The sequence below is a fragment of the Capsicum annuum genome, chromosome 4 (assembly GCF_002878395.1).
Source record: "Capsicum annuum cultivar UCD-10X-F1 chromosome 4, UCD10Xv1.1, whole genome shotgun sequence".
NCBI classification, from domain to species: domain Eukaryota; kingdom Viridiplantae; phylum Streptophyta; class Magnoliopsida; order Solanales; family Solanaceae; genus Capsicum; species Capsicum annuum.
This window is the reverse complement of record NC_061114.1, coordinates 143,601,407-143,673,495: the sequence shown is the minus strand read 5'-3', so window position 1 is coordinate 143,673,495 and position 72,089 is coordinate 143,601,407. Positions and strand designations below refer to the sequence as shown.

The 72,089-nt window shown below is 34.1% G+C and overlaps 2 protein-coding genes across 8 annotated transcripts; both read right to left on the bottom strand.

Moving 5' to 3' along the window:
* Nucleotides 1–24,756: 24,756 nt before the first annotated feature.
* Nucleotides 24,757–25,486, bottom strand: LOC107876494. The gene is made up of 2 exons (XM_047411608.1): nt 24,912–25,486; nt 24,757–24,796 (listed from the first exon to the last, which is right to left on the bottom strand). The coding sequence occupies exons 1-2, from the start codon at nt 25,484–25,486 to the stop codon at nt 24,757–24,759; spliced, it is 615 nt and encodes a 204-aa protein (XP_047267564.1).
* A 5,701-nt stretch (nt 25,487–31,187) lies between these two features.
* LOC107867940 (zinc finger CCCH domain-containing protein 41) lies at nt 31,188–64,998 on the bottom strand. Of its 7 annotated transcripts, XM_047411998.1 has the most exons (8): nt 64,752–64,961; nt 62,478–63,105; nt 41,523–41,763; nt 40,880–40,973; nt 36,389–37,227; nt 34,639–35,862; nt 33,689–34,036; nt 31,188–31,929 (listed from the first exon to the last, which is right to left on the bottom strand). In XM_047411998.1, the coding sequence occupies exons 5-8, from the start codon at nt 37,124–37,126 to the stop codon at nt 31,486–31,488; spliced, it is 2,754 nt and encodes a 917-aa protein (XP_047267954.1). In that variant the 5' UTR covers nt 37,127–37,227; nt 40,880–40,973; nt 41,523–41,763; nt 62,478–63,105; nt 64,752–64,961; the 3' UTR covers nt 31,188–31,485. The 7 variants fall into 7 exon arrangements, with proteins under 7 accessions (XP_047267954.1, XP_047267953.1, XP_016569919.1 ...); XM_047411997.1 differs by lacking the exon at nt 40,880–40,973 and having other exon boundaries at nt 61,754–63,105; XM_016714433.2 differs by lacking the exon at nt 40,880–40,973 and having other exon boundaries at nt 62,949–63,105.
* Nucleotides 64,999–72,089: the final 7,091 nt, after the last annotated feature.

Here is a 72,089-nt window from a genome sequence, read left to right as displayed (position 1 = left end):
AAAACCTACTGTGTATAATCATGACGCACAAAAATATGACATAATGTGATCAATATTTGACAATTACATTAGCAACAGACAACCATGCATGTATACAAGTTACACTACCAAATAAGTAAGCAACAAGTAATGCAACCCATGTGCCCTCACAATAAAAAAAGTTCCACTTACTTATATGAAATAAGCATGTCAATGTGGGGATGGTCAATGAACACTCACAGTCAAAAGAGAAGTTTAACCAATATTCATCAAATACCATAGGGTTGCCCTTATTTTCTTTACCTTAGTTTTCAGACAATCAAGTTAGAATCACTATAAGACTTTATTCGGCTTGTAATGTAGGATTAGGGGATGGTATGGTACATATGGATATATCAAGTGACTAAGCCTCCTTAGCACTACACTAACTTTGGGGTCCACACTTTAATCAATTTCCTTTTATTCCACCCTTTCTCCCTTTTATTTTTTTATGCACATTTAGGTTGGGTGTGGTTTATTTTATTCTTTCTTCTTCTTCTTTTATTTCATACATTTTTCTTTTCTTTTTCTATCACACCATTCTTACTAACTTTTCTCTTATTTTAGCCTTCTTCACACCAACTCTATGTCATGCACCACTATGATAGCCACCCTAAAATTAGATAATTTGCCTGATTTAAGGTGCACAATGTCCAAGGAAGACTAGGACCAAAATAGGTTCATTGCAACACAAATAGGAAGGTGAAAGGTAAAAGCAAAGAAATAGGCTATAAGGCTAAAAAGGGGATCAAGGAATACTATTTCACATTGGGAAAGTCATTTAGGCTAAAAGTAGACTAAATTCTAAAAGAGCCTATGTCATACCCCAATACTAAATGAGGCGGACAACAACTATAGGAACACATACTATTAAAATAAACTAGATGAGAAAATGAACCATTAAACAAATGAAATCGCTGATAAAATGCTATATATACAACACCAACCAATTAGCCAAACTGATTCAGATGACATGTGAATCTATGAATACATATGACTACTTTACAATGTCTACAAAGCCTTTAATGGAATCCATTACTGTAAAACCATCAAAATATATATACTAAAGACTCAGAAAGGACCCAAATCAACTTGGAGCTCACCAATAGCCGTTGAGTATCCTGTGTTTTATTGGGGAGATCTACTCGTTAAAAACCTGTGCCTGCAACATAGAACACTGGTCCCACGTAAGGGATGTCAATACGAAGTAATGTACTGAATATGTAAGGCATGAGATAACCATAAAGTGAAATAAAAAATCAATGAAACTAGGGGTCAATATATATAAACTTTATAGAAAATGATGAACGACCACCTTTACTTACACTTGTGGAAAACTGTACATTACATGCTTTTCTTTACTTTACTCTTCTTTTCTTTATAATATTTATAAGGCATGTGATACATATGTCTAGTTGATCAATGGTAAAAGAGGATGGCCCATGCTAGGTATTATACCCCTGGGATACGTTCCTCATCAATACATAAATTGGGATTGACCCATGCTAGGCTTTTCTTTCACCCATGGGATACTACCCGATAATAGGATTGACCCATGCTAGGTGTTCCTTTCACCCCTGGGATACCACCCATAAATCAATAAATTGAGATTGGCCTATGCTAGGCTCTCGCCCCTGAGCTACCACTCATACATAAGTATATTTACTTTACATCACTTCTTTAATCTTTTAGATTGTTATTTTGGTTGTCATAACATTATTGAGCTTTAGAGACATGAACCAATAGAAGAAGGCATATGATCGAGACAAAAACAATGATATAGGAAATAAGGGTAATACTTTGGAACTTATATGACACCATAAGCCTCACTGGACATAAAATATATTAACTAATGAGCCAAGAAGGCATGTGATAAGCAGGGAGATGATGACATGCAACAAATAAGCTAGTAAGGTGTATAACTAATAAGAAAGTGACATAACATAGCATATATGGGTTGTGGTAGATTCTAGTGATCTTACCTAGCGTATAGCAATTGGGGCATATTTAAGTGTAGAAATTTAGATATTTCAAATGGAGGAATATGTGCATACCAAGTTGAGATAAGTAACTCCTTAACTAAAGAGGTTTGGACTATACAATAAATACTTACTAGGTAATAACAAATAGAAGGGTACGTGAGAATGGGTACTATTGAAGCACGTGGGCAGATTCTAATTAGGAATAAATATATATCCCACATAAGGATATATAAACTTTATACTAAATAGGCAGACTCTATAAGATCACCTTATGCCCAAACACGATTGGAATGATATTAAAAAAAAAGAACATGTGTAGCCAAAAGAAGTATATGACCAATTAAAGAAATTTTGGATAGATTGTAATCTAGCATGTGACACTCTTAACTTGTATAATCTTGGATCTTATTGACTCATATAAGAGAAACATGTGACACTTTGACACACTTTTAGAATATGGGCAGTAAATACAAGGTCAATTAATTATAGTAGGGTTGGTACACCATCTGTAATACCCCAGAAAATTTTCTTTGTAAAGATTTCGTGAGAAACGTATCGAGATCTACGCTTTAGAGTGATCCATAAATTTTTTGTGTAGTATTTCTAAGATGTTGACCTACCATTGCGTAGAGTATCAAATAATCTTTCCAACAATATGTAGATCATCAAAAACGGACACTCGAGCGATGAGTTACGACCAATCCGATCGAACTACGACCATTCCGATCGAACTATGAACAGTAAAACGTGCAGGAAAAAAAAGTACTGAGGCCTGGCGTATTTTTGCTCCAAATTTAAACGATCATAACTCCTTGTACATAATGATCTGGTTGATCTACTATATATCAACGGAAAGCTCTACGAGTCCTCTTTCCACTGAAATTAGTTTCATCCAATTTGTCTATCAGAGCAAAAAATTATGGTCGATCTACTTCAGCCTATCAAAAGTAAATTTTTGGGTCAACTTCAAACGATCATAACTCCTCGTACACAATGATCTGGGTGAGATACTATATATCAACGGAAAGATACGAGAGTCCTATTTCTAATGAAATTGGTTTCATCCAATTTGGATATCGGAGTAAAATATTATGGTTGATCTACTTCAGACTATCAAAACAATCCACCAAAGGACAGATGCAAGAATTATTTGATTTTTAGGGGTGTTTTGGTCATTCTCCCTCACCCAAAATTCATCCAAATCCTATATTAAGGCCTATTAGAAGCATTATATGTTATATTTCATCAAATTCCCTCAAAAAGAAAACCCTAAGCTCCTACATCCAACTTCAAGAACCTCCAAAGTTCACCATTAATTCTACAAATTTATTCAAGATTCCAAGTTCCTAGTTCAAGAACTTCAAGAACCTCCAAAGTTCACCATTAATTCTGTAAATTTATTCAAGATTCCAAGTTCCTAGTTCAAGAACTCCAAGAACCATCATTCAAAGGCACGAGTAACATCTTAAAAATGAGTATCGATCTAAAGTTCATCATTCAAGGTATGTGGGGTTTTTCAACAAGAACTCTCTTTCATTCTTGTGCCCAAAAGTAATTTTCTTTACAAAGGCATGATTTTTATTTTATTTTTATGAAATTGAAGCATGAATCCATATCTTATGATGATTATTATGAAATCTTGATGTTTATGATTTTGAAAGATGAATTTACATGTGTGGTGATATAAAGCATGAACCTTAAACGATATTTATCATGATTTTGATATTTGGGTCGTGAATCTCCATTGGAAATTGTGTTTTTTTGAGAAAGTGTGTGTTATAAGCACGTTGATGTTGAATATTTGAGATATTTTGAATGATTTGACCTTTTGGTCATGAATGAGTTATTTGAACTCGATTGTGAAAGAAATCCACGTTTTTATTGATTCTGATAAAGGGGTAGCAAATTGGCTACCAATGAAAATTATTGAAGTGTTTATTGTGGATTTTCTTTAATGTGAGCCTGAGACTAATTTAAATTTCTGAGCTAAGTCTGAGAGTAATCTTTAGCACCGAGTGGGAGGTATAAAGTGACCTTACTTTCCTAGAACTACGTGCCCCCATAGGATGTGAGCCTGGGGCTGATTTATATAGTGATCACTAGTGTTTTTGAATTGATACTGGAAGTCCTACTCCGATGGCCAGGATAGGATGACTCTCCCCAACGTGGGTTGTACGTTGGACTCCATGTTGCTCACATAGTTTATGTCGGTTATAGGATCTCCCAATGTGTGTATGTTTACTCTTCTATCTGAGATGAAAACATATTTGCTTAAAAGGCTGAGTTTGAGAAAGTCATTATTCTTAAAAGATTTAAGGAATATATTCTAATGAGAATTGACATAAGATTTGATTGTTTTGATGATTTGAAATTGAGATGAAAGTGAATTGAGAACGTATTGTAATGACTCACTTATTTTACTGTACATGTATTATTCATCCATTATTTTGATGATTTAATTCGAGCTAAGTGAGTCATCTATATCAGCATGCATAATTTTATAAACTGTGATGATATTAAGATATTATTTTATATATGCATTGCACCCCCATATGCTCGGTATTTTTCCATAGTACTGACCCACATATTCGTATGTGGACTACATTTTCTCGGAATGTAGGTACAAGGTATAGTTGTACCTTCAGATCCAGTCAGTTCGAGGTATCCAGTCAGCAGGTGATGAGTTCTTTTGATTCAAGGGCTTAGGTTAGTTATGCAGAGTTTATAGTGTTGTATTTTCTTTATTCAGTCGTATTGAGTTGAGGTAGTCGGGAGTCATGACTCGGCTACCTACAGTCAGTACTAGTAGAGGCTTCATAGATAGTCAGTAGAAGTTAATGTATTTTGTTTCAATTTTGGTTGTAAAGGCAGAATTGTAATCCTGTAAAATTCCATTTTTGTATCGATCAGATTCAGAAAAGAGTTAATTTTTGCTGATTTGTATGGATTTGTATTTTTATTCAATTGCTTATGAGTTATGCCAGTAGAAAGGTTAGCTTGGGGTCACTTGTGACCTTAAGCACCGTGTGACATCTCGAGACCCGATTTTAGGGCGTTACACCATCATAATGTATCTTTTAACATAAAAGATCACCTACGACATTGGAAAAGAAAGTTGTTATCATATGGTGGAAAGGCTATTCTTATCCAACAAGTTTTACAAAGCATTCCTCTTTATCTATTATCTGTCATGGAACATACCAAATATACTATTCTTGAGATACATAGGACATTTGCTAGGTTTTTCTGGAGTAATAAGGAAGAAGGAAAATATAGACATTGGAGAGCCTGGTTAAAGATGTGTTTACCTAAAACAGAAGGGGGAATGAGTTTTAGATTTTTATTTGAAATCTCGAATGCTTTATTTGCCAAATTGTGGTGGAACTTTAGGACAGGTTGTTCTTTATGGTCCACATTTATGTGGAACAAGTATTGTAAGAAGAAAATTCCTACTATGGTCACATGGAAAAGGGGATCACAATTGTGGAAGAAGATGTTGGAAGCTAGGGATGAAATAGAACATCTGATCTGGTGAGAATCCAAGAATGGTACAACAAGCTTTTGGTATGATAACAGGACTAAATTGGGTCCTTTGTATCAGCTTGTACCGTCAGGACAGAATTCATACAGTCCAAAGGTGAGGCAGTTTTACATGAATGAAGCATGGAATGTTGACTTGCTCAAACAACAACTACCAATGCAGTTGGATAACCAGATTTTGAAGGAATATCCAAGAATAATCCACTCGAAAGTAAGGGATAAAGCTTGGTGGTTGCTAACTAATAATGGTAAATTTACTTACTGTTAAAAGTTCTTGGAAATTCACAATACATAAGGAGGGGGAGCACTGGCTTTTCAAACAATTGTGGCAATCAAGTATGCCATTTAAAATTTCTTTTTTACATAGAGAATTTGGATGGAAAAGGTAACAATAGATGATGTTTAGCCTAGAAATGGAGTGCATATGGCTTCCAGGTGTAAATATTGTGAAATAGAGACTATGGAGCATCTTTTTCCTACTGGGGAATTTGCTTCTAACATATGGAGAATTTATGCAAATGCAGCAGACATTCAAGGGAATTTTATTCATATTAATCAGTCAATAAATATGTGGTGCCAAGCAGAAAGTTCACCTAGGATTAAATCATTGTACAGGCAGCCCCAACTTTTATTTTGTGGTAATTATGGAAGAGAAGAAATTGTTTTTTACATTGAGGAAGTATGTCTAGGCATAGGGTAATTCATGATAATAATCAGAATTTGTACCTTTTTGCAAAAGTCAAGTTCCCTACAATAACAGAACTCCCTAGTAGTTGGCCATTGTTGAATGATAAACTGGAGAACAATAGGGATGTTGGGAGAAGGAATTGCCAGGTTGTAAGTTGGGATTTACCACCTAGAGGTTACTACAAATGCAATACTGATGCCTCATTAAGAGACAACATAGATTACAGCACAATTGCATTTTGTGTAAGGAATTGTCTAGGTGATTTAGTCTATGTAGAGTCTAAGTGCATTCCCTATACTACTTGTTTGAAGGATGAGACTTTAGTAATTCAGAAGGGGCTGCAACATTGTGTGGAAAATAGAATGCTACCATTTATAGTGAAGACTGATTCATTAACTGTGCAGAAGGTAGTCAATAAGGACTGGACTATCTATGGACAAGCAATATGGGGGTTGAGTTGATTAAATATTGGAGAAATAAAGGGGAAGTATAGATCAAGCACAACTACAGAGAAGAAAATCAACTTGCGGATTTTTAGCTAACAAGTTTGTTCATTTTGCAGGTACAGTGACATGCCACAACCATAAGAAACAACCACACAAAGCACAACAAATTTTATTTGAAGATAAAAGACAAATTCCATATCTAAGATTTACAAACAAAAAGAGATAGGATCCTCCTTAACAGAGCTAAATTATAGATATAATCGCAGAGAGAGAGGGATAATTCAGAAGGTTAAAGGGATCAACACACAAGAAACAACACAAAGCTGGAGCCTATATACAAGTTATCTAAAGTTCGAGAAAAATAATTGCAGCAAATAGAGTGTCATTTTGTAGCTTTTTCGCATGAAATTTGATTATCTTCTGATGGTGTTATTAACTTCGATTGAGGTTCATCCCATCGAAGAGAAATCAGATAAAATGTGAAATGGATACGAAATTACAACAAAGTGGTTAAATACCCTAAATCATTTCTTTACAGTAGGAGTACCTGTAGAAGTAGCAATCACTACATCTGAGTAGCAAGCTTGAACAAGACTTCATGATTGGGAAAGAAACATGGCGTCGATGAGAGATGAGGTTGCCTCAGTGTTTCTACCAAAAAGCTTGACTTAGAGATGCAACGATTATTTACCAAATAGATATTACTACCTCTGTCCCATTTTATGTGTGGTCGTTTGATCGACGGAATTTAAGAAATAAGGAAAGATTTGCTAATATTTACTAAATTGTTCTTTATCAAAAAATGTGTTAATGTTTCTTTTAATTAAGTGAGACCAATAAGGATAAAAGTAAAATTATATATTTAAATAATTGCTAAATAAGGAAAGACAACATTCTCTTTGGGACAGATGAAAAAGGAAATGATGACATATAAAATGGGACGGAGGGAATACTATGGATAAAGGAAGAGGAAAGGGCCTTACACTTTATTTGGATGGTGGTTTGTCATGATTTTATAATATACGGTACAGTATGGTACGATATGGTATTGTACAGTATAATATAATAGTATAATATAATGTTTGGATACTGTATCGTTCACTGCTGTTTGATAACAGTTTTTTTTGTTTGGTTTGATGGTATGGTACTGTATCGTACGGATAAGTTTACTAAAATACTCTTAATTATTATATTTTTTTAATTTATTAATAATTAATAATACAATATTTTATTTCTACAAATTTATCACAAATCATGTCTTGTAAATATATTATGTTATTAAATTCATGAAACTTACTAACAAAATTAAAACTTTACCTTCATGAAATAACAAGAACTAGAACTGCAACTTCTTTTATTATGCAACATTATTTCTTTTATGGGGTGATGATGTGAAATAGTATAAACTAGAGAGATGTAAAACAGTACCACCTAAAAAGAATGGAAGAGGGAGTATGATGGAGTGACAACATTTAGTAGCTTTTGGAAGAAGTTGGAGAAAGAATTGTCAGGTATTTTTTGGTTTGCATGACTTGCTTGAAATGGATTTTCAGCATCAGAAGGAATTGATTTTTATAGTATGCGTTTTCTCTTTTTTTTTTTTCTTTGTGTTGTTCTTCTATTTGGTGTTTGCATCGTCTCTAAAGCTTTGTTGCAGTGATGAACAACGTAACAACGCAGAGGAAAGATTGAGCAGAAAAGCAAAAAAAAAAAAAAGTAAATATAAGTAATATTAGATAAAGAGTAAAATAGGATTTAATAATATTATATAAGGACATAATTGAAAAAAAAAATCATGGGATACCACCAAATCAGTGGTTCTGTAAATTGGAGGATTTCATGGTTACCAAACCATGAAAAGATATCATACCATACCATGATTTTAAGAAAACAATCAAAACAAACATGATTCCCTTGATAACTATACCATACCATACCATCGGAAATCACCATCCAAACAAACACTTGAGTGGAGATTTCATAAGGAGGTGTGGCTTGAAATTGACTCAGCCAATTTCACTTTTTCGACAATCATATCAAAGGAGACGATGTTTATCTCCTTTGCTCCATCGGCTTACTTCCCAATTAGGTCTAGATATTTCTCTCTTTTTTATTTTTAAATTAGTATTTGTATCCGTGCGATACGCGAACAATATTAAAGAGTATTGATCATAGCAAATTACAATTTGACTTGTCGAATATATAAGATTATATTTATTTGATAAAATCTCAATTATTATCTCGTTATATTTACCATCCAAATCTATCAAATAATATAATAATTGATTTGAGGTCTTTACCGACCTTTATAAACACCAGGTTTTGAACACCATATAGCCACGATTCCCAAAAAGGTTTAGCCACAATTTGAGCATCATATAGCCACAGTTATGAACGTGGTTAAAATGCATTTTCTTTTGTTGTGTTAACACACATATACATACTTTGATAAATTTGGTATAAATGTTAAGTATAAGTAAAAAAATTCTCTAATTATGTTATTTCCTCTATCTTTTAAGTTTTTACCATATATCCATAACTGAAAGATTTATAATGTTATTTATCGTCTAACTTTTTTCAAAGAAATTTCTGTTTTGAACTTCAATAATTATCTTAATTATTTTTATAAAAAAATTAATTCATTTTAATCTATAATTAATCAAAAAATTCGTAAATTCTTCATTAATCAAACAACTCTTAAATTTTTTTTTTCTTACATTTCAATTCTTATATTTTCCCTATAATGTTATTGTCACACACTGTATTTAAGAGAACATTCAATAATATCTCAAAATCAATTATTCAAATTAATATTAACCTTTCCTTATTCTTATGTTCTCTTCAATGTTCTCTATATAAGAAAATATGATTCTGATTGGGATGTATATTTTTTTTCTCAAAACATACTTCTATTAAATTGTACTTCAATTAGTTGATTCTAAATTATTATTTTTTTTTCATTTTTATGGCTTACGGTTGAAATATTTATTTTATGCCTACATTATTTCAACCTATCATATTAATACATATTTTATCCAGTTTATTTTCATATTTAGTATTATTTAAAATAATTTCATCACATTAGTGTTTTCCTTTTTTTTTTTTTAATAATTCAAATGATATCACGATCTAAATTAAATTGTAGTTTTTAAATTAGTTATTGAATAAATAGAATTTATTTTGTGATAAATCCATTACAGAATATAGAGTTATGCTTTTAATAATACGTGTTTAAGAAGTTAAAATTTTCTTTTCTTTTACTTTTAACTCAAACATTTGTTTATTAATTGTCATTATACAAATTTTATAGAAAAGAATTTATTTATTCATTATATTGTCAGTTGATTTATTAGCCCTACTTGCCATTCTTCTTTTCATACAACATAGATATATCTAAATATCGTTTACGCTTGAAATAATTTTTTCTCTTATTTTATAGTATTGATCACTTTTTAAGCTTGTAAATAATACGTGTAAGTGTTGTTTATATAAATTAATTCTGAATATGAAAACACTACACTTAATTTATTTTAATTTATTTTCATTACTCAAAATTTTAGATTTTTATCTTATCCTATTAAAGATTTTCGTTAAATGATCTTATAATCTTTTTTCGTTAAATGATCTTATAATCTTTGTCCACATTAAGGCTTCTGTAATAAGAAGTGAAAATCGTATTATATCAAATTTAATTAAGTCTAGTTTACATTCAAATGAATAGTAAATTTAGCGAAGATATTTGTTAAATAAAAGCAGAAAAAAAATTATGAAGAAAGAAAAAGTGAATGTTGTGGCTTATTTTATAAAAAGAAAAAGATAAGAAAGTAAAATTTCATGAGAGGTTATGTAACTGCTTTCCACCTTCAACCATAACATTATGTTAACAAAAATGGCTCTTAGAATTTTCTCTTCGTTCTGTTTCATAAAGAAAAAAAAAAGAATTTCTTTATTGATTCTACCAGTACAATTAGGAAAAATTTAAAAGAGAACTCAAATATTCCCATAAAGTACGTTAGAAGACTTTATATAGTGCAAGAAACAAAATTATAGATTTCTATTTTAAAAAAGCAAGCTTCTAATGAAGAAATATTATGGAAAGAAACACCAAGTACTCTTCTAACAACTACTGTTTGCACGATGAGATAATTAACAACATATTGAGCCTAGAAATGAAAATCAAAGACTCCTTTACATAATCTGAATATTCAAATATTGAACATGTATCTTCTAGTAATATGGCTTCAAAACTTTTAAATAACGAATGATCAAATACAGATATTGTCCCCAAAAACTTACTCGATCTTAAACGAAAAAATATTCACAAGAACTTACTCGAATCTTAAACGAAAGAATATTCAGATGTATAACTGTCATATCTATTTCGCCAAAAACACATAAAACCATCCTCTGCTTGCATTGAACGTTCATGTTATGTTGGAGATTGGTCTTTTCTATTTTTTGCTCTGCTTACATTGAACTTTCATCTCTCCACCTATCTGCAAATGTGGTTGGGCTAAAGAATGAAAGAAGAAGAGTAACCATCAGGAATCTCTGCTAGAAAACCAGAGTCTTGAATGCAAAGATTGAAAGACATCATTATTTTAGCTATCTTAGGTTGTCAAGCCTTTAATAATGTTAGGTATGTACTTTCCTGCGTTGAAAATCTTGTTTTGGAAGGATGCCAAGTTGTGGGAGAAGTCGTAGAGCTAAATACAACAAATTCTTATTCACCTTTCCTGACTGGATTCAAGTGAAAAAATGATTTTTCATTTCAGCTAGTTTGAGGTCTGAACAGATCTTCAGTTAAGCTTTGTGCTGGCATATTTGCATAAATTTAAGGCATTCCTATGTAAAGATTCTTAAGCAACAAATCATTTTCCGAAACTGGTAACATCACTTGTTTCTACTTCTAACATCTAGATGACTTAAACTAAGTGTTTTTTATTTTCATCCAGGTTCCACCATGCTTGTATAGACATAACGCCAGAGGATAAGGTATATATGTATAGGCTTGACAGTAAGCCAGACATGACGGTGAGCCTGCTAGTATAGACATGCTGATACCAAAACTTTAAAAAGATTTTGTCATCTAAGATGTTCAATATGGTAACTCCGACAGTCGGTGCTTTCTATTGGAGAATACGAAGAGAGAAAAGAAGGAAAAAGAGAGTGAACTAATATTGAAATCGGATACTGATTTGGGTTATTTGGTTTGGTGGGTAGTGGGTTGGGTTATTATCTTAGGTTGGGCAGGTTTTTAAATTTATAATTAACTATTTTAATTAATTTTTAATTGACCAATAAGAAAAAGACATGTCATAAATTAAGTGGGGCAAAATTATTCTATTAAATAAAAGGACAAAACAACCCCAATAGGTGGAAGTGAGGGGCATTTCAGGCCCAATAGGTAGATGGAGGGCATTTTTGCACCAATTTATATAGTTGAAGGGCATTTTAGATCCTTTTTCGATATATATATGATATTTTTTTATGAATGTTGTTCAACTAGTCACTCTTCATTACATGTACAAGTCCTTCTTCCTCTCCCTATATTGCTCCACTAATTTTCTTACTAGATGGATGAATTCCATCGTCGATGATACAAGTATGATCATGATCATGACACTTTTTTGAGTATTTTTGTAGACTAGTCACTAAAGGGCTCTTTGTCATTTTAGCTATTATTGTAATGTAGTATAAATAGAACATTGTAGGGTTTATTTCTTTAGTTGATTAATGATATTGAGAGAACACTCCTCTTAGAGAGATAGAGAGTCCCAAAACCGTAACTAGGGCCATATACAAGTGTGGAATCATTTGTGTGTTGCATTGCTTGATACATTGGTGCTTGGGTGGTTGATACAGGTACTACCATGAGGATACATGTTTATGAGATATATTGAACCCAAGACTTGGAGTGTGAAAGTGAAGTGCAAATGAGGACTTAAAAAGGGTCCAAAACCGTCCATATAATTCTCTCCAAGGGCACCTACTTTAAGACTTGAGACTAAGGGGTCATTTTGGACATTTCACACCTTGTTTGTAAACTACTATATAAGGAACCTTTTAGGTCATTTGTTAGGGATATTTTGATGATATTTGTAAGTTGTATAACACTTTGAAAGAAAATTCCTCTCTTCTCTTGATGAGGCAACCCAAAATTAGGGTAATACTAGTGTGGAATCACTAGTATTGCATTCATAGCTTAGAACGTTGGGTGCTAGAGGAGGTTGAGGTCTCTTTTGTGCTCACTGAAGAGAGTAGGTGTTTCTATTATTATTGTATTAAGGGTCTAGGTGCTTGAATACACTTAGGTTCTTAGTTCATGAGATAGTGTATGTCACTCTATCTATCCTTTCTATTCTTGCAATCTTGTAACGTTTGTATCTCGTATTGTACCCGTTTGTGTTGTTATTGTTATACCCATTGTTAAGTTCATCTTGTTCTTCGTCTTCTTGTTGTTAAATCTAGTTTGGTTGCTGTTTTAGGGTTGAAACACACCCTTATATTTCGCTCTTCTTGTTGTTGTAGTGAATCCGAGAGTGGTCACCAAATAAGTCCACGGGTTCTTCAAACTAATGGACCGATTTGGTGTTTGTTTCGTGTTCCTCATATTTTTCCCGTATCATTTGGTATGAAAGCATGGCTTGATTTTGTTCCCACAAGATCAATCTTGGGCTTGCTTTCTTGAAAATTAAAAAAAAAAAAAATTAAAATCTAAAAAATTCCAAAAAAAAGAACAATCTGTCCATTTTGTGTTCTTGGCCGAAAATTGTGTTTTTTGTGGTGTCTTGGCTGAGATTTTTACTTGTCTTTGTTGTCTCTAAGTGTTAGTTTTGTTCCTCTCTAACACATTGAATCTACATCTTGATTTGAGCTTGTATTTTGATGTTGTTGTTGTGAACATAAGCTTGGCCCATTGTTGTTGAACATTGTTGTGGTAGACATTGTTGTTGAGAAACTTGATTGGCCGTGTGTTTGGTTGTAGTTGTTGAAAGGAGTGTTTTTGTTGTTCTTGGTGAATGTTGTTGTTGTTCTTGTAGTTCTTCACAACCTTCATCTCTTGTTAAAACCGAAGACACAACACTAAAGAGACTTGGCCATTTGTCGTTGTGGGTTGGAGTTGGCCGTTGGAATTATTTTTGTTCTTGAAGATTGTTGGTATTGTTCTTGGTGTGGTTGTTGTTGTTCTTTAAGTTCTTCACCTTTCTTCATAAAGTGAATGATAGATCCTAAAAAGGTGAAAGAAAGAGGTGTAAGTAATTGTTAGTCTTGAAAGACCCCCAACCACCAAAAGACTTTACATCACTTCTAAACCACTTTCCGATGAAACAAGGGTCACTTTCCCATGAAACAAGGGTCCATATTTTAAGGAAAAGTACTATAAAAGTCAAGTCTTGAAATTTGAAACTTGAAAAAGGCTCCAAGACTTATTCTTCCCTCCTTAAAACACATTTCACCAATCCAAATTAAAATTGATCAAGACTTGGGCTTTGGAAAATAAAAATTGTAGAAACCGCAACCAATACGTGGCTGCCACATCATCAAGTTACTATTCACACATCAAATTTTGGCTCAAAGTTTTGATTTCTTAGTTTTATTTTATTGTCTCTTAGTTCGTTTGTTGGTTTGAACACTAATTGACAACCTAGTAATCTCCTACTAGCTTGTAAGTTAGTTTTGTGTGATTTGTTCGTGTTTACGTTTGTTATGTACTTTTATCTTTTTGAATTCATTTTTAGTTCTCGACTCAAGTCCTACAAGATTTCATTTGAGTTTCAAACAAAAATCCATTTCGGGACAAGAGTAGACTCGACACTCAATCACTCACGAAGTACAAGCCGGCTTTCAATACTTGTGAAACCAAGTATGAGGTAAAACTGAGAGTGAGAGTGTGGTGAGGCATTTTTATGTAACAAGTTTGTTTGTTTGTTTTCTTTGTTTGTTGTGTCTTTTTGTTAGGTACAATAGATGCCTACAATTTCAATGCCACATGTGATCGTATCAATGACAATATTAAAGATATGAAATGGTACATTGAAATTATATGCCAATTGTTACCCAAACTATACCCACAAAATCCAATTGTCCAAGCACCTTGCGTTGAGAGCTTTTTGAAGGAAGTTGCTGCCTAACTTGTGAGTAAAACTTTCCCACCATTTAAGGATATATGTGATATGATTAATGAGTCTTAAGTGAGTGAAAAATTTAAAAATATTGGTCAAGAAAAAAGGAGTGAACTCGTGAGCCTATGTTGTTGTAAGGATTCTAATGTTTGCTTGGCTCATAGAGTTAATCGTGTGCTTGACATATCTTTGGAACTTGATAATGATTCCTTAGGGAGTGAACGTTCCAAATTTGTCCGCGGGTTAGATCATTCACTCTTTAGGTATAATGTCTTGTTTGAAGATAGTTTAAACACTCCTAATAGACCTAGTGGTGAAAATGATGGTATAGCTTGCCTTGGAAGCTATAGCATATATGCTAACCCACTATGGTGTGACAACATTTCTCCTAAATATGGAAATCTCTTCTTGGAAGATGAGAGTACTCTTAATGGTAAGGAATGTGTGGTCTTGGAAACTACTTCTTCTTCTACTTTGTGTGGCTTTTCCGAGGACACCATAGTAAAAATAGAATTGAGTGCCATCTTTCTCTACTCTTTCTTTACTTATGATGATATGTATGCCAATGTATAGAGTAGGCCATATGGTTATGGTATAGACTACAAGAAATGGGTGTGTTGTTTAGACCTATTTGTATGGCCACTCTTCTCATTTGATCCTGGTGCCATCTTAGGATGAGGAAGATTTACTCTCGGCTTAGGTGCGTTTCTTTTGGGTGCTTATCATAGCCAAGTCCTTGGTGAATTTGTCAATGGCTTCATAATGTTTAACACTAAGAACTCTTGGTTATATGTCAAATATGAACCACCTTGGCATGTCAAGATTTGTTGTTGGCCGAGACTTCAACTCAAAGGGTCCTCAGTTTCTTTTTTCTGGTGTGGGATATTTTGAGTGTTTTAAGTGCATACCATGAGGATGTGTGCTTGTTTGTCTTCTCTTTGGATTTTGCAAGGCATGGATTCGAGGTCGAATTCTTTTCGAGAAGGGGAGGATGATACGGGTACGACCATGAGAATGCATGTTTGTGAGATATATTGAACCCGAGACTTGGAGTGTGAAAGTGAAGTGCAAATAAGGACTTAAAAGGGTCCAAAACTGTCCATATAATGCTCTCCAAGGGAACCCACTTGAAGACTTGAGACTAAGGGGTCATTTTGGATATTTCACACCTGGTTTATAACTACTATATAAGGAACCTTTTAGGTCATTTGTTAGGGAGATTTTGATGATATTTGTAAGTTGTATAATACTTTGAAAGACAATTCCTCTCTTCTCTTGATGAGGCAACCCAAAATTAGGGTGATACTAGTATAGAATCACTAGTGTTGCATTCATGACTTAGAAAGTTAGGTGCTAGAGGAGGTTGAGGTCTCTCTTGTGCTCACCGAAGAGAGTAGTTGTTCCTATTATCACTGTATTAAGGGTCTAGGCGCTTTAATACACATAGGTTCTTAGTTCATGAGATAGTGTATGTCACTCTATCTATCCTTTCTATTCTGGCAATCTTGTAACGTTTGTATCTTGTATTGTACCCGTTTGTGTTGTTGTTGTTATACCCATGGTTAAGTTCATCTTGTTCTTCATTTTTTTGTTGTTAAATCTAGTTTGGTGGCTGTTTTGGGGTTGAAACACACCCTTATATTTCGTTCTTCTTATTGTTGTAGTGAATCCAAGAGTGGTCACCAAATAAGTCCACGGGTTCTTCAAACTAATGGACTGATTTGGTGTTTGTTTTGTGTTCCTCTTGTTTTTCCGGTATCATTGGTGGACGTCTCTCTTATGTCAATTGTAAGAGATAGGTAATTGTAGTGTGTAGTGTTAAGGGTCCAAGAGTATCATATGCTCTTGGGTTCTTAAGATTATACCTCTATTTGTCTATCTTTCTATCTTTATTTTGTTGTAACCGTTGGTAGTGTTCTTGTTGTCTAACCTTGTAATTGTTCTATTGTTGAAATCTTACTATGTTGTTCATCTTATTCTTGTTGTTACATTAGTTTGGGTTGGCTGTTTTGGTGTCAAATACACCATTATATCTTATATTCTTGTTGTTGGTAGTGAATCCGAGAGTGGTCACCAAAGGGGTCCACGGTTCTTCAAACTTGTGGATTATTTTGGTGTATGTTTTGTGTCTTCTTGGTCTCTCTTGTATCATTTGGTATCAAAGCAAGGTTTAATTTTGTTCCAACAAAATCAATCTTGGGATTGTTATCTTGAAAATAAAAAAAAAAGAAAAAAAAGAAAAAAGTTACAGTTCACGTTTTTAGGGTTTTTCAATTTTTGAGACTTGATTTTTGTGTGTTTATAGTGTTAGATCCTTGTTTTATAACACTATTAGAGTCTAGAAATTGAAAATTCCAACAAAAAAAAGTTTTAAAATAAAAAATCCCCCAAAAAATACTAAACCCGTTTTTGACCCTAGGTCAAATTTTGAATTTTTGATTTTGTGTTTTTCTTGTATCTTTAGTGTTAGATTTGTGTTCTCTAATACTATAGGAGTATAGGGTTCGAATTTGAGCTAAATTGGAGGTGATTTGAGTCATCCACCATTGTTGAGCTTGAGTTTGAAGAAACTTGAAGGTGGGATCTCATTGTCGGAGGTTGTTTTAAACTAATCTGTATTTTGTTTTATAGGATTTGTGTTGAATTGTTGTGTGTGATGTTGTGGACAAATTGGGTGTCTTGTTGGACCGTAACTTAAAGTTTTATTTTTGGTACAACCACAATAGAACCCGAGGCTTCAAATGCTTAAACAATCGACAATAATTCCATCAATCTCATTTTGGCTCACCTTAAAACTATGTCCCGAGATGTGGCTAGGTTGAATGTGGGTCTTGAGAAATTAGATACGAATATGGCATTAATGAGTGGGAGATTAGAACGTCTGGAAAGCCAAAGGAGTCGACCTTCCACCCCTCAAAACAATTCCCAACTAATACTCCTGAGACCTTGCACCAAATGTTATATCCACCAATTGCCACAAATCCAACCAATCTTTATTCCCGAAGATGAGAACAAGATAGATCAAACCATCCTCCACTCCACCAAGTCCAATAAGACGAGCTTGGAACCTAAATACTACCACAAACCCGAACCCTCTCATCCAAACTCCACTTGACTAAAGACCTCACAATCCAAATCCAATCCCGCCACTACAAGCTCGAGGCAAAAATGCTTCGATATCATTGAAAAAGCAATTCTTAACCCAAATAGACCCATCCATGTTGAGGGCTATGGTAGGGGAGGACAACATGATAGTTATGGGTCGTATGATAATGTTCACTTGAGGGAAGAAAGAATGAGAGGTAGACATGAGGAGTTAGGTTGAGAGGTGAGAGATGTCCAACCAAATCGAAATGTAGGTCTCAATTCCATCAAAGTGAGCTTTCTCGTTTTCAAAGGTGAGAGTGATCCCAAAGCCTACCTTGAATGGGAGTCGTCTTGTGACAAGATCTTCCAACTTAATGATCTCACCGAAGAAAAAAAAAGTTGTTATGCTATAGCTCACTTCGAAGGGTATGCTAATACATGGTGGGAGTATGTTAAACTGTTTGGGAATGAGATAATTTGGGGACAACCTCCTCTTTGGATTCGGTTGAAGAACCTTATGCGGCAAAGGTACTTGCTTGACACTTATAGGCATGAGCTCCTTGTAAAATTGTACAATTTGAGGCAAGAGAGCAAACCTGTTATGTCTTACTACGATGAATTTCAACAATTGATGTTGAAACTTGACCACTGAGGCGAGCAAGTATGTCATGACATTATACGCTTCAAGGTTGGGTTAAACAAGGAAATCTCCACTTGCATGATGCTTCACAAATTCGACACTATACATGGCATCTTCCATGCGACTTTAGAGGTTGAGAGGGAGCTTAAAGAGAACTCATTCATGGCTTCCTAACCCGAGGCCACCAAGGCTGTCCAAAAAAATCCTCCAAGGTATGAAGGTAAATTGAATTCTACTTCCAATCCCAAGGGATTTCAATGCCTCAAGTGTCAAGGGTGGGGGCACAAGGCTAGTGAGTTCCTAAAATGGAGGAATATAATCTTAAGGGAGGGTAAATTGTACTATCTTAGAGAAGAGGTGGGCATTGAATCAGTTAAGAATGATGGCAAACCGCAAGATGGAGAGCAAGGAAAAGTTGAAGAGCAAAATAAAGATATGGAGAAGATATGTAGCCGCAAGAAGGAGATTGTGAAGTGCCTTTGTAAAAGAGGTGATCCCGTGAATTTGTGGTCAAATTTCTCTCAAGATGGAGAGGATGATACAAGTATGATCATGATCACGACACTTTTTTAGTATTTTTGTAGACTAGTCACTAAAGGGCCCTTTTGTCATTTTGTTATTATTGTAATGTAGTATAAATAGAACATTGTAAGGTTTATTTCTTTAGTTGCTTAATGATATTGAGAGAACTCTTCTCTTAGAGAGAGATAGAGAGTCCCAAAACCATAACTAGGGCCATATACAAGTGTAGAATCACTTGTATGGTGCATTGCTTGATACATTGGTGCTTGGGTGGTGGATGCCTCTCTTGTGTTAATTGTAAGAGATAGGTGGTTATAGTGTGTAGTGTTAAGGGTCTAAGAGTGTCATATGTTCTTGGGTTCTTAAGATTATACCTCCATTTGTCTATCTTTCTATCTTTATTTTGTTGTAACCATTGGTAGTGTTCTTGTTGTGTAACCTTGTAATCGTTCTATTTTTGAAATCTTATTGTGTTGTTCATCTTCTTCTTCTTGTTACATTAATTTGGGTTGGCTGTTTTGGTGTCAAATACATCATTATACCTTGTATTCTTGTTGTTGATAGTGAATTTGAGAGTGGTCACCAAAAGGGTCCTCGGTTCTTCAAACTCGTGGATTATTTTGGTGTATGTTTCGTATCTTCTTGGTCTCTCTTGTATTAGTCGAGCATTTTAACATCAATTTGAATTGATCTTGGAATAGACACAATCCTTTTTCACCTCAACTCTACTACTCTCTCTCAAACCTTAATATTGTGGCTTAACAACTTTATACCCCTATAGTTATGCAATCCCGAATGTCATAAGTGCTTAAGAATACTTTTTATTTTTTTATTACAGAATTACTTAAAGCTATTTTTCCCTACACACACTTAAATAAGTCAATCCAAATAGGCTCTTACTCAATATTGGGTCTACATATAATATTGTCTTGCTTGTGTACCGATGGGGAGGGATTGCAACAACTATAGGGGCATCAAGTTGTTAAGTCACACTATGAAGGTTTTGGAGAGGATAGTAGAGTTGAGGTTAAGAAGGATTGCGTCTATTTCTGAGAATCAGTTTGGATTCATACCAGGAAGCTCGACTACGAAAGTCATCCATCTATAAGGAAACCAGTGGACCAGTATAGGGAGAGGAAGAAAAAGTTATTGATGGTGTTCATCGACCTAGAAAAGGCATATGCTAAAGTCCCTATATAGGTTCTCTGGAGTTTCTTGGAGGCTAGAGGTATACTAGTAATGTATACTAGGGCAATTAAGGATACATACGATGAAGTCAAGACTCGTGCTAGAACTGTGGAAGGATATTCAGAGCACTTTCTCGTCTTGATGGGGTTCTACTAAGGTTTGAGTCTTAGCTTGTTTTTATATACCTTGGTGATGGATGTTTTGACGTGGAAAATTCAAGATAAGGTGTCATGGTGTATGATTTTTGCAGTGATGTAGTTCTAATTGATGAGACTTGTAGTGGAGTTAACGCTAAATTAGAGATTTAGAGGCAAACCCTTGAATACAAAGGGTTTTGATTAAGTAGGTTTGAGATTGAATATTTGGAGTACAAGTTCAGCAGGTGACACATGAAATGTTGTGGTTGTAAAGCTTAATAAGTGGGTCATTCAAAAATAAGATATTTTCAAGTATTTTGAGTCTATGATCCAAGGGATAGAGAGATTAATAAAGATGTCACACCCGTATTGTGGCAGGGTGAATCAAATAGAGGCTCGCTCTCGATATCTTACGTAAATAATAAGGTGCCTCCTAAACTCGAAGGCAAGTTCTACAAAGTGATGGTTAAACAAGCTTTATTGTATGGGTTGGAGTATTAGCCAGTCGAGAACTCTCATATCCAAAAGATAAATGTGTCGGAAATGAGAATGCTACGATGCATGTCGGGGTTTACTAGGAAAGACAAGATTAGAAATAAGGTTATTCGAGATAAGGTGGGAGTGACTTCGGTGGAAGTCAAGATGTGAGAAGTGAGTTTTGGTTCGGGCATATGATGAGAAGGTGTATAGAGGCCCCAATACAAAGGTATGAAAGATTTGGCTAAGGATAAATTCAAGTGAGGTAGAAATAAACCAAAGAAATATTAGAGGGAGGTTATTCATCATGACATGGAGCAACCTCAACTTACTGAGGACATGACCCTAAATAAGAAAGAGCAAAAGAGGCAAATTAGGATAAAAGGTTAGTATTTTATAAATTCATCAAAAACAAATAGTCTTTACAATGATATGGACCAATCCATATGAAATAAAAACATATACAAATTAAAATGGCCTAATCCGCAACCCGATCCGGTCTAAAGGCCCTACTCTATTACATATACCCTTATCAGTAGGGCTTCCTATTTGTGTCTTCAACTCCATTGTCTTTTGAGCTAAGAAATGAGCTGCTCCCCCTTCTTCAATTTTCAGTTCTTGCTGAAGCTTCTTTGGGTCATCAATTCTCTTCCTTGGTTCATCATGGCTGCTGTCTTTAACAGCTTTCAAGAGTGAGTGTAGCTCGCCTCTTATATTTTTATGAATTTGAGCTTTATTTAATCCTGAACTTGTATCATCTCGTAGTTGTGATCTCTTGTGGATGGGAAAAAGACCTCCTTTTTATGCTCTGCTGAGGGTTAGAAGTCCCTGATAACTTTTATCTCTCCAAGTAAGTAAGACCCTCATGTGTTTACTTGTATTGAGCTCATCTGTTCTTTGACACTCTACATACCTCCAGTTATGGTAGGGAGGAATATTTTGGGATGCTTGAACCCACGAATGATTGGAAAATAGCAAGGTATATAGGTGTATGCAATGTAGAATATCCTTATAACCCTCCCCTTTTGTTGTGAGTCCTTGTTGATGGCTGAAGTAGTTCAGGCTAGGTAGTTTTTCTTTTGGTCCCTTGCTGGATTGTAAATATTGCTTGTAAGCTCTGAAAATAGTATCCATGTCAGCCTTTTCAACCAGTCTTTGGTGAAACTATGAAATAAGGACATTGTAATTTATCACTATTAAGTATCTTCTTCCCTTTGGTTTCTAACTGATTGAATGTACTGACTGTGAATGACCCTTTATCTATAGCAATATTAGCTAAATGGTCTGCTAGCTAATTTCCTTCCCTTATAATATGTTGGAATTATATCTGCTTATGAACTATATGTGACCATATCTGCTTTAAATACTGTAGAATACTCCAAGGACATTTCCATTCTTTGGTAACTATTTTCGAAATAGCAAGGGAATCTGTCTGAAAAATTCTCCTTTCATACTGCGAATTTGAACTATGTAGTATTGCTTCTAACATAGCATAAGTTTTTGCTTCCACATTGGTAGTATCTTTCATCTTAGACCCTTTAGCATAAAGTAAATCACCTCTCTCATCCCTTAAGCAATAAGAATATGAACTAACACCTGGATTTCCTCTGGATATACTATTTGAATTATATTTGACCCACCCTCATTTGGGAAATTCCATAACACCTGACTAGCCTTTACTCTAATTCTGCTATTCTTAAATTCTTCCAAGATGTCTGGCCATGCATAGGGAAATATCTTCTAATACCTTCTGACTTTAAGCAAAAATCCAATGTTTCTAGAAATATTGAATATTGCTCTTTGTTCTGAAATTGCCTTGCCTTCATGTTTTCTGTTATTCCTTAATCTCCATAATTCCTAAATTATCATGCTTGGTAAAGCTTTATAATAAGCTTTATCTCTGTCTCTCACCTCTGTATTCCACTAGGCTAGAATAGTTTCCCTTAGCCCTAGTCCTCCAATGTATATACCCGCAAAAGAAAAAAAATAGGACCAAGTCCTGTTAGCAATAGGACCTTCGAAACACATGAGACATGGTTTCTTGGTCTGAAAATCTACAACACCAACATCTTGATGGTCCTTACACTCCCCATCTTCTAATGTTCTCTTCTACAGGTATTTTTCCTTGTCAAAGTCTCCATATGATAAACACAATCTTAAATGGCACACTTTTTATCCATATCTCCTTAAACAATACTTTTTTATCCTCCCTATGTCTGATGTACTGCCAAGCAGATTTAACAGTGAACTCCCTATTTGATTTAAGCATCCATATGGGTTTATCCTTTTCTTTTTTGCTACATGGTATTACCCTTGTGTCTACTATATGAGAAACAATCTCAGAAGGAAACAACTGATTCAATACCTGATAATCCCATGCTCCATTTTGAATCAAATATTTTACCTCCTGATACCTATATCTCATTCCCTGCTGTCCTGAACAATACTGTATAAGCTTCCAAGAGTTTTCCAATTGTCCAACCATAGATTTGCATTCCCTTGATTTGTTTTCCACAAAATCTGATGTTCAACCAGTTCCCTAACTTGCAATATTTTCTTCCACACCTGAGATCCTCCTTTTGTCTTCCACATAATCAAATTTGGGTGTTCATTTTTTACAGTGCTTGTTATTCATAAACTCACTCCAAATAGAGGACTTGGTTCTAAAATTCCACCACAACTTGCAAAATAAAGCCATGTTTATATCCTACAATGATCTAAATCCCAGACCTCCTTCCTCTTCAGGAAAACATAATTGCTTCCACCTTACCTAATGTCTGCTTCTTCCACCAATATGATTACTCCAGAAGAATTGAGCAAGCATTCTTTGAATTAAATTCAACACAATTACTGGTGGGTTCATTACTGAAAGACAATGAATTGGAATGCTTTGTAGAATACGCTTGATCAATACTGTTCTTCCCCCATATGATAGCAATTTACCCTTCCTACTTTGTAATTTGCTACTAATCTTCTTCATAATGAACTAATAGTTATCCTTTTTTTTTCTTATATGAAAGATAGGACATCCTAAGTAAATAAAAGTAAATGTTTTTCTTACGATCCCAGTAGCCACCTCAGCCATAATCACCACTCCTTGAGAAACCCCTTTATGCAAGTAAATAGCACTTTTCTCTTTGTTGATCTTCTGCCCTGATATGTTTTCATACTTCTCCAAAGTAGAGGTGACTTTTTGCAAAGTACCTAACTTAGCTTTGCAAAGTATGATCATATCATCTACAAATTCTAAATGATTTATCTTTGGACTTTCTCTTGGCATTCAAAATAACTTGAATTCCTTTTTTATTATCAATGTCTTAGTGCTCTGGACATAAGCTCACCTGTAATAATAAAGAGGGTAGGGGATAAAGGATCTCCTTGCTTTAAACCCCTATAAGATCTGAAAAATCCTCTTGGTTGTCCATTCAGCAGTATGGAATACCAATTGTTACCTGCTAACCTGTAAACCATATCAATAATAGTTTCATTAAACCCCAACTTCCTTATCCCTTTAGTAGGTATAATCAGTCCACCCTATCATATGCCTTCATCGTATCTAGCTTGATTACCATATTAGGAATATTACCTCTTTTTCTTATTTCAGATACAATCTCCTAAACCATCAATATATTCTCTGCAATTCTCCCCCCTTTAACAAATCCTTCTTGCTTTTCTGAGATAATATCTGGTAATAACTTTTTTATTTTATCATGTAAAATTCTGGAAAAAGATTTATTGACGAAATTACATAATGAAATAGGTCTCATATCTGAAAGTGTGTTTATCACCTATTTTTTCGGTAGGAGTACTAAGTTTGTATGAGTTACAAATCTAGGTAGTTCCTGTCCACAGAAAAAGGCTAATACCATTTGATGCACAGCTTCTTCTATTATATCCAAAACATCTTAAAAGAAAGCCCCTGTCATCCCATCTGGTCCTCCTGCACTGTTTTTGTTCAAACCGAATGACAATTAATTGCTCATTTTGATCCTCAGATACTACTGTTGGCAATTCATCCAACATAGTAAAATCATCAATTACAGCTTCTTTGGAAAATTACTTCTGATAAAAGGCAACAGCAGCATCTGCAATGCTATTCTGATCTTCTATCCATTCCCCTTCCTTATTTTGAATTCTTTGCACCTTTAACCTGTTTTTTCTTCGTTTTACTATTGCATGGAAAAATTTTGTATTACTTTCTCCATCCTTGAACCATTGAAATCTAGTATTTTGCTTCCAGAATTCTTTTTCTCTCCTCAACTGCACATTCAACTCAGCCTGAGCCTTGAATAATCCTTCTTTATTTGCTCCTATTGGCCTCTCCTCAAATTGATTTTCTTTCACTTTATTAATCTCCTCTAGTGTAGCAATTTCCTGGAAAATGTTATCAAAGTGTTCCATACTCCATTTAACTAAAGCATTTTTAACTTGCTTCATCTTATGATGGAACATGATGAATGGGTTTCCTTGCACCTGAGTATGCTGATTTGCTTTTATGACTTCCATACAATATTTCTGCGACAGCCACATATTTAGAAACCTGGAAGATTTAGTAATATGCTCATTAATAGTGCTAAACTTGATTTGCATTGAGGTATGATCTGATCCACTTCTGAACAAGTGCTCCAACTCCATTACTGGAAACAAGTCTTTCAATTTTTCATTAAACATTACTTTATCCAGTCTTTTGAAAATGCATTCTTCATCTGTTCTACCATTCCACCATGTATACTTGCTCCCTTTAAATCCAGCATCTTCCAAATTACATAAATTAAGACACTATCTGAAATCTTCAGTCTCAGCTACTGTTACAAGTAATTCCCCTAGCTTTTCTTCCTCACTTATGATGACATTGAAATCACCACCCACAATCCATAGTTCTGTAAGTCTCATAGCCACATCCTCTAAATATTCCCATAGAGCTAATCTATCATTCATGTTGCATTTGACATATATTAGTGTTACCACCAGTGATATTCCTGTATCTTCATTCTGTAACTGCAATATGAGTTGTTGTTCCTCATCTACTATCACATTAACAATCACCAATGCATCCACTATGGCCCATATTTTCCCTGATGTGTTTGATATTGCATGCTACATTTCTAACTTTTCTTATAGTCCTCTATATTCAACTTATCTTGGAATGGCTCCATTAACCCAATAAATGAGAAATAATGTCTTCTTTGTAAAGTAATTAACCTTGTGAAAGCTTTTGTGTATTTACTGACCTTATAGTCCAAATTAATGCATTTATTTGGATTTATGCTTGGTTAACCTTCTTGTCTACCTTGGACTTGTTTTGTCTACTTTGTCATGTCTTTTCTGCACTCCATGAGTTGTCTTCATCTTGGAGATCATCTTTGGTGATAAATCACCATCTTTAGCAACCTCATCTATATTCTTTCTCAAATCACTCTCATCTAATTCCTTTTTTTAATTATTACAAGCCTGAATTTGACTTTCTGTTTGAATGGCCAATGGGATGACGTTCTCAATAATTACTACCCCTTCAGGTTGTTGTTGATTAGCTAGCACTAACTCCATAGATTTTCCATTATTTTGCTCCCTTTGATTAACACCTTCTTCTGAGACTTGATCTGTTGACTCCGTCTTGCCTTCTATCTTCTATTTTGTTTGCTATACTTGTCAATCTTTATTGATCTCTTCCCCTTTAAATATCTGTGTCACCCACTCTTTTGTAGTAACCTTGAACTCATTCTTCTCTATTGGAATTTTGTCCTTCACAATCTCCTCCTTTTTAGCTTCTTGTGTATTATTCTTCTCTGAATTATTTTTTGTACCATCATTCTTCTCTTTCTCAGATTCCTTTGTATCCTTAAGAGCCTCAAAAGTATTTGATATTTAAATTTCCTTCTGCCCTTCTGATTCTACTTCTCCCAGAATATGACCATATTGGTCTTTCTTGTACCTGTTCCTTCTGGTATGCCATTGTTTTGTATATCCTCTACCTCTTCTATAACTTGTAGTAGCTATTGCTTCCTTCTTACTTCCCCTCTCGACCTGTTGCTCCTTAGACACTCCTGGATTCTCCTCATTATTATACTTATTCATCAATTCAGGTTGTACATTCCAGCATGAATTCTCATCATGTCTTTGTAAACAACATTCCTTACAATACTTAGGCATATAATCATAGTGAATTTGAATCCACTTTGATTTAATATGACTTGTTGCATCATCCTCTTCTTTTATTTTAATTCTTTGTGGTAAATCGGCAATTAAATCCACCTCCACTTTGACCCTAGCTCAACTAGATCTTGTTTTATTAATTGTTGCCATATCTAGTGTCAAAGGCTTTCCCACCACTGATGCTATTGAAAAAATTACATCCTTCACAAAAAATTTTGGAGGAAGATCTGGAAAAGAAATCCATGCAACTCCTATTGTTGTTTTTACGTTTGGTTCAAAGCACAGATCCCACTTCAATGTTCTTATCTGTCAGTGCATGTCCTTTGCTTTTACATAATATGCTGAAGTTGACAACATATTAACATAATCTTCCAATATTTCCAGACGATTCAAAATGTGTCTAGCATCTAAATACCCAATACTACATGATCCTTTGATACCACACTGCATTGGAATAACTTTACGCAACTCTGTGATATCTGGTTTGCCATATGAAAATTTGCCAATGATTACAAATTGCAAATTCTCATACATTATCATATTTCTTATTTCTGATGATTTCCACGTTATGTTCGGCTCTTCTTCCTTGATTACCACTGGTTTATGAGGAACCTTTTCAAACTCCACAGTAGTTGGTTTTGATTTGAATAAGTTTGCATATGTCGTTTTCATAGTTGAATCCTTATTAATATCATCAATCTTCTCTTTATCTTTCTATAACTTATTAAGATCTGGTGGGTCAATCCCACCGGCAGCAGCAGCCATGACTAGGGGTGGCAAAAGTGGATTGGATTGAATTTGGACGGGTTAAATATGGATCGAGCAAAAATGATTTGGATTGCAATCCGCCCATATAAATATGGGTAAATATGGATTTGGTTAAATATGGATTGGGTAAAAATGGTTTCAACCAACTTTAACTCCTAAAGTCAAAAACATAAAACTTCTATATCATATCAACTTGACTTTTTTTCCGTTTGTTTTTTTTTTTGTAGTTTTTTTCTCTCTCATCTATATGTAGTCTCTAGTTTTATTATTTTATTTTTTTATTTTTTTATTTTTTTCATTTCTTTTTTGCTCTGTCTTCTATCTCTACTCATTGCTTCTCTTTCTTTTTTCTTTTCCTTTTTAGTCTTTTTTTTTAATATTTTATTTTGTTTTGTTTTTACTTCTTTCTCATTTTTTTCTTTTTTCATTGTATTTTATGTTTTATATTTTTTTATTTTCGAATAACATGGTTAAGTCGAGTACAAATTATGGATGATGACTGAAATATCATAACCACTTAGTATATTTGTATTTACCATCATTTTTTTTTCTTTTTTCTTTTCTCCTTTTCCATTATTTTTTTCTTTTTGATTTTTTTGTATTTTTTTCTTCAATTCTTTCTTTACGCTTTTTTCTCTCTCTTCTATCTCTAACTTCTACCTCTGTTTCTTCTTTTTTTTTTAATTTTTTTTTCTATTTTTGATTTTCTTCTTTTTTTTATGATAACGAAAATACCCTAAGCGCATATTGATTTATATTCGCCCAACATTTATAATTTGTGTAAGTACACTCAGGTGGACTCCACCTAACGGACAGATACAGAGATAGTATCCTGAAAGATTTTGGGATTACATTCGTCAAACCAAATATCTTTAGCTGCGCAAGAAATAAACAAATAAGGTTTCTACGTACTTCCTGTCTTGCCTAACCCGAAGCTCTTCGTTTCGTGTCTTACTTCTGCTCTAACGAGAACTCTAGGATGAGGGAGTTAGAAGTCGGATTTGAATCTGGACTTTCCCACAAATCAAGGGCTATGTGGATAAAGATGGACCAAGCTACTTAATGCAATTGTATTTGTATTGGTTTTTTAGACTTCAAACTTGTATTTGTATTTTATTGTTTGCACTGTCATATATATTTTATATAATTCGCACTGATATTTTAAAAGGACTATTTTGTATTTGTAATTTATCTTTTACTGCGCATTGTATTTGTATTTTGTGGCTTTATTTTGCTTGTATTTGTATTTATATTCTATTTTCATTGATGAACTTATATTTTTAAAGATCTATTTTATATTTGTATTTTTAAGTTGAACGTGTATTGTATTTGTATTTATAATTACATTTGTTTATATTTACATTCGTAGTTGACAGTATCATTTGTATTTTTAAACAATTGAAAAAGAACAATTATTTTTCTTTCTACGAACACTTATATTTATATATATATTGATACAACTTGTATTTTATTGATATAAATTAAATAATACAAATAAAAATAATAAAATTATGCAAATACAATTACTAAATTATACAAATACAAATGTTACATTTGTATCAAATGATACGTGTTTATACAACTTGAACCATACGCATACTAATGATACTTGTTTCTATACAAATATAAATGATAAATTTGATATACAAATACTAATGACACATTTGCATTGAATGATACATTGTATATTTATATATTTTAGTCTCAAGAAAATACAATTAATTCATACACTTATTTGTATATAAATACAAATGATAAATTGTACATATTGACAACTGATAAATTGTACATATTGACAACTAAGCTATTCAAATACAAATAATAAAATTATTCGAAATATATGTACGATACAAATAAATTTAAAGTAAAAAAATTTATAAAATATAAAATGCAATGAAAAAAAGATGAGGAAATAAATATAAAAAAAATGACAAACCAAGAATGAAAAAGGGGAAAACGAAAATACAAAAAAAAAAAAAAAGAATGCAAACAAAAATAAAAAATTGATGAAATATAAGAAAGAAAAAAGTGTAAGAAACAAGTAAAAAAAATAAATTAAAGGAAAAAGGAAAGAAAAAATAGTAAATTAAAGGAAAAAGAAAGGAAAAACAAAAAAAAATGGAAAAGAAAAAAAAAGAAAGAGAAATAAAAGATAGAAAAAAATAATAATAAAGGAGTGAGACTATGGATTATATTTAATTGATAAGAGATGCTATAAATTGTGTAGGCTAAATGGAATAATTAGAAGCTTAAATTAATTTAATTTAACCCATGAAGGTCTCAAGAGAATATGAATGATGAAATAAGAATGAGAAAGTGAAAAACGAAAAAAAATACAAAGAAAAAAATAAAAAAATAGATGAAAAAATGAGAAAGAAAAAAAGAAATTTTAAGAAACGAGTAAAAAATGAAAAAAATGAAAAAGCAAAACAGTCAATTAAAGGAAAAAAGAAAGAAAAAAAAAACTAGAAAAGAAAAAAAAACTAAAATTTAAGCATAATTGAGTGATCTCTGTGTTTAAATTGGTACCCTATTTTACCCATTTTATTCATATTTGTATGAGTTTTTAAAATGAGTTGAAGTGCATATTTACCTATTTGAAATATGAGTGATCCAATTCAATAAATATGGGTTAAATGAACTCTTTTCACAAATATGGGCTAAAATTGTCAGCCCTAGCCATGACAGTCAAAAGTAGGGTTTACTTGAGAATGGTATGGTACATATTGACATATCAAGTGATTAAGCGGGCTAATATCGTTTTGAAGTGTGTTATCACTTATCGTATTACTTGGTAATAATCTTGTTTCTGTTATTATTTGGTGTGTTAATACCTATTGTTTCTTATTCCTTTACTACTTTTCTAGCCTATTTCTTTTTTTTTTTTTTGAGTCGGAGATCTATTGAAAACAAACCATCTCACCTTTGAGGTAGTGATATGAATTGCCTACACTTACCCTTTTGAAACCCCATTTTATGAAAATATACTGGATATGTTTTTAATGTGTTTTTAAACACTCGTTTTTACGTCTAAAAACAAAAATAAGCCAGAGGTCACATGACTTCGACTTATAAGCCCATCAAAACAGGCTCAAAACCAAGTATTAGACGGGTCAAGCTCTAATACCATAATAGAGTGTACCCTGGGGGATACAATCCCAAAAGCTATCCCCATAAAGACTACCCACAACCATACAGAGACGAACGTACGCTTGAACAATGTTCAACCTGAGCTCATTGCGATTGGCATATACGAGCAGACAAAAGTCACTCTAAAATCGAGACACAAGTAAAAATACCATAACTCGCAAACAGACCATACAGCCTAAAGAAGTCTCATCAGCATAATTTTTTGGGAATTATAGTCCTCATTCCAGGATATACTTCTATGCATTGTATGACTAATAGAATTCAATACAGATATAAACCAGGAATGCCATCAGATGGTAAAAAATCAAAACAAAAAAAATTCCTCTTTACATTTCCAGATAATAAGATAAGCAAAATTGAAACTAAAATGTGTAAGTAGCTATTACTCCTGAAATTACATAGAAGTGATTCAAAATTTTACCTCACTGTACAACTCTGACAATTGGGCCACCATCATTATCGATCACATTCAGCTACCTGTTTCCCAACAGAAATTAGAAACTGAACTGGAGTTGAGAACTACATTCACAGCCGTACTCTCTACATAACGTTTTTCAAGTTTATCAATCCCTACAGCATTTCCTTCCAGTGAACCAGAAAGGATCGTTTGGGCTTGGTTGAACATCAGCATTTGAAGGCTGTTTCTTGCATTCTATATCACATTTTTCAGGATCATTAATCACCACAGCAGTTTCTTCCTGTGTGTTTTTTGGGGCGGTCTGAAAACTAACATCTGGAGGCTGTTTCAATGCACAATCAGCATCTTTTTTGACACCAATATCCTTGGTAGAATTACTAGACTGCAACCACATAAACTGCAAAGCTTGGCCTTGCCAGATGTTGCCATTCGAAAATGCCCTTTCAGCAGATCGGCGCGTTGGGAAACATATACAAGCAGATATGTTTAACGTCTTCGTGCCATTATTACCATCTTGCAGCTCCGAATCATCCAGCTCAACTGAGGGAAGGTTACCAAAAGTGGAGAAATGTTCCTTCAAGACGGCAACCTAGAAAAGGAAACCCATTCATCATTTATCACAAAAAGCTAAGAACATCATGTAAAAAGAATCTACGAATCAACCTGGACTATGTAGCTAACCAATGGAGATACGACACTAGTGAAAACTACTACAGAGTGTTTCCAGTTCCTTCCTCACATATTTAGAAGAGATACAGGGTACTAAATTGGGTAGAAGGAACTTCGCAGAAGTAAGGATTTGCAAATATGAGAACAGACACACACACACACTGCTCATACCTTGGCCATGGGAAATGTCAGCAATGTATAAGAAAATAAATGAATAATTGTCAATGTGCAGACACCACATTCCCGAAATAAACCCATACCAGTGAGAAGGAGAAGATGATAATGACACATGCATGCTTTAACGGGTGAAAATCATTTACCCTCTTCAACTTTGGTTTAAAAATCAAACCCCCCCCCCCCCCCTCAATTTTGAACAATAATCATTCTCTCCCCTTCATCCTATTTATCTTTTTTAAATGTCTATTTTACCCTTACTTTATTAATATTTATTTTTCTTTACTTATTTAAAATAATGATTATTTTTACTTTTTAATCTATATAGTAAATTTTATTTAGAAAAAACAAATATTATTTTTTAGACGAAAAAAAAAGTGAAAAGCATTAATTTAGCATATAAGTTAATGACGTTCTAAATAAAATAAATGAGCATAATAACAAAAACAACAGCATATGCAGTGTACAGTGGGGTTTGGGGAGGATAGAGTGTACGCAATCCGTACCACTACCTCTAAGGTGAGATAGAAAGGCTATTTCTGATAGACCCTCTGTTCAAGACAAAGAGGACAGAAGATAATAAGGATCAACACTATCAATAACATATAGTAGCAGATCAATAATACCACACAGAGATAATATTACAAGCTATCTACCTGAAACAACATATATCAATAAGAATCAAAGAAGAGAAAACTACAAGCATAGCACTACAACTAATAATAAGGACAACACTCCTACCTACAAACATGAACTTCCTCCAACCTCATAATCTTCTACACTAATTCCTGTTTGCCACACCTTCCTAATAATCAAATGACAGATAATAATAACTTTATAAATATATTCTAATGCATGCAATATAAAAATAATTAATAAAAATGGAGATATATTTTAAAACATATTAATTCCTAAAATGTACTTACATTGTTAATAACTTTTAGTTATAATTTAGAATATCTCATTAATGACAATGAAAAATCATTTATCTATATAAACAATAGAAAATAAGGGGAAAATGAAACTTAAATATTCACACACATACATATATAAGTACTTGATGCATGTGATAAAATAACATTCATAAAAAATACCTTACCTTTTGTGACAAATTTATAAAAAAATTATTCTACTTATAACATTAACGAATTTAAATAAAATAAATAAATGAGTAAAATCAATAAATAAATAAATAAATAATATATAATATTATTATAAAATATGTTATATAGATGGAGATTACAATGTCAAGGGTAATATAGTATAGGATAAGGAGGGGAGAATGTCTATTGTTTATAGTTGAGGGGGGGAGTTTGATTTTGAAAGTAAAGTTGGGGGGTGTAAACGGTTTTCACCCTGCTTCAACACAATAACAGCTCTGCCATGGAAGAACATTTAAGGCACAAATCCTAAGCTGCATAAGCAAATAGAACAAGAGCATATTCACATAATTGTTTGCAAATACTGAAAAATGTCAACTATTTGAGAGGACTAGAAGAGATTACATTTGCAAGACCACTTGGCATAGGTGGAAGGACTTTGAAGGCAGTGGGACGATTGTCTAGTTTGTATCTATTGAAAACAAAAGGTGCACCATGCGGGGCCAGTGGACGAATTGACAGCCTCAAGCTTGACGGTTCCTGTGTAGCTACAGCAGAACATGGTATAGAACAAGAGTGCTCTGCATTATCTGTTGATCTGCTACAAACGGAGACTGCTTCAGTTTGTGCTGAGGATACATCATTAAGATCCATGGAGCTTGACCTCTCTTTTGTAGAATTGGATACTGTTTCTCCTTCCTTCTGTTTCTCCAGTTCCTGGTCTGAGTTTGCTTCAGCTTTCACAACTACAGACTGCAGAAATGTAACCGTATAATGGTGGAAGAGGGGGTCCCATCATTAGTTTATTCAAAAAATCAATGAGGTTATATTTTTATATATGGGGAGAAAAAACAAAGTGCAAGCTGCAATAAACATGAGATCTGCTCTACATAACTAAATAATTTTGAAACAAATTAATTTCTATTGTCACACTTTGATATAAGTCGTGGAGAAAGAGTCGAGAATTTTTACAGTTTAAGATGAAGTTAATATCATCATATGAGGGAGGGGGGAAGAATGAACTGCAACAAACGCTTCATCTAAATTAAGCAATTCCAGACACACACGGCATTGTCACCCCCTCATTTGATAAAGGACTAAAATGCTTCTACAGTTAATGACTAGAAAGCATATCAGAAATGCGGGTTTTTTTTAATGCAGGTCAGAAAAAAGCATATTTTCATAGTAATTCCACAAAAGCATGTCATGGAATGCTCCAAGTTAGTGAAAGTAAACAGAATTAAATCACTTCATTAACATTAAATGTCAGATACTTTAACAATCACAAGAATATCAGATATAAACTTAAAGAACACTTTCTTTGGACAATATTTGGAAAAAGAACAGGCTATTACTTGTTTCTCAAGTTTACTCAACTGACGTCGGAACTCGTTGCGCTTTTGATCAAGCAGCTCCTGCTTCTTGCGCAATTCTTCCTTCAAAAGTTCTAAATTCTCCACCTTTTTTTGCACAGCTGGTGCAGCTTTTGGACCATTATGAGCCACAGGCTTAGGTAGACCAGAAGTAGGTAATGGAGCAACAGGACCATGACCAGCAGCTTTTGGGGCTGTGGACTGGATATTGGCTTTTCCATTAGAAGGAACAGATAGGTGGGGTGGAACCAAACTGGATGTCACTCCACGAGGAGTTAAAGGTAAATTACTACCAACATTTACTCCATCATCCATGATTCTATCCCTGTTTGCCCAAAGAAGCTTTATAAATCGGTTGCCCATCACAGCATCAGGTGCCTTTAAAGCAGCCTCAGCTTCTTCTCTCTTAGAAAATTGAACAAAAGCTCGATCACCACTCAGTGGGATGTGGATGTCAATGACCTCCCCAAATTTTTTAAAATGCGAAAGAAGAACATCTGGTTTGTTGTCTTTCTGTGGAATGCCTCTCACAAACAGAGTGCGAAGCGCCTTTTGAGAAGGTTTCCTAATATTATGTCCAGAACTACCTTGGGGCCTGGAAGATAAGTCCTTCATTTGTAGGTCAATAGTATCTTCATTGAATAGATCCCCTGGAAGGGATATGCCCCGACTGCTGTCAAATAGTTCCAGATCTTTTCCCATCTCATCAAAACGTGAAGCATTTCCAGTACACGCAGTTCTCTCTTTCACATTCAACTTATTTTTAGACCTTCGGATTCTTCCCCACACACTCTGAGATCCTGAAGCTGCCTTAGCACCTCTAAGTGGATGCTCAAGATCAAAGGGATCACAGAGCCCAACTTGATCATAATCAGAGGAGTCTGCAGCTAACAAAGGACAAATATCATCAATGTTAGATGGAGTTAAATCCTGTAGTGCGTCTGAAGTTTCAGGACGATCATTTGACCACAAAGGCTGGTCAGGATCATAGAAATCAGCTCCCCCAGGTATAGAACCATCAACAAAACCATCAGTGAAGCCCAATGCATCATCAATCACTGGAAATTTGCTACTTTTGCAATGTAAAGGTTTGCCACAAGTCAATGAACCAGAAGGCCCTATCACAGGTAAAGATCCTTGTCCAGTAGCTGCTCCAAGCATGTGTGCATTAGGAAGTGACGCAGGAAGATTAAACTGAGAAAGGCTCTGCAATTTGGAAAACAATAGCATAAAACCAAATTCCCCAGGTTAAAAAATTAGCAAAGTATCAAGAATACAGTGCTAACAGAACATGAATTGAGGATATCTTTGCCAAAATAATTGATAAGTTACTTTGTTAATACACAAAACACAGAGCATTTTCTAAAGAAAGATAAAAGGGAATCATGACTCGACTTACAAAGAGGCATCCTGGTGCACCAAAGCTCCCGCTATGCACGGGGGTCCAAGGAAGGGCCGGACCACAAAGGTCTATTGTACGCAACCTTATCTTACATTTATGTCAGAGGCTGATTCCACGGCATGAACTCATGACCTCCTGGCCACATGACTTGACTTACAAAAGCTTAAATTAAGAGAGATGAAAATCAAGTAACTGAACAGAGTCAATCAGCATCTCCATGAAGACCAGAAATAAAAACACCTTAAACATAATTGACAAAAACCATTCCCCCACAGAAAACGAGAATGTAAGATACAGTAATAACTATTTGCCAGCTGAAAGTCCACATACCTGAACATCTTCAACAACTATACGATTTACTCCATGCTCCATTGGACACATATCTCCTCTCAGGCAAAATCCCCGCTCCTCAAAGTCTCTACATCTCTGCCTTGGAAGAATACCCATATTCACAGTAGGATTCAAGGATGACCTGAGTGTTCCCGGGAAACCAACGGAATGAAATGTATCAACACCACCATTAGATATTCCTGGAACCATTCCGAATGCACTCCAAGATGAACTCTGAGCATTAGCAACATTTTGCACCCCTCTTCCAGTAAAGATAGCGGGAGTGACGGGGCCCTGTGGAAACAGTTGAGATGCAATATCCACCGAGCTGAACCTGGAAGCACGTTGGCCCCAAGCACTAAGGTCTCTTCCTTGACCCCTACCGTTACCAGCATCACCAGACTGTGATTGATTCAGCCTCATTCTTTGGTATGAATCCAGAGAAGCTCTGGAAATTGAGCCCATTCCTCGTCTTCTTGGGAACTTGGTTTCACTTAATTGAGAGTCCTCTTCCCCATAAAGATGTCCATTTTCAAAAGGCTTGTTTCGTTTCCTGAATGGTCTACTGAAAACTGGTTCAACAGCCTCTGTCTCTGCAGATTGAGAATGCAATTCTCTCCTACGATGCTTGTGATTGCGATCATCATCATCCTCTTCACTGATCTCTTTCTCTTCAGGATCACTGTTGCAATCAGAAAGTGAAAAGGCTGGCTTCGAGGATGAAACTTTAAGCTCCATGAGTCAACACTCAACCTCGTTTATGCCAAAATTTGTATGCCCCAGATAAATAAGATAATCAAATTCTTTAAACAGGCCCCATCAATTAAAATGACCAGTGCCTGAAAAGTGGGGACAAGAATAGGTAAGACAAAAAATCATAAATTTTATGCATTCGTGACAAGTTGATTTCACAATGTCATTAAACTCGTCAGCGTTTTCTCACATGCAAATAAAGAAAAAAGCCTTTTTCGGAGGAATTAAAATAGACCACAAAAATAAACATAGTTTAAAAAGAGAGAACTTTCACAATAAAAGCTATTTATTTGTGCATGCATCAACATAAGCAGAAATTTTTTGACTATGCAAAGAAATTTCCTTCACTATGAACTCATTGGCTTCTGTTTAAGAAAGAGAAAGCTCCACATTGGTGATTAATGAGATGGGTAGTCTCTTTGTAAGGCTTGGACAATCCAATCCTCCTCCCTTTGAGCTAGCTTTTGAGGCGTGAGTTGGGCTCACGACCTAATTTTCAATGGTATCAGGGCGACCCATCACCCTCCGTGCCCACCGTGACTTGAAAAGGGATACCTGAAAAGAGCTACCTACGTAAGTAGAGTGAAAAATACCCAGAGTAAAGAGTAAGGCCGTCGAGGGCAAAGGATGCGGAGCGTGGTGGTTTGTTATGATCCTATTGCAAGGTATTGGACTTGAGGCGCAAATAGTTAAATGTGAAGCTGATGTGGGGCTTATATAGCCTTGGGCTCTCCCACCTTAATAGCTAGCTTTTGGGTGTGATTTTCCTAAGTTTGAATCAAAAAGTAGATTTAGAGTGAAGTTGTCGAGGACGACGACTGCGGAGCGTTGTGGTTTGTTATGATTCTATTGCAAGGTATGGGACTTGAGTCTCACATCGATTAAATGGAACGATGATGTGGGGATTATATAGCCTCAAGCTCTCCCACCTTAATAGTTAGCTTTTAGGATGTGGTTCTCCTAAGGTTGTATCAATGTTATTAGAGCCAATCAACACCCTCCGTGTCCATCGTGACTCAAAAAGAGATACCTAGGAAAGAGCTACCTACACAAGTCGAGTGAAAACTACCCAATGTGAAGCCGTCGAGGACGACGGATGCAGAGTGTGGTGGTTTGTTATGACCCTATTGCAAGGTATGGAACTTGATCCCTCAGTTAATTGGGAAGCTGATGTGAGGCCTATATGGTCTTGGGTTCTCCCACCTTAGTAGCTAGCTTTTGGGGTGTAAGTTAGATTCAAGACATAATTTTACATGGTATCAAAGCAAGACCCATCTCACCCAATGTTGGGCCTCCAAATTAAAAATTGTCCACGCACCAGATGTCAAATTTTGGGCATGAGGTGGGGTGGTAAAGAATGAGAAAAAGTCCACCTTAGTGGTTAATAAGATGGGTGGTCTCTTTATAAGGTTTGGGCAATGCTCCTTTTTTGAGAAAGCTTTTTGGGGCGTGAGTTAGGCTCAAGACCTAATTTTACAATCAAAACCACAAAGCTAACACAGATATCCCCTATATATCTGAACTTCAACATCGAGAGGCCAGATGATCATACCAAAAGAATGGACTAAACATGCCATTAAATATATGAGATTTGAGTTTTTACAAATCTCAACCATCGATATACCTGCTAACATGGCACCCATGATGGTGTAGACCGTAGACTAGTAGGTTTTCAAAAGTCGTGGATACTATGAAACGCAGACCTCACAAGGTGGTATCAACGCACAAATGTAAAGTTTTTTAATCATACTATCCTCCTAAGACCCCACTTGTGGGATCACAGTGGTTATGTTGTATTCTAAATTAGAGTTGGTAAAACAAATACATTATGATTAATGTAGAAATTTTAGGTATAATGTAAGGAAATTACATAATTTCACATTCAGAAATAATAACTCATACCTAATGCATAAAGAACAAGAAGGAAAAAAAACTATACTATCTCAGTCATTACTTGTTAAAATGAAAAGTTTTTATACTACTTATTTTCTTATGTTATTATACTTCTCACACATTCAATCTCCTCCCCTAAAAAATAGAACAAGGGCAAAATCGCCTAAATTTTGAATAGGTTAAAAGGCAAAATTGGTCCCTTTCCCTTGTTGTGGAGCAGCGTTAGTAAGGAGGGTATTTTTGAGCTAGTTGATTAACTGCGATGGCATTTATTAGCCAAAAGCATAACAGAGAATAAAGTTAACCTATTTTGAATAGTTCGAGGGGATTTTAGGCTCTTTTCCCTATTTAAACTAATCCTAGCAAAATTTGTCGGATCAATTTCTTGTACTCACCGCTCAATTAAACCAAAAAGATCTCAACAATATCATACAGTCATGTGGATTCATTTGATATGATTCAAACTCAATTCATGAAATCCAGGAATTTTAAAATTGCCTAGCTAAAGCACATGGAATAATATTTATTGAGAAACAAAGATATAGGTGAGAAATTATTCATGTTAAGAGTCTCTCATTTGTTGAGAAATGAATTGTTGTCTTCTTATACGGTCTTGAGTAATCCACACCTCATGTACTAGTTTTGGGGTTAAGTAAAACCAAGATTCATTTCTTTTTTTTGTTAAAGCTTTTGATTTTTGACTGCTAACTCAACTTTTCAGAAGGAGAGGAGCACTTGATTACCTTTCGTAATACAATGGCTAAGGCTCAAATCGATTACCTACTACTTAAGAAGCATGATAGGGGTCTTGCAAGGACAACAAGATTATCAACAATAACAACATATCCAATATATTCCCACAAAGTGGGGTTTGGGAAAGATAAGTTTATGCAGTCCGTAACACTACCTCAGAGGTGAGATAGAGAGTTTGTTTCTGATATTCCCTCGGTTCAAGACAAAAACAACTCATAAAAGACATATTATAGGAACAATGGTATTAACACAACAAATAATAACCAAAAAAAAATTACTACAAAGTAATACCCTAATTGATCTATCCAAGACAACAAACACTACCAGAACTCCACAAACAAGACATTACAAACTAAGCACTATGACCACTAGCACGGGTACCAAAACAAAGCATTCCTACTTACCGGAACAAGGACGCACTCTAGCCTTCTACTCTAATTCGCCTCCTCCACACCATCCTATCTAGGGTCATGTCAACTGGTAAGTTGTAGCTGCTCTATGTCATGTCTAATCACCTCCCTCTAATATTTCTTTAGTCTATTTCTCCCTTGCCTGAATTCATCCATTGCTAACCTCTCACACCACCGTACGGGGGTGTCCATGCACTGCCTCATCACATGCCCAAACCATCTCAAACTTGCGTCCTGCATCGTGATATCCATCGAAACCATTCACACCTTATCTCAAACAACCTCATATCTAATCATATCTCTCCTAGTAAACCCACAATCCAAGGGCGAATCTACTTATATGGGTGGGGTGCCAGAAGTCTCAGCTAAAACCTTTTATATATATGTATATATGTACGGAAAATGTATAAAGCTTGGTCTTGGCACCCAAACAAACATGGGGCACATACTGCCACTGAAAGTGGTGGAAAACTTTTATGCTCGTGGATGTGGGTTTGAACCCCGTCGTGTGGTTTTTTAGAACTAATTTTTTCGATTTATTGTTGAAAAAATGGTTTACAACCAGATTTTGAACCCTCGACCTGCAATTAAACTCATTAAGACAAAGCGGACCTCTTCCGATAATGTATAATGCATGTTAGGCAGAATGCAGTTTACACTATTCTTCAAAGTAGTGTGGCACCTGAAACTTTCAAATCTTGGATCTGCCTATGCACACATCAATCGTAGCATCCTCATCTCCGCCACCTTCATCCATCGAGTGAGAATCTTACAACCTAGCATAAGCTCTTGGTTATGGATTTATAGATTAAAAAGACAAAAAAGAAGGGTTTTGTATGAATAATAAAGTGGAGGTGGTTGACTAATGATAAAATTCAAAAGTCGGGGGAGAAGTTGATGGCTATATGGTCTTGAGAGATTAGTCAAATACAATTATATGTGGACTAAGAGATAAGAATCAAAGAAGGAAGAACAAGAAAGAAAGGAAAACAAAGAAGAGGGTATGTGGGTTAACATTAAAACTCTTGAATTTATGGGCAATAAAGGGCTAAAACCCTCAACTCCCCATTTGAATTCAACAATTCAAACAAAAATCTTAATTTATTAAAATCAAGGAAACAAGAACCACAAATTGATAATTCTTCGATTAATCAAACTAAGTAAGTTCACCAACAATTCTAAGATTCAACCAAGACTAAGTACTCACTAATTATTCACTAAGAAGAAACTACAATTTCAAATGTTCAATATTTATCAAATCAACCATGCAAAATAAAAAAGGTCCTATTTGTACTAAAGAAATAAAGAACACATTGGCTTCTTACAATATTGCCCTTAATGAGACAGGGCCTTGTTGGTTGTCTTCTTTGTGAATTCTTGAATTTAAGGCTTAGTCTCATGCACAAATGGCCTCTTTTCTTCCCCAACTTCATTCTCACAAACTCTTAAGCTTCCATTTTACGAACATCGTACATGTCGTCCAAGCCATCCATGCTAGTATCAATCACGCCATCCATGCTAGTACATCCTCCCCTTTTTGAAAATGATTCATCCTCGAATCCAAACCTTGCAAACACATGAGACGGACTATAATCAAAACATCCTCAAAGCATGACGGTTAGTACAACAATTAGCAACAATATCATCATGTCAAGGAGGCACAAATTTGAGATACAACCAAATATCCTTTGTTTCCAATAAAAGCAACTCATTACACAAGGAACAAAGGTTTTGGTTAGGATAAACATCAAGAGACAAAGTAAACACAAAGGTCTTTGTTGCATCAAGAATTCCAAAAGATGTATCACATTCAACTTTGGAGCCATCAGACACAATTGTTTCATTGTCTCGCAGAAGGCCATACCAAAAGTGGTGCAATCACCTACAAGGGTTCATCTGGGTCAAAAAAGTTCAAAATCCATCCACCTCTACTTCTATGGTAAACAAATCCCACATCAACATGGATATCATTGTGTGCAAAGAGTTAGTAGAGAGAGGTGCTACTATCATGAACCTCATCTAGGGTACCGGTAGATAAGAAGAGGAGTTCTAACCACAAAGTCACCCTCTCCATCAAATACTTTCCAAGAGTCCATTAGAAAATCCGACTTGCCTAACCCTATGAAGGTAACAAGAAGGTTTCAATAACCATGGACTCTCCCCCAATTGATCAAGCAACTTACCATCCGTTAGTCAGGGTCCATACATCTCAAGCACAAGCATGTCAAACAAAGATGAAAGTATATACTTAGAGTTCACAAGAAAGAGACCACATATGAGCAAAGAGTTATTAAAGGCAAACAAGGAATGAAGGACATTCAACTTATCTCGAAGGTTCTCAATTGCAAATACAAACCTTAAAGATTGAATATTAACACAAAAGTATTCACAATTTAAAATACAAAAGGGCAAGATTTGGCATCTCAAGTACACTTCATTTGTTCTTCCACAAACAAACTCCCACGAAGAGTGGATCAACAAGTGGAGCCGTGCTTCTTGAGAGATTGAAGGAACTATAGGGTGCACTTCCTATGTTCACTAATCTTAGCATGCTCCTAAGAATCCATCCTAAACACCTCAACTTGTCTAACCACATAAGTGTGACAGAGTAGAATGCATAAATTAGGCATTACGAATGCACCCTGATTCTTTCCCAGGTTGGCATTCAAAACACGACACTCAAATAATTTAAGCATAGCCAAAACCAACCAGGAATACATCTAAACTCTAATGGTAGGGTATGAGATCATACAATTTCAAGAACCTACCTACTATAGGGAAAATGTCATCATGACTCCAAGGATTGCTTGAGATAGGAGAGGAGGGGTACATACCTTGAAGATGGGCCTTTGAGTGTGCATTCTTGTTCACCACACTTGGTTTCCCAGAGTTTTCCCTCCCATGCATTATCTTGGACCAATAGGCTCGGTCCACCCACTTCCGTGTAGGATCTTCCTTTGGTAGGTAACTCCCTCTTTAGAGCCATAGGGTTAGATGTTTCATCCTTTTCCATCAAGCATCCATCATCCCATGGAAGTTTGTTCATGTTCCTCCCTTGAGTCGATTCTCCATGGCTCTCTCTAAGGTAGGAATCCTTAGAAATGAGCTCTCTCTAAGCAAACTTGACTCTCTCCTAAATCATTTCCACCTCATCCCCCAAAGTCACTCCCTCATCCTCACCTTTATGTTCCTCTCCCTCACTTTTTTCATCACAATCATCATCCTCCTTGATTCTATATCTATCCTAAATAGCCACAATCTAAGTTGCTCGGACTCTCCAAAAATGTTGCCGCACCCTTGTCGGATCCTACAGAAATACACTATTTTTGGAGGATCCAACACGCACCCGTAGACATTTTTGAAGAGTCCAAGCAACTTAGGCCACAATAGTCCTCCTATTAGGACACTCCATAGAAACATGTCCCCTTGCTTGACATTGAAAGCACTGAGTGGTAGACGGTCGAAGAAAGTTAGGTTAGTATGGTTACCTCCTTATGGCTTCTCACTTGCTTTCGATATGTAATCAAACTTGACTTGCATGTCTGGACCACCACCCTTATGTTGCTCCATAGAAGATGTCGTCTTCCAATTATCTTCATTCTTGTCCCATAAGGAAGTGGAAGAACTCTTGGCCATGTAAGACTTCTCTTCTTTCAAATCCGTTTCTACCTTTGAGGAATCACGAAAGGCCGCTTCAAGAGTATCATAGCGTTTAAGCTTCAAAGGCTTCAAAATATCATACTTCAAATTTGTCACGAATTGATCACCGTACATTCCAAGCTCTCTTCAAGTTTAGACTTCATTCTCAAGCTTTCAAACTAATCATAATACTCTGCCACACTCTTGGAACCTTGCCTCAATATATACACTTTCTTAAGAACTTCTTGGTAGTAGTTCGGAGTCAAGTACCTCATCTCCATAAGTGTAGTCAATTCTAGCCAAGTGGGCAACTCATAATTGTGATGGCTCTCCCTTTCCCGCCTCGAGGACTCCCACTAAGTGGACGCATACCTTTCGAATTATGTGAGAGCATACAGTGCCTTAAAAGTTTTCGAAATGTTATTTGTGAGAAAGATCTGCTCACTTTGAATTTTCCATTCCAAAAACACATCGGGGTCACCAATTCCTTTGAACTTTGGAAATATGACCTTGATAGTATTTAAGCCTCGGACTTGATCATTACTTTCCCTAAACCTATCTCCTCTATTTCCCATCCTATCACCTCTATATCCCATCCTATCTCCGCTATTCCCATATTCTTGACCTCTCATGCCTTGGTCCCACCTTAATTCTCGAGGTCGAACTCCTTCCCTTGTCACTCCATAACCACCCTAACCTCCATGCTCCCGAAACTCATCTTCATTGAACTCATCATTCATTTAATCATAAAGAGGATTTTGGAATTGGTAGTCTTGGTATGGCATTTGTGGTGCATTTTGTAGAGGTGAGATGTGGGATTCATACATGGATGTATTTGATGTGTTTCGGATTGGAGTTTGGTACTGAACTTGTTGTGCTACAAAAGAACGATTCTCTTGTGGTAGATGATAGGGTTCTGGTTGGGGATGTGGTGTAGGTTGTCTTGGAAAATTTGGAGTCTTGTTCGTTTGGAAGGTAGGTTGTTGGAAGTTCCAGGTTTGATTGGGTGGAGGGTAACATAATTCGTGAGCTTGCCCCGGAGTAACGGTGGTGGATTGCACCGACACCCTCCCTATCTCCTTATTTTTTATTTGAAATGATTTCCCTCTCTCTACCCGTACTAACTTTTCCTCCATACCTCCCATTTATTTCCGCTCTCATTACATTCATATCTGCAATCACTTTGGCTATTTGTTTGGTGAGGTGGATAATAGCCTCCATAATATGGTTCGAGCCTTGCCTAATTGGACTTGTATTCAATATGATACCTACAAAACTTAACAAACAATATCAGTGGTAAAAGCCTCTCGTCACTTATATTTAAAATCTCAACTCACCTCTTAAAGTGTCGTCTCAAAATTGGTTGTGAACTAGTTTCGCTCGATCAATTCAACATCACCTATCCTTTGTGGTGGAGTGGATTCGTGTGACTCTTGAAAGAAAGATGACTCGAGTGAAGCTAAAACGACTTGAATCAAGAAGTTTATCTATGAATTAAGATGAGAAAAGTCAAAGAAAGAAGCATGAGAAAAATTAGACACAAAAAAACTAAGTAGCAAAAGTAGAAAAATTACTTATATTGCTTAATTGGATGAATCAAAGAGAGGATTTGATGTTTTAAAAATAGTTAACAAGAGATTAAATAAGTTAATTACTTGTTAAATAGTTGAGAAATCAAAGGAGAAAAAGTAAAAAAAAAAAAAAAGAATCACGAAATTTGGACACCTAGAAAAAAAATTTGGGTCCCAAAATCTTTTAGGAGCCTCCAAAATAAACTAACTCGTAAAATAAGTTAATTACTTTTTAAATAGTTGAAAAATCAAAGAAGAAGAGGTTTAAAAAGAGAATCACGAAATTCAGACAATTAGAAAAAAAGTTTGGGTCCCAAGAACTTTTAGGAACCCCCCCCCCCCCCCCCCCAAAAAAAAACTGTCAAAAATCTACACATTTTTGGGCTCTAAATATGTGTTACACGTGCCCAAGCGCGAGTCTCGCGCCTTGCTGGATGCAACTAAGTTGGCTGCTGCTTACGTGGCAGCCCATTGAATGGTCAACGGACGTGGCACGTCCACTTAGAATTTTAATTTTATTTAAAAAAGAAATTCAAATTTTCACAAATGGATCCACCAACACTTTGACCAACTTTTTCTTCAAAATTTTTGGATCAAAGTGCACTTTTTTCTATCTTATTCAAAGAACAAGATGGAGAAGCTAAAGAACACCCAAAAAAACCCAATATTTACAATTTCATAACTCCTTTATTTTAGCTCCAAATCCATTCAACACCACGAACAAAACTCACTAATTTTATCCCTCAATTCCGAGCTAAAAATAAACCCACTTTTCAAAATGGACGAAGTTTCAAAAGCTTCAAACCCTACAATGGTAACTTCATTCTACACCTCAAAATCACACGAAATTTGAGATCTAGGCTTAAGAAATACTAAGAAATCAAGATCTAGTATCAAAACCAATGAATCAAAATAAACAATTTTCCAGATATTTTTTAGGATTTTTGGATGATTTTTTGGATTTATTTCTTCTTTTTTTTTTTGAATTTTTGAAGAGATCAAAATCCCAAGAGTTAGATTTGTGAAAACAAACCTAAACCTAGGCTCTTGATACCAAAATGATAAAATCAAAGAAGGAAGAACAAGAAAGAAAAGAAAACAAAGAAGAGGATATGTGGGTTGATATTCAAACTCTTGAATTTATGGACAACAAGGGGCTAAAACCCTCACCTCCCAATTGAATTCAACAATTCAAACAAAATCCTAGTTTGAAAAGTCAAGGAAACAAGAACCATAAATGGCTAATTCTTCGATTAATCAAACTAAAATAAGTTCACCTAAAATAAGTTCACCAACAATTCCAAGATTCAACCAAGACTAAGTACTTACTAAGAAGAAACTACAATTTTCAATATGCAAAATAAAAGAGGTATGGTGTATACTAAAGAAATAAAGATGACATTAGCTTTTTACGATATTGCCCTTAATGAGACAAGGGCCTTGTTTTGTTGTTTTCTTTGTGAATTCTTGAATTTAAGGCTTAGCCTAATGCACAAACAGCCTCTTTTCTACCTCCACTTCATTCCCACGAACTCCTAAGTTTATTTTTTTTCGAAGATCGTACATGTCGTCCAAGTCATCTGTGCTAATATCAACCACGCCATCCATGCTAGTATTACTAAGATACGTAATTGTATTAAGGAAGCAGCTAAAGAGGTGTTAGGAGTCTTGAAAGATAACTTCGGTGGATATTGAGAGGATTGATAGTGGAATGGAGAGGTCTAAGGAAGAGTGGAAGTTAAAAAGGTTGCTTACATGAAGCTAGTGAAGAGAACGAACAGGGAGAGGTATAACATTGCAAAGGATGTAAGGATAGTAGTTATGACAGCTAAAATGGCAACTTTTAAACGTTTGTATGAAAAGCTAGAGGAAAAAGGTGGGAAAGAAGAAGTATATGCTTGCCAACGCGCGAGAAAAAAGGCCTCGTAACCTTGACCAAGCAAGATGAATCAAAGACGAGGATGACAAAGTACTGGTGGAAAAGGCACACATTGGACAAAGATGACAGACATACTAGAGGGGCAAGAATATTATCCAGGGTAATCTAGAGCACACTAAGAGCCGTCGAAATTTTGGGTACTGTAGGTGTATAAAGTTTGAGAAGGTTAAGAGGGCAATTCTTAAGATGAAAGGAGAAGAGCGACCAGGCAATACGTGATTACATTGAAATTTTGGGAAGGTATTGATGGATATATTTATTTATATATTTTTATATATTAAATATTAATTATTTTAAATAAATATAAATAAATATATCATATTATTGTATATTTTCTGATAAATTCTACAGGAAGAAAAATACAAGAGAAGAAACAAATTATTAAAGAAATAAGAGAATTCCACGAGTGTAACCATAATTTCGTACTCACACCCGTCAAGTGAAGGAATGAAACAAGTGAAGGTTTTCAAAAGAAGTTATAAGTGACCGTCACAACCACCACTACAAAAGCTTACTCACACCCGTCAAGTGAAGAAATGAAACAAGTGAAGGTTTTCAGAAGAAGTTACAAGTGACCGTCACAACAACCACTACAAAAGCTTACTCACACCCGTCAAGTGAAGGAATGAAACAAGTGAAGGTTTTCAGAAGAAGTTACAAGTGACCGTCACAACCACCACTTCAAAGAATGCATTCGTTGGTTCAACATTATAATTTTCTATAAATAGAGGCATTTCTTCAACTATTAATCATCCAACAACATAAGCAATATATAAGAATTAGTCTTGTTTACTTTTTCTTTGTTTCTTTTTCTTTTGTAGAATAATATTTTTTTTCTTTTCTTTATTAATTTCTCCATAATGGAGTAATTTCTTTGTGTTAGGAGCGTTGAAGAAACTTGGTACAATATTATAATATAAATATTATTTTAGTTCTTTCAGGACTTGATTTATTTAAAAGCTAAATACTTCGTGTTGAAATTCTTGTATTAGAAATTAGCGTTACTTGATAATTTATATTATAGTTATAATTATATTAAGTTGTGCTTCCCACAAGGAAGAAAACTAGATATACTTTAAGTATTTCATAAAATATAAGTAATAATAATTTTTAGTCACTTGTTATTTCAAATCATTGAAATTGCTTCTTTTAATCCTTATCCTCACGGAAGGATTACTTTGAACTATTTCTTAGATTTAAATAATCTCTATCTTATTTGTTTCAATTCGTATCCTCGCAGAGGGATTAACTCAAATAAGATTGTTAATTTGAGGGATTTTTATCTTATTTCTTTCAATCTGTATCCTCATGGAGAGATTGTCTCAAGTAAGTTTATTGATTTAAAGATTACTAGCAAGGGTTCTTTATTCCTCATGAACACATAAATCAAGTCTGGAAAGTTATTCTACAATTTTATAGAAATTACTAAAATAATGATTTAATTATAATAAACATACCAAGTGAATTCAACAACCCCTAACTTCCTTTCCAAGATAATCTTTAAACACTATTTCTTTACATATTTTTTTAAAAAGCTTCAGAAATTACTCTCCTTTCATCAATTTAATTCTCAAATAGTTATCAAGATAATACAAATTGAAGCATAGATTTTCCAATTTCTGTGGGACGATATCTTAAACTATACTCCCTCCGTTTAAATAAGAATGACCTAATTTGACTTGGCACAAAGTTTAAGAAAATAATATGACTTTTTAATCTTGTGGTCTTAAATTAAAGATATGTGAAATGTACCAAAATGCCCTTCAATCTTGTGGTATTAAACATGCCATGTGGAAAGTTAAAATTTAAAAATTGCTAAAAAGGGAAAGGGGTCATTTTTTTTTAAACAGACTAAAAAGAAAAGTAGGTCATTCTTTTTTAAACAGAGGGAGTACTAGAATTTGATAGAGTACGAGCAACAAAAATCCTATACAATTTGGACTCGTCAAATTTTTGGCGCCGTTGCCAGGAATTGCTACACATCTACTTCAAACTAATTGTCTTATTACTACTTTGAGATTTTATTTTTGTATTTCTTCAAGTAATTTATATTCTAATACTTGACAAGTTTTCGAAAATAAGACTTGAAGATATTATTATTATTATTATTATTATTATTATTATTATTATATTATGTTATAATATATGTATATTTATTATTTGGCCAAAGCCATCGATAGGCACTCAAACTTTTTGCCAAAATTCACTTAGACACCTAAACTAAGGTCTGTTTCTATCAGACCCCTAAACCCCCACATTTTGTTTCAATTGGGTATTTTTTTTGCTGTTCTCATCAGCTTGTTCGCGCGTGTCTCCAAACGCAACTGATGTGGAAAGTTGTCCACATAAAACTCTCCACGTGGATAAACTAAATCCACATATACTTAATACATTTTAAATGAAAAAAAAATCATTTTGGCCGTTTGTTTCTCTCTCCCCGTTAACTCTCTCTCAGATAACCCTAAAATTAACTCTAATTTAACGAAAATTCCACTCAAATCGAAGGAGAAACTTGGGGGTTTTCCCCAGATCTTCCTCGTGTAAGTGTTATTTTAATTTATATTTGTTAAATTTTGTTGAATTTTAGCATATTTCAATTTTTAGGGTTTTGAAATTTCACTGTTAGGGCTGTGATTTTGGGAATATTCCGTCTCTTTCTTAACATGCTTTAAAGGTTGTAGCTTTTAACTTATTGGTGTGTACTTTGAGTATATTCCGTTAACTAACTTTGAATTCTTACCCTTTTGTTGCAGGTGACGTAACAAATGGAGATAATATTCACAAAATTTCACCATGGGGGATCTTTTTGCAACAAGGGTGTCCCTACATATGTTGCAAGTTGTGTGGCAGAGCTAAGGTATATTGACAAGGACCACTTTTCCATGCTGGGATTGTTATTTTATACTAAAGAATTAGGGTATGACACTGTTAGGGGGTTTTATTATCAAGATGCAGTAACTAAGCAGTTCAACTTGGTAAAGAGTGACAGACATCTCGTTGAACTAGTTGAAGACTTAAAACATGAGGACTCTATTGATTTTTATGTCTATCATGTTTTAGATGAACCAATTCTTGACCTTGATGGTCCCACTGGTTTTTTACCTGCACCTAATATTATTGAGTGTGCAGACCTAGAAAGAGAAAGTGTTGGTGTTGATGATAGTGCTAACATAGAGAGGGAATCTATTGGAGTAGATGAAGAGATGGAGGCTGATATAGAAGATTTTAACCTAGAAGATGTTGAGATAGAGAATGTTAACTTAGGTAAAGAGAGAGACTCATGTAGAAGATGTTGGTGTAGAAGAAGGTGATGAGGCTAATATAGAAGATATCCATGTAGAAGATGTTAACCTAGAAGATTTTGGTGTAGAAGGAGGTGATGAGACTGATGTACAAGATATTCATGCAGAAGATGTTAATAAGCTAGCAAATGAGTTCTCAGATTACTTGAGTAGTGATTCAAATCTTGGAGATATTCCTTCAAAAGATGGCTCAGATGTTGATGAGGAGTTGAGGGCATTTAGACAATAAAAAAGGAAAAACAAAGCTAACAAGAAAGAAAGAAATCAAAAAGCAAGAAAAAAGGCTGTTGAAACTGAACAAGTACATGTGGGAGTTTCTGTTTGTGTAGATAGAGGCTTTGGGGATATTGGTAAAAATAAGGCTAGCAAATATTCTGGAAAGTTGGGTGAGGATGAGGAATATCTTGATAGTTTTGATTGTTGGAGTGAAGATAGTGAAGATATAGATGTGGATGTTGTTAGAGGAGTAGATCTACCTAGAAGAAGAAAAAGTAAGAAAACTAGGTATGATGAAAATTGTGAGTTTTTTGTGTTTGAGCTTGGGATGATTTTTGAGGGTGTAAAACAATTTAGAAAAGTTGTTGCAGATTATGCTGTAGAGTATAGAAGGCAGTTGAAGTTAAAACCTAATGGAAAAAATAGAATAAGGGTGAAGTGCTTCTACTGATAGGGATTCAGGTGATTTTATTGTGAAGAACTATAACCCTATTCACAAGTGTATACCTCTAAACAAAACAAGATGTGTGATTCAAAGCTGGTTGCTAGAAAGTTCAATGAGAGAATTGTTTCTTAGCCATACATTAGGATTTGGGAAATTCAGGATTTGGTAAGGAGGTGTTGGGTCTTTATTTAGGTAAAACTATTTGTTTTAGGGCTAAATAGATTGTTACGAGGGAGAATATGGGAGATTGGAAGCTGGAATTTGTCAGATTATGTGACTATGCAGATATGATCAGGACAACAAATCCTGGAAGTTCTTGTTGGATGAAAATTAACAAAGAAACTGAACTAGGGAAGAACCTCTTTGTTTATTTCTATATGTGCTTTCATGCCTTCAAGCAAGAATGGTTAGATGGGTGTAGGAAAATTATTGGTTTTGATGGATGCTTTCTAAAAAGAGCTTGTAAGGGTGAGTTATTGGTTGCTGTGGGGAAAAATGGCAACAACCAAATGTATCCTATTGCATGGGCAGTTGTGGATACTGAAACAAAACATAGCTGAGATTGGTTCATAAGGCATCTGATTGGTGATCTAAATCTGGGAACTGGTGAAGGGTTGACTGTAATGTCAGACCAACAAAAGGTACTATTACTTAATTATTTTTCTCATTACTTGACTTTATTTTCCAATAATATTCCTGTTTTAATAATACTTAATACTTATTACAGGGTCTTGTTTCTGTTTTGATGTTTTGATGGATCTGTTACCAAATGCTGAGAGAAGAATGTGTGATGGACATATTTGGAGCAATTGGCATGTGCACTGGAGAGGAGAGGAGAGAAGAAAGCAGTTTTGGAGATGTGCAAAAGCAAGCTTTGAAGTAAAGCTTAGAGAGGAGATGCAAGCAATGTCAAATCTAGGTCAGAAAGAAATAACTGAAGACATGTTAGTTAATCCTCCTACTTCTTGGTGTAGGGCATATTTCAAAACACATTCCAAATGTGATGATGTAGAAAATAACGTGTGAGACTTTCAATTCTTGGATCTTAGCTGCTAGACATAAATCCATAATCACAATGTTAGAAGATATCAGGCATAAAATGATGAATAGACATGTAGATATGATCAAATTTGCAGAAACATGGATTTCAGACATTGCACCTATGGCAAGAACTATTTTAGAAGCTAATAAGGAATATTCAAATTGGTGTAGAGTATTATGGAATGGAGTTGATGGTTTTGAAATTGGGGATGGGAGTTACACATTTGTTGTTCACTTGGACAAGAAGTATTGTGATTGTAGGTTATGGATGTTAAGAGGTATTCCTTGTCCTCATGCCATTTGTGCTTATTATTATTTGAATGAAGATCCTGATCAGCATGTAGAGCACTGGTATAGTAAAGAAACCTTTCTTAAGTCTTATAGCCATTTCATGTAACCAATTACCAACATGAGAATGTGGCCGGAAACCCCAAACCCATCAATTGAACCTCCCAAACCAAGAAAGATACCAGGCAGACCTGGCAAGAACAGAAGAAAGAGCAAGAATGAGCCAAAAAAGTGGGGCAAACTCTCAAAAAGGTGTCAAGATCACCTGTTCAAGGTGCAAGCAAGTCGGCCATAACAAGACTATGTGTGCCAAAATGGTAAGCCTTAAATGAATTTTCATAATACTTTGTAAAGTTAACATATTTCTTAACTTTTTATATTTATGTTTGTATGTTAGAATGGTATGGGAAGCAGTAATAGTAGTCAACCTAGCACTCAGCCTGCAGCTTCATGGAATCCACCACCACCACAATCAAGTTCTATTTGTGGTGACACCAGTGCAATGACAAGAGATACCTACACTAAAAGTCAGACAGCAAGAGTAAGTTATATATGTTCTGCTACCTTAATATTCCTCTCCTGCTTAATATTATTATTAAAAACTGTTGAAAATAGTGTTGCATTAATTCACAGTCAAGCTCCACCTTTCATACATATGCAACTACACAATCCAGTCAATCAGGATCTATTTGTGCTGACACGGCTGTTGTGCCAAGACCACCTCAAAGAAAGGTGTCAAGTGCTGCTTGTAGAGGTAAATGTGGTTCGGTAGGGATCAATATGGTGCTGATAGAGGAGGTGGTTCTGGTAGGGGTCAATATGGTGTTGACAGGGAAGGTGGTTCTGGTAGGGGTCAATGTGGCGCTGATAGGGGAGGTGGTTCTGGTTGGGTTCAATGTGGTGTTAATAAGGGAGATGGTTCTGGTCGGGGTCAATGTGGTGCTGATAGGGGAGGTGGTTCTGGTAGGGGTCAATGTGGTGTTGAGAGGGGAGGTGGTTCTGGTAGAGGTCAAGGAGGGATTGGTAGAGGATTGGCAAGAAAAATAATCAATGCAAGAGGGCCCCCATTTGAAAGTGGAAGAAATACTTCTTCTAGTCAAGTACCACCTTTGCCAGCCAACAAGAGGTCATACAATGCTACTTCATTTGTTGCTGCTACTGCATACAAAAGGCCTGCAACTGGTTTTGGTGTTTACTCTGATCTAATAACAGGAACCCAAGTGTACAATGTATTTCTCTGTCTCATTATTTACCTATAACAATGTTTTCATTCAAGTTTTCAATGTTCATTGTCTTACAATTATTTCTAATTTTGCAGCCTGGTACATCAACTGAGAGGGTTCTTTATGGGGGTATAAATTTAAAGAGTGCTTCACCAACCAATATAAATATTGGTTTTAAACCTAGTGGCCTAAAATGGAATGGAAAAGATGCAGTCACCAACACACAATTGCAACAAATGAAAGCAAATAAGAGAAAAAAAGGGGATGCAGCCAAGTCTTCTTCATCAGTTGGATCTTCAAAGAAGTAGTTCATTTAGAAATGATTTGTACTGTAATAAGGGTTAATGATTTTGAACAAATTGTGTTACTAGTTTTTGAACAACTTTTTCTTAGGCAGCAGTTAATGATTTTGGTGTATGCTGCAGTTGAACACTATTATGCTCAATGTTGAGCTTTATTTGAACACCTGGTTTACTGTATGCAGTTTTTAGCTCAATTTTGAGCTGTATTAATATGATGCTTGCACTTTTAGTTCAATCTTGAGCAATTTTAATAAGATGGATGTGTTGCTTCTAATATAGTTCATTTTTATCAATACCTTCTGTAGTTACAAATAGGCTATATGGTTAAGTAGTTGCACAACTAGACACAAAGTAGCCAATTGACAATGAAATTGTCATACAAAACATGTGGATTCATTTAAACAACTACTACAAACTACTACTACTGCTATAAACTAACCAAACTACTACTACTGCTATAAACTAACCAAGCAACTACAATAAACTACTACTACAAACTACTACTACTGCTACAAACTAACCAAGCAACTACAACAAACTACTACTACAAACTACTACTACTACTGCTACAAACTAACCAAGCAACTACAAACTACTACTACTACAAACTAACCATTACAAATCCATTACGAACTAAACTAACCAAACAACTACAACAAACTAACCATTACACCATATTAAAGAACCACTTTACAGTAAGAACAATGAGAAGAAGTAGAACAAGTCTATTCAATTTGAGCTTAGCACATTCCCTTTCAACTTTAACTTTTTTGAGTTTTCGCCTCAATGAAATCAACTTCTCTTCACTATCTTTCAATTTCTCACACAAAGTGTCCCTCTCTTATTCAACGTCTTTGAGCTTTTGCTTCAATCGATCGCATGAATTTTCACCACCTTTGCACTTTATCATTAAGCTCGACTCTACCTCAGGATATTGATGCACAGAAATTGAAGGTTTTGGATCAATCCATCTAAAGTACCCACATCCACCATTTTCCTAAAATGCAAAAACCGAAGAATAATAAAAAAATCACCAAAAAAAAAAAAATTAAAATCTGTCAAAATGATACAAACCGTTGGAACTTGACATCCAAAATATCTACGACCGGGATTTGATAGAGTCCTTGAAGTTCTTAATGGACAAAATTCGGAACAATAACACAAATCGAGAACCTCAATGTTAACGGAATTTTCCGACATTCTCATGAAAAATGAAAGAAAAAATTGATTTAAGAGAAATTATGAGATAAATTTGATAGTGAGATGAGAGAAGTTAAGAGGAAAATCAGCAATGGAGAAGAGAATAAAGAAAGAAGAAGATGAAATTAGGTTAAAAATAGAGGAAAATTGAAGGGGATGGCAAAAGTAACATTAAATAACGTTAACTTTTGCCACATAGACAGTTTTTTCACAAGTCACGCGCCACCTGCGACTAAACAACACACACAATGCCACGTAGGCCAAAAATGCTCAATAGGAACAAAATGTAGGGGGGTTTAGGGGTCTGATAGGAACAGACCTTAGTTTAGATGTCTCAGTGAATTTTGACAACAAGTTTGAGTGCCTATCGAACTAATTGTGGTATTAAACATGCCACGTGGAAAGTTAGAATTTAAAAGTTGCTAAAAAGGGAAAGGGGTCATTCTTTTTTAAACAGACTAAAAAGAAAAGTAGGTCATTCTTTTTTAAATGAAGGGAGTACTAGAATTTGACAGAGTACGAGCAACAAAAATCCTATACAATTTGGACTCGTCAAATTTTTTGCGTCGTTGCCGGGGATTGCTACACATCTACTTCAAACTAATTGTCTTATTACTACTTTGAGATTTTATTTTTCTATTTCTTCAAATAATTTATATTCTAATACTTGACAAGTTTTTGAAAATAAGACTTGAAGATATTGTTGTTATTGTTATTATTATTATATTAATTTATATTATGTTATAATATATGTATATTATTTTAATATTGTCTTCATGTATTTTATTTTGTAGCACCTAATTAATGGTAGGAAGATTTTTTTTAGAAAAAAATCTCATTGTGAACCTACTTTATACACTTAAAGTTTGAATTTCAATCAATCAAGTAAAACTTTTACTAAGTTGATAGAAAAATATTGTCAAAAGGTTATTATCTGTGACTATTGTGGCAGCAACCACCAAAGCTTTGAATGCCAAACAGGTAGCACGTTATTCTTTTCGAATTCTGGGAGAACGAACAATCTTGAAGAATTAATTAACAAAATTTGTGAAAGATCCATTACTTGTGAATATTGTGGAGGCAGTCACCTAGGTCATGAATGTCAAACAGATAATTCATATTTCTTTGATTCTTCTTATGAACAATCTTATGTTGTTTTCTAGTTCTTTCAGGTACATTGATTCTAGTGAATATGATTGCAATCTGGAGTGCAATCAATACTCATAAGAGGATCAACATATTGAGAGTAAACCATTTCAAGAGGAGAATGTAAATTTGGAGAAAATTATGCATACTCTCTTTAAGAATATCGATGAAAGAATTGCATATAATTATCAAGCCACTGTGGATTTAACTATGAAGGTAAACGAATTAATAAGCATAGTAAATTCCTATAATGATGTGAACTTTCAAATGAAACTGCATCTTGTAAGGAAGAAACAATTAATGAAATAGAAGAGCCTTGTGAAAAAGAAAATATTGCTCACGATGAAAAAACTAATTTAGTGAAGCATGATGACAATAAATGTTTAATGAAATTCAACTCAACAAGTAACGAATGCATATTCCATTTTTCTAATCCACATAAATTTATTAATTTTGAGAAAAATGAGAATGAAAAGTCACAAACACAAAAATAATATTTGACCATTATTCTGCAATTTCTTTTTATCATTCTAACTTTTTGAATTTTATTGTTGGAGATTTTCAGGAAAAAGCATGGAATGATCCTTGTGAAAAATATAAAATAAAATTAAGAATATCATGCACGATTATTTTTCTTCTCGAGATAGGGTCAAGAAACATTGGATGATCCAAAAGAAGAAAATACTTTATAATGTTGTTTTCACCAATGTTTGTGCAGAATTTTCAAAAATCAAAAAAGAAAATTTGAATCAAAATAGAGGGTGGAATTCACAAGCTCTCGGAAAAAGAAAAAAAAACCTTTTTTTCCTCCTATTGCTTTTAAATTATTTGCCAGACAAGTGATGATATTTAAGTGAGGGAATAGGAAATATATATATTTACGCAATATATTTTATATATTTACATATTTTTTTTATTTATAGCATAACTATGTTAATAAACTTCCATAGATTTCTTTGTTCAGTTCTTTGCCATGGTCGTAATATTTTGAACTGGACATTTTTTTTATATATTTACATATTTTTTTTATTTATAGCATAACTACATTAATAAACTTCCATGGATTTCTTTGTTTAGTTCTTTGCCATGGTCGTAATATTTTGAATTGGACACTTTTTTAAAAAAAAATTATAATAATAAGAATTTGAAAAATAAATTGAATGACTATCCTTCAAGAGTTATATGAATATCTTTTCAAATTCATATTTGTTTATTGGTGATTAAAATTGTAATATTTACTGATCCCAAGTGTATAGTGTTGTCAGGTGATATCGCCTAGTTCTCTTGCTTATTTGAAAATCTAGAACTTGCCTTGAATGTGAGTTGAGGCAAAATACTAGGTAGATTTTTGAGTTGGGAAATGAAAGTAGGCCTTCTTGTTGACTCATGACCAAAATTGACTTACCAAAATTATGTTTATCCCTCGTCATCCCTTTGAGCCTATATAAATCATCTCTTATTTTATTGATAAGCCAAATTCTAATTTAAATTTAATCTTTGTTATCACATTTATTCATTCACTTTATTCCCTTTGAGTCGATAAGAAATTGAATACAAAAATAGTATGGGAATTAGTTGTAAAAAAAAAGAAGTAAACGTTGATTCTTGTTTAGCTTATTGGTATTTTAAGAATTTTTTCGAAAAAAAAAAAGTTACAAAAAGAAAATGTTGGTAACTACTTCTTGAAAAATAATTGAGGAAAAGGGGATTAAAAAAGATGAAGAAAAAAATGGAGGTTGATTTGTTTTAGAAGCAGGAAAGCAACGATGTTAAAATGCTAAAGTGTTATGGTGCTTATAAGGGATTTGAGTCGCTTTTATTCATATACATTCTATCCATCCCTAAACCTACATTCCAACCTTATTAAAGTCCTACATAATCGCAACTTAAGGACTCCTATATTAGTGGAGAACTACATAATAGGCAAGCTTATGGAACTTCGAGTAGCTTGAGATACTTCTTTGTTGAGAGAGAGAACTTTTTAGCTATCTATGCCCTTTTTTTGATTTTATTGATATATTGTGTGATTTATGGGCATCTCTCTTCATTTGGTGAGACACACTGGGAAAAAGAAAATATTATAATTTTGATTCTCAATAGGTGAATATGAGTTCGACTAAATTTATTTGAACTCATGATGTAGTCTTTATTAAACTTTATTTTATCTAATAATTTTATTACTTAAAATTTTAATTGTTGTTGTATTTTGTCCTTTGCTCGAGGACGAACAAAGATTCAAATGTAGGAGTATTTGATCAATATATTTATTTATATATTAAATATTAATTATTTAAAAAAATATAAATAAATATATCATATTATTGTATATTTTTCTGACAAATTCTACAGGAAGAAGAATACAAGAGAAGAAACAAATTACTAAAGAAATAAGAGAATTCCACGGGTGTAACCACAATGAAACAAGTGAAGGTTTTCAGAAGAAGTTACAAGTGACCGTCACAACCACCACTACAAAAGCTTACTCACACCCGTCAAGTGAAGGAATGAAACAAGTGAAGGTTTTCAAAAGAAGTTACAAGTGACCGTCACAACCACCACTTCAAAGAATGCATTCGTTGGTTCAACATTATAATTTTCTATAAATAGAGGCATTTCTTTGATTATTAATCATCCAATAACATAAGCAATATATAAGAATTAGTTTTGTTTACTTTTTCTTTCTTTTTCTTTTGTAGAATAATATTTTTTTTCTTTTCTTTATTAATTTCTCCATAAGGGAGTAATTTCTTTGTGTTGGGAGCGTTGAAGAAACTTGGTATAATATTATAATATAAATATTATTTTAGTTCTTTCAAGACGATTTTATTTAAAAGCTAAATACTTCGTGTTGAAATTCTTGTACTAGAAATTAGCGTTACTTGATATTTTATATTATAGTTATAGTTATATTAAGTTGTGCTTCCCACAAGGAAGAAAATTAAATATACTATAAGTATTTCATAAAATATAAGTAATAATAATTTTTAGTCGCTTGTTATTTCAAATCATTGAAATTGCTTCTTTTAATCCTTACCCTCACGGAAGGATTACTTTGAACTATTTCTTAGATTTAAATAATCTCAATCTTATTTGTTTCAATTCGTATCCTCGCGGAGGGATTGACTCAAATAAGATTGTTAATTTGAGGGATTTTTATCTTATTTCTTTCAATCTGTATCCTCGCGGAAAAATTGTCTCAAGTAAGTTTATTGATTTAAAGATTACTAACAAGGAGTTTTTATTCCTCATGAACACATAAATCAAGTCTAGAAAGTTATTCGACAATTTTATAGAAATTACTAAAATAATGATTTTATTATAATAAACATACCAAGTGAATTCAACAACCCCAACTTCCTCTCCAAGATAATCTTTAAACACTATTTCTTTACATATTTTTTTAAAAAGCTTTAGAAATTACTCTTCTTTCATCAATTTGATTCTCAAATAGTAATCAAGTACAAATTTTTAGCATAGATTTTCTAATTTCTGTGGGACGATATCTTAAACTATACTAGAATTTAACAGAGTACGAGCAACAAAAATCCTATACAATTTGGACTCGTCAAGTATCGATAAAGTAGGTTTGGAGTGGCTAATTGGCTTGTTTAGTGTCATTTTCGATCAGCTAAAATGTCTGAAGAATGGAGCTGGAATACAATGATCCTCTTGTATAAGAACAAGGGTGATATTCAAAATTGCAATAACTAAGGGTATTAAACATCTAAGCTTCAGCATAAAAGGTTGAGAGAGATGGTAGACATGAGGATACAGAGGGATGCATCTATTTTCGGGAACCATTTCTGATTTATGCCAGGGAGATCAACTACGAAAGTCATTCATCTTTAAGGAGATTATTTGAGCAGTATAGGGATAGAAAAAAGAGACTCAGATAAGGAGTTCATCGACTTAGAAAAAACATACAACAAAACTCTCAAGCGAGGTTTTATGGAGATGCCTTAAGTCAAGAGGTGTACCAATGACATGCATTAATGCAAGCAATTAAGGACATGTTGATGGAGCCATGACCTATGACTTGAGCCAAAACAATGATAGGAGAGGTGATTATACCGAATATGGCTGATCTCCAACTCATCGAAGACAAAATCTAAATAGGAGAGCATGGAGTCAAGGATTAAGGTAAAAGGTTAGTAGGTCCAATACTCCAGCATATACAAGCAGGCATGGTGCTTCAGATCTTCTCAAGTGGTTTGCTAATACCTTGGAGTTTTAACAGTTTCGTAGCTCTTTATTGAGTATGGCAGAATAATGGTTATCTTGAAAAATATACTAAAGAAGAAAGTCCCAATTTGTCCAACCATAGTGCAATGCAGACTAAGTGCTTGCCACTCTCTACTTCATTATTATACTAAAAGCGCCTACTACACATCATTACTCTTCTTTTGTGTTGTAAGTCATGCATCGTGAGTAACTAACCACATGAAATAATAAACTTTATAAGTGGATTTAGAGTTCTAAATTTGCTTCATGGCCAATTGAGGGGCTAACACGCCTTCACAGTGAAATCCCCACTCTGTATTCATTCTATATAATGCAATTATCAACTTGTTCATTGAGTGACACCATCTCTAAGTCTTCCATGTTTTTCAAGAAAAGAACAATTTTGGTGACCACCCAATCAAAAAAATATATAAATTAAATATATCAAGTGTTATCATTCCAGAACTATAAGACGAAATAAGCTACCCATCCAAAAAAAAGAAGACGAGATAAGCTCTAATAAGTGAATCAATAGCGATCATGTTACTTGTAGCCTGTATAGCTTAGGGGAAAAAGTGTTTTTAAGTAGCAGCCGAAGTTGTTTTACAAAAGCTAGAAAAATAGATTTCCCCTAAAGCACTTTTGGAGAGTTGCTAAGGACAAACTAATGATGTAACATTAGTAAACGCTCTTTTCAAATTGATTAGGCAAACACAAATTGCTACTCTCCAACAATGCTTTTTTAGGAAAGCACTTTGAATTAAAAATAGCACTTCTAAAAATACACAGATTTTAGATGTTTAACCAAACATGTTATTAGTCATTAATGGTGTATGACTCATTCAGGTGTTCTGCCAAAATCTCGCCTTCATGTCTTTGCCTATATTGATCCTTATAATAGTTTCACAAGTGGATATAAGGTGCAAATTTGTTTTTAAAAGACCAATCCCATGAGATGAACAAGGGACTTATACACTAAGGGCTTTTATAACCATATTTTTTTATAAGGTAGGGACTGATTACCATATTTGCTAGATATTTCCCTTTATCCATAGATGTCCTACTTCTTTTCCACAGTTGTGACACCTCCACAACCACTTCAAAAGTAAATCATTATTATGAGACTTCAAATTTCTAATGCAAAGCTCCCACCTCCTTTATCGAAAACACTATTCTATCCCACTTCACCGAATGCAAGGTGCTTCTATATCTTTGTCTCATCCCATAAAAAGTAAACATTGTCAAGATTCTCCTTCACGGTCATAAGCATTAGGAATAAAGCACTCATGGGCATTAGGAACAAAGATAATATAGGTGGGAGAGAGCAAAGCATTTGTTGATGCCCGATGATAGATACTGCCTTTTCCAAATAGCAAATCTCTTTCCGCACCTCTCAATCTACACCTTTTATGATTTGTATCTTAAGTATACCCCAAGTAATATGTATCTTCGTTTTACCAAATGTCGAACTCCTATGTTATGTTGTCCACACTCCAAAAGTCAAGCTTGACAGATGGAGGGGTGTTACTTGTGTTAGAATCCGACATTAGTGAAATGTTGACTCCTTAAGTGAATTTTGGCAATCGTCATTTCACGAGAACTTCAGAAAACCCATTTCTCAACAATTCTCTATAAGAACTAAGAACTAATCTACACGAAAAAAGAAATTTGAAACCCTAATAGTAACTTCAATCATTCATCTTGATGTCTCTCTTGTTCACACAATACAATTCAAAACAAGCAGCACCTTGAGTCACAAAAGAAGCTTCAGCATGCTAGAATAGTACACGAACCCATCATATTCCAAAATCCACAAGATAACGCACAGGGTACTATGTTATTGACAAAAAACCTTCCTTTCTTTCAAATAAGTTATACTTTCACTCTTTTAAATCTTCACTTGAGAGAATGTATCAGAAGTTATTTTTTTCATTGCTTCTAACTCCCCTTAAAATTAAATCACCAGTGGGAGAGAAATAGGAGCACCAGAATACTTCATTACAAATATCAGAAATGGCATTAGTTGATTCTTTTATTGTGAACATGGAGATATGATAAGATGCAGTCACTCCCCTCCACAATAATATGTCTCCACTATTTGACAAAAAGAATAGCTCGGAATTAGGTGAAATAGCTTATAGAAGCAGATGGTTTATCAGCTGCACTGCAAACCCCACAAACCAATGTTAACTATTTTGACAATTTCTGTAGGACGTACAGGCATACAAACTGGTCCATACAACCATTATAACATGGGCACTGGAATGACCATTTAGAGCCCATAATTAAGCATTGACAGATAATCCCCAGGAATTTTGTCAAATGGCAAGAGCAAACACATGATCTGTGGTTCATGAGGACGTCATGGGTTCAACCTTACCGCAAACAAAAAACTGGTATTAGTGAAAAAGGAATAACGCAGATATGTGACATGATACATGGGGCTTAAAGCGAAAAGTGAGAAGTGAAGCGCACGCGAGTTTGACATGAAGTGCACAATTTATGTGAAGTTTAAGAAAATCTAATGTCTATATATTTAGTTAAATAAAAATTAAATCGCAATTAATACAACAAATTTCAGCATTAAATATGCAAGAGTCCATATCAAATCAACTCAAAATTGAGATTTAAAGAGACAAACTAATTTTCGCTGGAATCACTTTATGCATCATCATTTAAGGAGGATACTTTTCTAAAGCACATGGCTTCACCCATGAAGTGATCATCCTTGCTTCGCATCGCCTTTATGTGATGACGTGATAACATGTAATAACACTGTATATAAATTTGAAGCATTTCAAATCAGGATTATCAATTGGGGATAAGGAGACGAATCCTATTGGGAAGTGGACAGATTAGTCGGAGCTAGCAAAGCAAAAGGCAAAGAAAGGGTCAAAAGTAAGATTTGAACCTATGGCCCTTCCTCTCTAATGGCAATGATGTCTCCACCCAAATGGTAATTAACAAATGAAATGATAGAGAGTTGGAAAGGACTTTGCTAATAATAACAAGGTCCCATCCTCATTCCAGAAATTGAACAACAAAGCTTGAACGGAAGACAGTACAGGACATCAACAGTCTCTATTTTTTCATTTTTAATAGGTAAAAGTACAGCAATAGTCTAAAAGTTATGTTTCGCTACCTTAGGACTCTCTTTTTCCTCACAAAGAAAATGTCCTAAGATGGAAAAACTGAAAGAGCAAGAAAACTAGACGAATTTTGTTCTCTTTGTGGATATATGAGATTCATATATCCAACCCCAACTAATTGGGGTCAAGACGTAATTGACTGAAAGAGTAGAAGCAATCCTATCTATCAGAATTCAGAGTTATAAGTTACTGGATCATTTTTCAAAACTAGTACTAAAGTCATTTAAACTAAAGCAAGGGGAAGTACCATTGTATCACCTCGGTCAAATTTGAGCCAAAAAACCTCAGTTTATCCATAAATCTAGGTATATTATCTGCTGGCACAAAAGATATAAGCTAAGAAAGTTAAATGGTGCACTTGGTTGAAGGTTGAGTTCTTTTACCTAGAGGACTAGGGATCAATTCCCACTTAATACATTCTTTTTTATTTTATTTTTTCAGTGGTGCACCCGTTTTCTGGAAATCCTGGATTTGCCTCTGCCTTTCTGTACTATCGAAAGGCCCGAGCAACTTAGGCATGGTTCTGTCAATAGCAGCATAACAGTAGGAAGCTAGACAGAACACCAATCCAGATTAAGGCATTGGCGATACAGGTCGATTACCATAAATTTTTGAATCATGTCGTACTCAAGAAAAGCTCTACAACCCCATCCCAACGAACCGTAAGTATCAAATGCTAAAATGAACAATCCAATAAAGACAAAAATCAATTACTAACTAGGTCATTCTCTCTCAAGGAAAAACTACTTTAACAGTTTCAATGAAGAACCCTAACTGAATCGAATCAATACAATCACCAACTTAACCATTAATTATACCAATGAATATAAAAAATGAAAATTATTTACTGAGAAAAGGTAGAGGACGCGAACCTGAAAACGAATTGGCTTCTTAAGGTTTCGTTCAATTCGTAAATGATGGATTATATCGGCGAAAATGGCCGGACCATAAAAGACCTCTTTGTCGATTTCTTCTTTTCTTTTATTGAGAGAGAGAGAGGGTTTTACAGTCCCATGCTCCACTACCTCCACTTAGATTTTAGATTTCCACTTTCTCCTCGTTTGCAATGTTTGTTTGCCAAATTAACATAGATGATCCCTTCATTTCATTTTCTGTGTTATAGTTTAATAAAATTTAAAAAGTGAAAAATAATTACTTTTATCAAATTATCTTTTATTAAAAAAATATATTAATACTATCTTCAATTAAGTGAAATCTTATAAGTAGAATTAATAAAAATAAAAGTAAAATTATATTTTTAAATAATTATCAAATAAGAAACGAAAAAGGCTAAAAAATACCCCTAAATTATCTGAAATAGCTTAAAAATGTCCCTCGTTAGATTTTTTATTCAAAAATATCCCTCCGTTAAATATTTGGCTAAAAAATATCCCTCCCTCTAACGAAATTCAGAAAAAGATCAAAAATACCCCTGAACTATCTGAAATGACTCAAAAATATCCCCTGTTAAATATTTGGCTCAAAAATACCCCTTCCTTTAATGAAATTCCACCAAACATGCCACCCAGATAAAAAAAAACCACGAGACTATGCTACATTACCATTCACATGTAAAATGTTAGTATTTTTTAACTATATGACATTTCTTTCTTCTTTATTTTTATTTTTATTTTTTTCAAAGCAGTGAAACGGAAAAACCAAAAAATCAATCTTTTGCTAATTACTTCACTAGTGTATTAAAAGTTCTAAATTTCATCTTGTTATTGTCGTTTGAGATGAGGGACCGCTTGATCTTGATCTGATGTTGACTCGGAGGAGGAGCTAGAATTTTAACTTTTAAGCTAGCAAATGTTAATGTACTAATAATTGAGTTGAATTTACTACATGCAAATTCTTTTTCAAAATAAATGAATTCCTTTTAACACTTGTTTAATCATTCGAAATGAATTTATTTTTCTAAATTCAGTTTTGATGAATAATCTTATTATTTTTAGAACAAGTTTGAAAAGAAGTGAAATGATACTTAATATTAATAAATTATTCTTTAATTATGTCATTCATTAACTTTTTGAAGATGTGTGTCACATTCAAAAATTCATTAATTTTAGATTAGAGGAGGTATTTATTAAATCATTTTAACATAAACATTTTGAGTAAAAGCTAGTAAAAGCCAAAAACATCTTTTGAGTAACTAATTTGAAGTTTAGTTTGAAATTTATTATTTTTACGAGTAAATCTTAATTTTAACTTTTATACTGACCTAATAATTAATGGGTTTATCAGTTTAATAAGACTCTTTTGTTGGGTTTCACACTTTTAAATCTATTAACAAAAAAAAATTTACTTTTTAGATGATCAAAGGAATTTGATAATAGCGATGTTACATTTAATAAATTTTTTCAAAAAACATATTATGTAACCACCGTTTGTCTACTTTGATTAAAAATTAAAAAGTCGTATAAGTTTTGTCCGTTTCACTGACATTTTTTAATAAAAATAAAAATAAAGAAGAAAGGAATGTCATATAATTAAAAAATACTAATATTTTACATGTGGATGGTAATGTGGCATAGTCACGTAGTTTTTTTTTTTATCTAGATGGCATGCTTGGTGGAATTTCGTTAAGGGGAGGGGTATTTTTGAGCCATTTTAGATAATTTAGGGATATTTTTAATCCTTTTTCGAATTTCGTTTGTAGGAGGAGTATTTTTTTAGTCAAATATTTAACGGAGAGGTATTTTTGAGCCAAAAATCTAATGAGGAACATTTTTGAGCTATTTCAGATAGTTCAGGGGTATTTTTGAGCCTTTTCCGAATAAGAAATTATAATGACAACATATAAAATAGCATGGAGAAGTACATGTTATTTTATAGTGCTATCTTTTTCTTTCAACAATAAAATATGGTGCATTTGGTGATGTCGAAATTGTAAATAGGTTCATTTCATGTTCTATAGGTTGTAAACATGGTAAGTTTACTTAATTTGGAATAAATCTATCTATTCCGTGTTTTCAAAAGAGTTATTGAGATAAGTCTTGAGGTGAGGTATGAAAAATGTACTGAGGCCAGGGGCAGACCCACATTAATTTTGGGTGCACGACACCCCTTGACTCCGATGGAAACTTCATATATGTTTATAGAAAAATTCTGAAAAATTAATATAAACTAATCTTGAGCACGTATCAACCAAAGTGTCTTGTAGGTGTGTTGGCCCTGAAGTAGTAGCAAAGTTTGCCTTCATGTTGTAGTTCAAATCTCAATAACATCAAATTTTTTATTGAAAAAAAGAAAAAATAAGTTTTTTCGTATTTTCAAAAGCATTTCTAAGACAAAGTCCCGAGGGTAGGGTATGAAAATGTACAGAGGTCAGGGGCGGACCCACGTACTAATTCTGGGTACACGACACCTATTGACTCCGACGGAAACTTCATATATATTATAGAAAATTCTGAAAAATTGATTTAAGTTAGTCTTAAGCACCTATCAACCAGTGTCCTATAGATGTTTTGGCCCTGAAGTCGTAATAAAGTCTTTTGATGCCTTTATGTGGTTCAAATCTCAATAACACTAATTTTTTATTGAAAAAAAAAATAAAGTTTCATTTTGACTCTCCTCCTATACCTTTTTAGTGCTTACTTTTTACTTATCTTTCATTTCTGTTTTTTCACTTTTTGTATTTTTTGTTTTTCATTTACTACTAATAATACATATATTAGTAAGCTTCTAGAAAAAATCGACAACTTTATGTTAAAGAAAGTGAGCATACATGATCTTCAAATTCTAAAATCTGCCACTTACAGGGGCACAAATTAAAGACGTAGATCTGTGCAAACTAAAGACGTAGATCCATTAGATGTACGTAATTGAATTTGGAGCATAAGCCACAGACATAAAAGCGTAAGTCTCGAGCGTAAAAATGTATACCCTAGACATAAAAACGTACGACCTCGAAGTTATTTTATTTTTTAGTAATTTAAAAATATTTTTGCTATAAATCATATTTTTGTATTATTGGTGTAATGATATTTACACATCATGCTATGATATTTTCCAGGTTATAGTGATTTTTTCTAAAATATATAGATAAAATAAGTAACTCTCTCATAAAACGACATTGTCATATATAATCTTTTAGATAATCATTCCTAAAAGTGAAAAGTATAGAGATTTCATAGCACTACGTTGATGAGGCAACTTAATCCATTTTTTGTCATTACTTTTACACTTTTTATCATCTTATTTTTTAAAATATATAAATAATAATCAGTTTAAATATTACTTGAGGGTGGTAAGTGATAGTGTCTAATTTCAATGTCTGACAACTTGCAGGAAAAATAAGTAATGGACGAAAATTTAAAAAGGCATCTCAAACAAGGAAGGAAGATTTGTCACAAGAATGTAAAACTCTAAAAGAAAAGGATCGTAATTGCATCCTCAACATTAATGCAGGATCTTGTGTCAAAGAAAACAAGGCATATTTCAATATTAGCGGAATCTTTATTCTAGGAATCATTAACGCGGGTTTTGCGCTTCATTAAAGAGACCATTTATGATCCAACCTTATTCTTGAAAAGTGGATATTTTTCATTCAATTTCTAAGGCTCAAATTTCTTGGGTTGCCTTTTATTTTAAATCTTTCAATGGTTAGTAGTAGTCCAATCACTATTATTTAAACGACGAAAGACAAAGGAAGAGATATATTTTTTGTTTCAGGCTTCTTTAATTATTTGCTCTACTTTATTCAAGTATTGTATTCTCTTGTGGTTTATTGTGTATCCAAAAAGAGAGGAGAAAAACACATATTGGTAAGGTAATATATTAAAAGTGAGAAAGAAGAGTACAACCAAAAACCTTAACTCAATCCTTGTAATTTAATTTGTAAAACAAAGAACTAGTAGAATCCCTTGCAACCTAACAGGACTGGAGATAAGACCTATTAGAGGTCTCAATCAGTATAAAATATCTGGTGTCACTCCTTTTCAACACTTTATTTTATGCACTATACATTACTGCTTCAGTAGTTAACTGTCTGTCGAAGCAAGTCAACTATCTGATAAAAAAGAAGTAAGTCACCCCCTACTATCATTTTCAATTGGTATCAGAGCCTGTACTTACATTTATGTGCTTAACAGTAAAGTGAGAAAAGACCATGGTCCAAATAATTGCTAGAACTTTATTCTCAGAAGAAACATCTCAGACCAGACCTCCTTCTTTCAATGAAAAATATCTCTCATTGTAAAATAAGGATGGAAACCTTCATTAAGTCCTATGATTTCAAAGTATGAAAGGTGATCAAACTTGGTGATCTTCTGCCACTTATTCCTGCCAATAAAGATAAGGATAAAAAGAAACCTAAGAATGGTGAAACATATACTAACACCATTTCATCATTGGAGGATTACATTGATGAACAAATAAAAATTATTTAGATCCATTTAAAGGCAAAAATATGCTATACAATGCTATCAGTAGTGAAGAATATGAAAATATTTCATGTTGTAAAACTGCTAAGAAATTGTGGGATAAATTAAAAATGACCTATGAAGGAACTGAAAAGGTTAATCAAACTCATGTAAGTTTATTGGCCTATGACTATGAACTTTTCAAGATGAAAGATAGGGAGTCTATTTAAGAAACATTTTCCAGATTTGCCAAAATTATTGGAGAAATCAGGGCTACAGGAAAAACTTATCTTGTGGCAGATTGGATCACTAGGATTCTCAAAAGTTTGCACCCTCAATGGATTTCTAAGATTGTGGATCCTAAAAGAATGAACTTAAACAAGATGCCCTATGATGAAGTCACAAGTAATCTCATTGCCTTTGAAAAAGCTCACATGAAGGATCAATTGCAAGATACAAAAAAGAAAATTGTAGCTTTTAAAGCTACAAATAAAGAAGAAGATAATGACCTGGATGAAGATGAACTTGCTCTCATCACTCGAACAGTTGTTGGCAATTACAGAAGATCCAAAAATCAAAGAAGGTGAAAACATATTGTTCAAATAGAGAGTAGAATGCTGACTACAACAAGAATGAATGTAAGTGTTATAATTATGGTAAGCATGATTATATTGCTTATGAATGTCTAGAGGCTAGAAGAGAACCCCCCAAAGGAAGGCAAAAGGCTTTCAGCTATTGGGGAGATGAAGAACAATTTGAGAATGAAAATGACAATATTGAGATTGCTGCTTCATGGAAATTAAAAAATCTAGACAGGTAATAACTAATTCTTTTAATGAATGCTTTAAATTACAAAATTTGCTAGATCTTGCCATAGTTGATCTAAAGAAAGCTCATGGTAAAAAAAAGCTTTATTAAGAGAAAAAAGAGACTATATCTTAAACTTGAAGTTTGTGAAATTGATAAAAAATTGCAAAAAGAAGTTGGTGAATTAAAAGTCAAAATCAACAATTTTGAAACATTTTCTAGCCACAGAATTGTCAGATCTAATCAGTTGACTAGCTCCCTCTAAGTCAACTGATAAATTTGACAGTGGTATATCTATGTATGATAATAGATATTATAACTGCGGAGGATCTCAATGATCATCTAGATCTAGTAAGTCGACCAAAGAAAATAGTCATAGTCATAATACCTTTCATAATAGATATTATAGGTGTGAAGAATCTCAACAGTCAACTATCTCAAGTTAGTCGACCAAAGGAACTAACCAAAGTCATAATGCCTATCATACCTTCTCAAACACTGATGCAAACCTGGTCATAAATATTATAATTGCAGATTTCGTTCTAGAAATCTTGGCAAATGGGTTTGGAGACCTAAAAATAAGTCTACAAATCCAAGTACTAACCTAAAGGGGCCTAAGAATACTTGGGTACCAAGAAATAAGTAATCCATCTATTTTGCAGAAACTCCACCCAAAGTCTAAAGGTAAATAATATCTTGATAGTGGATGTTCAAATCACAAATAGGGTACAAAGTTCATTTTAAAATAGTAGTTGATTTTGATGAGGTGATATAAGCTTTGGAGACAACTCCAAAGGTAAAGTAAGAGGTATTGGTACTATCTACTTTAAATGAATTATGTGATATCACTGATGTTTACTTGGTTAAAAGTTTGAAGTATAGTTTGTTGAGCATAAGTCAGCTGTGTGATGCTAGTCTAGAAGTAAGATTCAAAATGGATGGATGTATGATTAAATGGAATGTCAGTCAACTTTTTGCCAAAAATAGATATAAGAATGTGCATGTCCTAGACTCTATCAAAAGGACAGAAGGACATATTTGTCTTGCCTCCATTTGTGTAAGGGTCAATTTTTGAATATTCTTGTGTTCTTGATGATGTTCATGTATTAAAGAAGGAAGATTATTCAAAAAAAGAGTGTTTGGTCTACAAAAGGGAAAGAAAAAACAAGAAAAGGTGTTGGTATAGAAACATATCTAGAAGGCCCTAGGAATATTCCAGGAGAAAAAAGCAAAGGGGGCCACAAGAGGGGAAACTCGACTCCTTTTCTAGGTAATTTGCTTGGCATCTACATGTGACCTGCGTGAGTAGGTTGACAGCAAGTGAGACGTAGGTTGACATTGGTTTGGCATGAGCTTTACATGCTTGAGCAGGTCACCCATGCGCTTAATTTGCCTCAAGCATTCCAAAACTATTTTTTCACTCAAGTTCAATCATTTAGTTTCATTTATTGATTATTATTTTTAATTTTTTGACTCCTAAACTAATTAACAAGAAGTAATTCACCTACTTAGTTGATTAATTGGTTTCTTGAGTTTGTTTTTCTTTTTTTCTTGTCATTGTGTACTTTTATTGTTTCTTTCTTTGTTAACTTCTTTGAGTCAAGTCCCTTTAAATTAAAATGAGTCATCCATATTTACTTCATCCCTTTTCTCAAGTGTACTAAGGACTATAGGTGGAGAAACCCTTGATACCATTTTGAGGCACTCCTAGGGATGAAATAAGATGTGAATCAAATAACTAGGGTATTGTCACACATGAATGAGAAGTTGTCGTACATTAATCGTAGATTGGAAAGTATAGATGGCAGGTTGACAAACTTTGGGGAACATTAAAAAGCCTCTTATCCTACTCCTCAACCCTATGTCCAAATTTTCTCAAACCTATCAAATACGAAACAAGTTCCACAAATTATTATTCGACCACTCCAAATCCAATTTGACAAATGCAATTCCAACATTAGGATGTTACCCACTAACCATGATACTAGCATTTTACCTAGTATCACTTCTTTATTTATGCAGGTTCATGAGCAAATAATT

Bases quoted from the DNA above. Each gene is read 5' to 3' on its own strand.
- LOC107876494 (XM_047411608.1), bottom strand. From the start codon at position 25,486: ATGGAGTTGGAGCACTTGTTCAGAAGTGGATCAGATCATACCTCAATG. The intron at 24,797-24,911 runs GTAATTTTCCAA...GAACAAAAACAG, and splicing joins GCTGTTGCCTTTTATCAGAA to TGCAGGAGGACCAGATGGGA.
- LOC107867940 (XM_016714432.2), bottom strand. From the start codon at position 37,126: ATGGAGCTTAAAGTTTCATCCTCGAAGCCAGCCTTTTCACTTTCTGAT. The intron at 35,863-36,388 runs GTATGTGGACTT...TCCAAATTGCAG, and splicing joins TAGTTGTTGAAGATGTTCAG to AGCCTTTCTCAGTTTAATCT. The intron at 31,930-33,688 runs GTAATCTCTTCT...TTCCTTTTCTAG, and splicing joins TGCCAAGTGGTCTTGCAAAT to GTTGCCGTCTTGAAGGAACA.